General features: G+C 42.7%; 1 protein-coding gene across 6 annotated transcripts; it reads left to right on the plus strand.

Moving 5' to 3' along the window:
* Nucleotides 1-2,201: 2,201 nt before the first annotated feature.
* Nucleotides 2,202-52,550, plus strand: LOC112301435 (adhesion G protein-coupled receptor E2-like). Of its 6 annotated transcripts, none has more exons than XM_071219207.1 (23): nt 2,202-2,333; nt 4,319-4,372; nt 4,659-4,778; nt 8,826-8,975; nt 11,001-11,054; nt 11,352-11,486; nt 19,047-19,202; nt 19,477-19,632; nt 19,890-20,012; nt 20,179-20,370; nt 21,281-21,327; nt 21,448-21,525; nt 21,943-22,120; nt 39,088-39,195; nt 39,387-39,607; nt 39,791-39,970; nt 41,869-42,066; nt 42,345-42,580; nt 46,169-46,235; nt 46,646-46,737; nt 47,710-47,878; nt 47,964-48,074; nt 50,449-52,550. In XM_071219207.1, the coding sequence occupies exons 1-23, from the start codon at nt 2,303-2,305 to the stop codon at nt 50,467-50,469; spliced, it is 2,877 nt and encodes a 958-aa protein (XP_071075308.1). In that variant the 5' UTR covers nt 2,202-2,302; the 3' UTR covers nt 50,470-52,550. The 6 variants fall into 6 exon arrangements, with proteins under 6 accessions (XP_071075308.1, XP_045048529.2, XP_045048530.2 ...); XM_045192594.2 differs by having other exon boundaries at nt 21,955-22,120; XM_045192595.2 differs by having other exon boundaries at nt 19,920-20,012.
* Nucleotides 52,551-58,311: the final 5,761 nt, after the last annotated feature.

Consider the following 58,311-nt stretch of genomic DNA (forward strand, 5'->3'; position numbering starts at 1 on the left):
AACAGAATTTTATTACATAGACTACAGGCAAATTTGGGAGGTATGTTTTCCTTATCTTTTTTAAAAAGAGTTTATTTATTTTTAGAGAGAGAGGAAAGGAGGGAGAAAGAGAGGGAGAGAAAAATCAATGTGTGGTTGCCTCTCATGCACCCCCAACTGGGGACCTGGCCTGCAACCCAGGCATGTGCTCTGACTGGGAATCAAACTGGTAGCCCTTTGGTTCACAGGCCAGCACTCAATCCACTCAGCAATACCAGCCAGGGCTGTTTTCCTTATCTTTTAAAACATATCAATAGGTATGAATCTAAAATTGTTAGGAGTATTGTTGATGAATGAAAAACACCTTAGTTTTAGACCTGCCATGGTTTAAGGATGTGGAGGTAACATGGAGGAGATCTTTGTGATGATTGAATCTTTATGTATCTTGATTGCAGAGACAGTTATAGGAATCTACACATGGGAGAAAATGTCACAGAACTATATACACACAGTATGTGAATATCAATTTCTTGGATTAAGTATTTGATTATCATTACATAAAAATGTAACCTTTGTAGCAACCTCGATGAAAGGTAAACAGGACCTTTTAGCATTGTTTCTGCAACTTCATGGGAACCTATTATTTATTTCAAAAAAGCAACATATATTTAACTTTTGAAGGTTCCTGAAAAAAATAAACATAAAATTACCATATGATCCAGATATTTAACTTCTGGGTATTTACGTGAAGAAAACACTAACTCAAAAAGATATGTGCACCCCAATGTTAACTGCAACATTGTTTACAATAGCCAAGATATGGAAACAATGTAAGTGTCCATCCATAGATGAGAATATTATTTATCCATAAAAAGGATGAAATGTTGCTATTCATGACAACATGGATGGACCTTGCAATCATTAGGTCTAGAAAAATAAGACAGAGGAAGTCAAATGCCATATGATCTCACTCTTCTGTGAAATTCAAAAAAAAAAAAGCTCTTAGATACAGAGAACAGATTGGTTATTGCCAGAGAAAAACTGGGTGTGGGAGGGCAGGGTTGTGAAATGGATAAAGGGAGTGAAAAGATACAAACGTCCAGTTATACAACAAATAAGTCATGGTATGTAATGTACACCATTACATATGGTGACTATAGTCAATAAGAAAGTATTGCATATTTGAAACTTGCTGACAGTGTAGATCTTAAAAGTTCTCACGACAAAAAACAGTCATAACAATATGTGGTAATGAATGTTAACTAGACATTTTGGTGATCATTCCCCAGTATACACAGTTATTGAATTATGATGTTGTACATCTGAAACTGTAATGTTGTAGGTCAATTATACCTCAGTAAAATGTCTATTACTAGATAATTCTGTTCACTCTGACCCAAGGTCCTCAAATAGGCAAAAAAAAAAAAAAAAGACTAGTAAAGTGATTATTCATTTGGGGAGGTCTTTGATTACACAGTATCACATCTTCTTATGTAAAAAAATTTAAGAATCACACACAGCAATCTCACTCCTGTAAATATATCCTAAGAATCCCAAAACACCAAGCAGAAAGAATATATGCCCCCCTACGTTCCTAGCAACATTGTTTACAATAGCCAAGATCTGGAAACAGCCCAAGTGTCCATCTCTAGACGAGTGAATGAAAAAGCCCTGGTACATTTACACAATGGCATGCTATGTGGCTATATAAAAGAAGGAACTCTTACCCTTTGTGACAGCATGGATAGACCTGGAGATTATTATGCTGAGTGAACTAAGCCAGTCAGAGAAAGACAGATACTGTATGATCTCACTATAAATGGAATCTAATGAACAAATAAACTGATGAATAAAATAGGACCAGAGGCATGGATACATGGAACAGACTGACAACTGCCGGAGAGAAGAGGGGGGGGGCACTGGAAGAGATAGGCAAAGAACACATGTGCATAACACAGACAGCAGTGAGGTGAAGGCCGGTGGGGAGTGCGGTGGCTAGGTGGAAGGGAGGAAGAGGGTAAATGGGGCACATCTGTAATAGTGTCAAAAATTTTAAAAAACAGTTACAGAAAGAAAACACACAAAAAACACCTTCAAGGAGGCTTCTAGTACAAGTACTTGTAAAACTATGCAAATCCTTAAGAAGAAGTGGTGTCTGAGAAATTAATTATTGGGCAGATTTGGGGAAGAAAGCATCCAGACTAGTGGTTTCCTAAGCCACCTCCCTCCAGGGCACAATACATACTTAAAACAGGGAGTGTGTTTAACACACACAGACCAAGATCAGACATCCTCCGTGGCTGGGCTTGCTGGTGTCTGCACAATGAGAAACCGATGTCTAGGGCTGCTGCCAGGTAGGTAGAATTATAACGGTGACGATAGACAGTTAAAGCTATCTGGGAACTCTCCATCCAGTTTGAAAATGTTCCCTATTCTTCTTCTGCATATCTAGCTTGTTTTCCTACTGTTTTTATAAGAAACAAAAGAAAGACCAGAAATTTTAAGAAGGGTATTAGCTCATTTGTATTAACTCTCAAAGGAACAGTTAGTGAAACTCATTCCTAGGGCATAGTTGAGGACTTAACAGATATTTCTCACTTTACCACTTGCATTAGTCCAGTTTCTCCAGAGGCAGAATCACCAGGAGAAAGCACGTGCAAGAGAGAGGGAGGGAGGGGAGGGAGAGAGAGAGAGAGAGAGAGAGAGAGAGAGAGAGAGAGAGAGAGAGAGAGCCTTATTATAAAGAATGAGCTCATGAGATAGTGGAGGCTGAAAAATTCAAAATCCACAGGGCAGGCCATTAGGCTGAAAACCCAGGGAAGAATTGACATGGCATCTCAAATCCAAGTCCAAAGGCGGTTTGGAAGCAGAATTCTCTCTTCCATCAGAGGAAGAAGTCAGTTTTTTTCTGTTCAGGTCTTTAACTGATTAGATGAGGCCCACCCAGACTATGGAGGGTCATCTACTTTACTTAAAGTCTACCAATACAAATGTTAATCTCATCTAAAAAAAAAAAAACATATTCACACCAACACCTCAACTTGTGCTTCACCAGATGTCTGGGTACTGTGGCTTAGCCAAATTGATCCATAAGATTAACTAACACACTGCCTATATTATTTGTCTCAGGAAGAGTAGATCATCAAAGTATCTGAAAACTCCATTATGCTAAGAAATACATTATCTTTGTGTATGTATCATGGCAGGATTTAAAGGACAGTGAATTAGTAAAAATCGATATTAATGAGGTTAGCTGAAGTCTGATTAGTCTTTATTTCTTTGAATGCTTAAGATAATAACTCTAGTAAGTTATGTATTCCTTATAGATTGGCCTGATTGGTTATAATTTGCTTTCTGGTTTTTATGAAAGAGAGCCATATTTATCATTATCCGATTTGTGGAACATGATGTTTTTTAATAATGGACATATTTTGGGAAGTTCTTGTAAAGGCACACAGATCTGAATTTTCACTGGGTTCATGCTCACATGGGTGAAATGACAGACTGGTAGGTGACCCAGTTATTGCCTGTAGGGTAGAGTTTATTCCTCTGCACCCTTAGTGTTTTTCACACCCAATAGCCTGTTCAGTGACATTTCTCAGGACTGAACTGGATGAAAAAGGGCAAAAGCTGAACCCTCTGTGCACAACAGGGGGGCCAGGAGCTCATCTGGAAGGAGGCATAGAAGCCACAGTCCTGTACCTGGAGAGGCCACTTACCCAGGAGATAGTGGCTATACCTGCAGGAGCCTTAGTTCCCCCTCTTCACCTCTCATCAGCTCCCTTGTCTCAATTCCAAAGCTCCCATCCCTGCTGATACTATGAACTAGGGCTCACACTTTGGGAGTCTAACTCCAATACCCACGTTCTTTTTGTACACCCAGAAAACATATGAAACAAGGTAAATGATCCTGGAAGAGAAATCCTCAGATTTCTGCCATCAACAAAGAACAAGAATCTCAGTCTGGGCAAAGGGACACCAGCCTGAGGCCTTTCTCCTTTAAGATGTACCCCCTCATTGGGAGAGGTTGGGTTTCTAAAATGTGTCCCTGTCATCAGCTGTGTGTATGTTCTGTCTCCTTACCCATGGCACCTGAGGTTCCACGAGAACTGTGTCTTTTGGTGACTGATTCCTCTGGATGGGATGTTGCAGGTCTTGAGAGATGGAGGAGAAAGACTGAGTCCTTGATTCTGAGTAAAGTACAAGAAGAACCTGCTGAAGGCTGTGGGGTGCAGGGCAAGAGCCACCTCCACAGAAAGCAATGGCCCTGCAAGCCAGGAGTTGAACTTGGAGATTGATTTTCTTTTCTTTGTCATCTCTCCATCTTTTTCTGTCCCAGAACTGTCAGTGCTGCTGATGTTGCCATGGGTTGCCGCAGCCCTGAAAGATACAGGTGAGTCTACCCAGATAAGCTGCAGTCTAAGTCCTCTCACCAGTTGGGAGGGAAGAAGACTTATTCTGTAAGTGAGGCTCAGGGATGGTCTTCTGGAGATAAGGGAAGCTGTTTTTACCTCCCTAAATGCCTAGAGTTTTATTTGTTTGTTTGTTTTCCTTTCCAAAAGCAGCCACCCCTCCTTTCTCTCCCCTCCTCCAGCCTTGGACCCACAGTTGTCCATGGCTTTATCCATTCCCTGAGCCTTACGACCATGGTCTCCATCTTAACTGTTCTGCTCCCACAGCCTGCATTCAATGGTGCCCTCCGAACCCTCCATGTGTCAATGGCCATGCCTGTCACTGCGCTCCCGGATTCAGTTCTGCATCTCCAGATGTCTTCACTGGCCACTTGGAGAGTTGCTATGGTATGGAGGCTTGGGGATGATGGAAGGACATAAAGAGGTTGTTGGGAAAGACTGTGGGGCATCCTGAGCCACCATCCCTGAGAGCAGCACCAAAACCTTTTGTCAAGGATTAAAGACAGGAGGCAGAGCAGGATACCATGAGGGAAGTGGGCAGTTAGGATTTTGTGATTAGTAGGAGCGTGTTGAGAGCTTACACAGTGGAGCTGGGCTGTGTGGGTTCAAAGTCTAGCTTTGCCACCGACTGGCTCTCTGACCTTCAGGAAATTATGTCTCCTCTCTTTCCCTCAGTTTTCTTGTCTGTATATTGGGAATAATCACTGTATGTGCCACACATGGATGGTGTGAGGTTTCATACTTACCTGTATGAAAAAAACTTTTAAAGATGAGAACAGAGAAATTGTCAACAAATGTGAGCTATTTTCATTGTTACTGCTTTTATTGTAATTATTATTTTCATTGCACAAAGAAAGGAAAGAATAAGGGGAGCAACAGGAGGAAAGAAATGCCCAGGGCCTGGAACCTCAGGCTCCCCCACCAGCTCAGGCTCAGCAGGAATCCTGCCCACTCACGGTCATGGTTGCCCACTCAGACTCACAGCAGAGCCAGGATGGCAGAGCTAGGGTTTTTCCTTTTCCCCACCTTCACCCATTTTGCCCTGCTTCTGGAAACCACCAATTTGTTTTCTGTATCTATATGTGTGTTTTTTTAATTTCACATTTAAGTTAGATCATACTGTATTTGTACTTTTCTTTCTGATTCATTTCACTTAGCCTAATGCCCTCAAGATCCATCCGCATTGTCACAAAGGACAGGGTTTCTTTCTTTTTATGGCTGAATAATATTCATTATTATTCATTATCCATTCATCCATCAATGGACTCTTAGGTCGATTTTGTATCTTGGTTGTTGTAAATAATGCTGCAATGAACATGGAGCTACAGACATCTTTTCAAGATTGTCATTTTACTTCTTATATACCCAAAAATAGAATTCATGAATCACATGACAGTTCTATCTTTAAACTTTTGAGGAACCTCCATACTGTTTTACATAGGCGCTGCTCCAATTTAATTCCCACCAACAGTGCCCAAGGTCCCTTTCCTTCATGTCCTCTCCAACATTTATTATCTCTTGTCCATTTGATAATAGCCATTCTAACAGGTGTAAGGTGGTATCTCTATGTGGGTTTGATTTGCCTGTCTGATGATTAGTGATGTTGAATATCTTTTCATGTATCTGTTGGCTACTTGGAAGTCTGCTTTGAAAAATGTTTATTGAGATCCTCTATCTATTTTTTAATCTAATTGTTTTGAAACTGGAAAAGCCAGCATTCAAGCTGCCTGTCACCACCAGACCCAATAAGCAGAGACAGGGATTGAATCTTGACGGGTGCTTTATTCAGAATGGCCAGCAATCTGAGAAGACAGTGGGTTTGTACCCTAACAGACCATCTTAAATTCCATTTTCAACTGACCCTTTTTATAAGAAGAGTGTAGGTAAGGGGTCTGGAATTCAGGAAAAAAGGCCAATTAGATAAAAGCTTCAGTCTGGCAATTTCCCTAACATCCTTTTATCTGTTAACAAGTCATTTTCTTTATCTGTGTTCTGGGTGGTGGACTGTCTCTCCCTGGAACACAATGGATGGGATACTGCCTTGATTGTTTATGGTCTTTTCTGGAGCACAAACGTCATTAACTGGCGGTCCCCTGGAGTCAGGGTGGCCCCGTAATTCAGTTCCTGAAACAGTAGCTTTTTACATGCAGTAGCTATTAGGCTTATTAACTATTACATTAAACTAAAATTTTTCAACTTTTAAGCCCCCCATCATTTATTTGGGCTTCCTACTATTAAGCTGTATGAGTTTTTACACATTTTTGGATGTTAACTCCCTATCAGGTACATGATTTGCAAATAATTTCTCCCACTTGCAAGTTGCTTTTTCATTGTAGTGATAGTTTTCCTTGTTGTACAAAAGCTTGTTAGTTTGATGTAGTCCCACTTGTCTATTGTTGCTTTTGTTGTCTTTATTTTTTGGTGTCAAATACAAGTATTCATTGCCCAGACAGATGTCCAGGAGCTGACTCCGACCTATGTTTTCCTCTATGAATTTTATAATTTCAGGGTAGCATTAGTTCTTAAATTACCAAATTTTGGCTCAAAGAGATTTAGTGACTTGCCAAAGTTTTGCAAAAACTTGCCAAAGTTGCAAAGTTTTACAACTAATAAGGTGGTAGAACTAAGATCTAAAGCTAAGGGGGTTTTATTCATCAAGAAAATGGGAACATAAAAGGAAATTATAATATTAAAGTGGTTTGGGTGGAAAATTTAATTATGTACATTTAATCACTATAAAAATAGGGGGAAAATAAAATTTTACACCAATAAATATTTTTCCTCTACTCAACATACTCTTAGATGCAGCTTTATTGGTACTAAATGAAAATATTCCTAATATATTTGACAAGATGAGAAAAATATACCCCTAAAAATTTTCAGTAGTCTGTATAATGGACTTATGGATGATTATCTTCTTCCTTTTTACATTTTCTTTGTTTTCTAAGTACCCATGTGTTACTTAATGTTTGTGGAAAAGTAAATTTTATCAGGGAAAAGAACACATTGTTGTAACTACAGCCAAGCCCGTCTGTGAACATAGAGGTCTGCCTAAAGGTTTCTCCGTGCATTTGCACATGTGTGTCTCATGGGAAACTGTAGACTGGGCAGATATGGAGAGAAGATGCTGCTACTAAGGTACCTGGATCTCAGCTCCTTTTTTGAGAGTGCTCATCAGGTTGAAGAGTTTTCCACTGTCGTGTCTTTTCATCCCACACATCTTATTCCCACCTCTCCCCCACTCCACACCACCCCATCCCAGCCCACCCCACCAAACTGAAGGACAGGTCTCCAGCCATTGCCATCATCTGAAAGGGAGTAGGGGTTGAACATGAATGCCACAGATGTGTGTTGCTCCCAGCTCCTCTCATGTCCTGGTGCTGACACCACAGCCTGGGCTTTAAAAGGAAAATCTGTGAATTCAGAGAAAAAATTCTGACATGGGGAGACCAGCTGCCTGCCTTGACTCATCATGACCCCATGAGTCCTTTCAGACTCCAAAGTCTTTTGTCCTCTGATTGAAATGTACAAGGTTAAACATCCTGTCCCTGGATTTCAATTCATTTTGTGTCCCTGCTTCTTATTAAATTGTTTTTGTTGTTACCCAGGGGTATCTAGCCCCTCCTCTGAGGGTCCTTGAGCTACTCAAAGGAATCCTAGCTCACAGGCATCTTTCTCTCATGTTTGGAGAACACAAAGAGATAAGATGCCAGAAAACACCCTCAGACTTAGCTGTGAGCACCTTCATGTTGCTTCTTCATTTCACATCTGTGATGGGCACTGATAAGGGAGAACTTCTTCCAGGGCTGGAGACAGAAAGGTGCCCCCTGAGACATCCTGGGGCATCTGCAAAAGGGTTGACATTGGGAGCTGGGGGAGTGCTTGGCTGACCAAGAGGGTGGAGTGTGCTTGGGCCACTATGAGTAATGGAGGGCAAGGGGTGGAAGCTGTCAACAGGCAGGGGTCTGACACCTGGCTCTGTCTTCAGGGGTGTGATGAGCAGCATCCTGGTCAGCCCCCAGCCATGACTCCCTCCATGACCTCAGCACTGAGGGTGGCCTTCAAATCCATTGCCACCCTGACTGGAGGCCACCCTCAAGAACCCAATGATGCAAACAGCACCACAGTGGAGGGTTTGTAACTTGAGTCAGTGCCTCCATCTACCCCTCAAGGCCTGGAAAGGTGGATGCAGCCCCGTCACAACACAGCAGAGTGTCTGAGTCTAGGTGGCCTCAGAGCAGCCAGAGAGTAAAGATGAGCAGAGGAATCAGCAGGCTATGGAGCAGCTGACTTTGCCCAGTCCAGCCCCAGGAAAACCACCCTGGACCTGCATTCTGTCCAGTCCCCATGACAGGGTCAGACTGGAAGCCAGAGTCTCTGCCTTGTGGGAACTCATGTCTTGGAGAGGTGACATTTTGTCTTCTTGTGTTCCAGACATCAAGGAGTGTGGACCATACTCAAGAGTGTCCTGTGGAGTATATTTAGACTGTGAGGACTTCATGGAGAGCTACTGCATGTGCAGCCCAGGCTACAGACCTGTTTCTGAGGCAATGTTCCACATCGATCCTCATGAACCATGTGATGGTAAGAAGAACCCCGTGTCTTCCTTCTCCTCATTCATCAGATTTGGGATTCTTAATCCTTTCTCCAGGCCATCAGGAGGGTAGCCTGGGCACCTACTAGGTCACCCACCCTCTCTGAACCCCAAGGCTCTGAACTCCCTGTCCAAATGCCACTTAGGCAATTTTGGAACATCCTCTTGTTACCACCTGATATCTTATTTTCATAAAACAAAAAAAGAGGTGGCATTCGAGATGCTTCAAGAGCTCACAGAGCGTTGCATTCCAGTGCAATATTCATCTTTGCCTTCTTCATCAGCGACTGCCGGGTTGAGACCTTCCCTCACTAGAGACCACATGGATTCAGCCACCCCAGGAGCACTCTCAGACTCCACAGGCCTTGAAGGGCCCTGTTCAGAAATGTGGGAGTGGAAAGAATCAAGGGTGGATCCATGTTTCCCAGCTGGCCTTGCCCTGATCAATGCCCACACCTGGTGAAACCCCTCCTTGCACCCAACCGCACTTCTCAGCTGCTCAGTTGCATCTATTTCCCCAAGAAAGTCTCCACTCTTATTTAATCCAATAATTTCAGTTCCTGGGTTTTGGGCAACTCAGATGACTGGGGTGGAAAATGACCAGGGCAATGATTCCAAGGTGACATAGACCACCCCACATGTACTTAGAAAGCTGGATAAAGGGAAGAGGCTCCTATCTTGATGAAATTGAAAGAGAGAACATAATTGGATACCATTGCTCCAGGCCCAACTCTCTCCTGTAGAGGTCAACCCAGGCCTCCTGGGGGTCCAGATCACTGGGGGACAGATGATGGAGCCTGAGTTCCCCTCAGCAGGACCTACACATCTGTGTCCCTGGGGGGAAACCAAGGAGCCAGATATAGAAACACCTGCCACCCTTCACCCATCAGATCCTGCTCCCCTCTCCAGACACCCAGCCCTCACCTACCTCTGGCCTTGCTCAGAAGTGAATTCTCACCACTTCCTGCCATGCCAGTCCAGGGGATGCCTTTGTGGGGATCAGAAGAGGTTCTTTCACCACCCCAAGCCTGTGTGGCAAGACATCAACCTTCACTGTCCACCACAGGCTGGCATCTTCCACTGTCTGGGTGGCTCAGGCTTGTCTGGCATAGTCTTTATTCTCCTCACTCCTTCCAGCAAGCCCTTTGAGGAGTCAGGCTCATGGGTGGGTCTTGAGCCAGCTCCATGGAGCTCGAGTGTCAGAGTTTGCATCGATGGGAGAGCTCTGTCCTGCCAGCATCACCAAAGTTCCAAGGAGAATTCAGGCTGGCCTGTAAGGGGGAGGACAAAGGCCATCACTGGGAGCCAAGATGGGTACTGCTCAGAGGATGCAGCATTCCTCCTGCCCTTGGTTCCCAGGAAGGCCCATCCTGCCCTTTGTCCAAATCCTCAGGCTAGGACACAGGTAACCGTGATGTTGCCACCCCACCCAGTAGCTGCACAGGGAAGCAAGGGCACAGGGGCTAGAAGACAGGGAGAACTCAGGCCACTTCCACCCACATCTGGAAACAGAGCATCGAGGCCACCACAGTCACCCATAGAGTGGATGCCTCCATGTGAAATGGCACCTACTCACCAGGGAGGAGAGAGTGGGGCCTTCACAAAGCAGATTTCTGCCATTGCCAAAGAACAAAGTACGTGGACACAGTAGAAGGCAAACCAATCTGAGGACTTTCTTCCTCCTGTAAGATTTACCTTCTCCATTGGGAGAGGCTGGAGTTTCTAAGATGTGTCCCTGTCATCATCTGTGTGTATGTTCTGTCCCCTTACCTGTGGCACCTGAGGTTCCCTGAGGGCTGTGTCAATGACTGACTCCTTGGGGAGTCCCAGGAAATGGAAGGGAAAGACTGAGTCATTGATTCCAAGTAAAGTATAAAAACCTCGGGGAAGCTGCCAGAAAGCTGTGGGTTGCAGGACCAGAACCACCTCCCCAGGTGGCAATGGCCATATGGACAGGGGTTGAAATTGCAGCTCCACTTTCCTATCTTTATCATCTGTCTGTCTTTCTCTCCCAGGACTCATTTTGCAGCTGTTTTTGACATTGATTGCTGCAAAGGAAAACCTGACAGGTGAGTCTACCCACCCAGGACCATCAGCAACTTAAACCAGGGAGTGCTTGTTGAGGTCTGCATCCTCTCACCAACAAGCGGGGAGAGGAGGCTTACTCTGCAGGTTGGGCCTAGAGATGGTCTTCTGGAATTAACAGAAGCCATTTCTTCCTCCCTAAATGTCTAGAATTTTCTGAGCTCTTCCAAGTCCAGTAGCAGCATCACTCCCTCCCTACGCCCTTCTACTTTTGGACCCCCAGTTGGTAGCTGATTTCCTCCATTTCTTGGGCCTTCTGACCATGGTCTCCATCTCCACAGCCTCTGCCCCCAAAGACTGTGCTCCATGGTGCCCCCTGCACTCTACATGTGTCAATGCCACTGCCTGTCACTGTCTTCCGGGATTCAGCTCTTCATCTGGGGAAATCATCACCAACCTCAAGGAGACTTGCAAGGGTACAGAAGTTTGAAAAGGTGGAGGGCATACAGAAATTGTGGTGGGGAGGTTGTGGGGCATCTGGAGCCCTCGTCCCTGAGAGCAGCACAGGAGCACTTTGTCAAGGATAAGAAAGAGGTGGCAGGGCAGGGAAGAAGGAGGGAAGTGGGCAGTTTTTCATGAATACTCTATCAAATCCACTACCCATTTTTAAATTAGATTGCGTATTTTGTTGCTGTTGTTGTTGTTGTTGTTTTTCTGTTGTTTTTTTTTTAATTTTTATTGTTATTCAATTACTGTTGTATGCCTTTTCTCCCCATCCCTCCACCCCCACCCCAGCCGAACCCCCCTCCCTCCCCCACTTCCACCCTCCCCCTTGATTTTGTCCATGTGTCCTTTATAGTAGTTCCTGTAAACCCCTCTCCCCACTGTCCCCTCCCCACTCCTCTCTGGCTATTGTTAGATTGTTCTTAAGTTCAGTGTCTCTGGTTATATTTTGTGTGCTTTTTTTTCTTGTTCATTATATTCCAGTTAAAGGTGAGATCATATGGTATTTGTCCCTCACTGCCTGGCTTATTTCACTTAGCATAATGCTCTCCAGTTCCATCCATGCTGTTGCAAAGGGTATAGGCTCCTTCTTTCTCTCTGCTGTGTAGAATTCCATTGGTAAATGTACCATAGTTTTCTGATCCACTCATTTGCTGATGGGCACTTTCTATGAGTCCTTTATATAGTATTTTGGATGTTAACCACTTTTCTGCTATATGATTTGCAAACATTTTCTCCCAAATTGTAGGTTGCCTTTTTATTTTGTTGATGGTTGCCTTTGCCATACAGTAGCTTTTTAGGTTAATGTAATCCCATTTATTTATTTTTGCTTTTGTTGCCTTTGCTTTTGATGTCAAATCCAAAAAATCTTTGCCAACTCCAATGTCAAGGAGTTTAGCTCCTATGTTTTATTGTAGGAGATTTATGGTTTCATGGTAGTATTGTTTTTTAAACAATCATAATTTGTAGCAAGAGATTGAGTAAATTATCCAAAGTCACACAATTAGTAAGATGGTAGAACCTATATCCAGGACTAAAACTTGAGTTTTTATTCTTCAATAGCACAAGATCAGGAAAGGAAAGTATACTTCTTAAAATGGTTAAGATAGTAAATTTATGGTATGTGAATTTTTTAATTTTAATTTTTTATTGTTATTCAATTACAGTTGTGTGCCCTTTCTCCCCATCCCTCCACCCCACCCCAGCTGAACCCCCTTCCCTCCCCCACCTCCACCCTCCCCCTTGATCTGGTCCATGTGTCCTTTATAATAGTTCCTGTAAACCCCTCTCCCCACTATCCCCTCCCCACTCCTCTCTGGCTATTGTTAGATTGTTCTTAAGTTCAGTGTGTCTGGTTACATTTTGTTTCCTTTTTTTCTTCTATTTATTATGTTCCAGTTAAAGGTGAGATCATATGGTATTTGTCCCTCACCGTCTGGCTTATTTCACTTAGCATAATGCTCTCCAGTTCCATCCATGCCATTGCAAAGGGTATAAGCTCCTTCTTTCTCTCAGCTGCGTAGAATTCCATTGTGTAAATATACCATATTTTTTGGACCCACTCATTTGCTGATGGGCACTTAGGTTGTTTCCAGTACTTGGCTATTGTAAATTGTGCTGCTATGAACACTGGGGTGCACAGGTTCTTTTGGATTGATGTTTCAGGGTTCTAAGGGTATAATCCCAGCAGCGGAATTGCTGGGTCAAAGGGGCACATAGACCAATGGAACACAACACAGAGCCCAGAAATAAACTCGAGTCTTTACGGTCAATTAATATTTGACAAAGGAGGCAGGAGCATAAAATGGAGCAAAAACAGCTTCTTCAACAGATGGTGTTGGGAGATCTGGACAGCTAAGTGCAAAAAAATGAAACTTGATCACCAACTTATGCCACACACAAAAATAAACTCAAGATGGATAAAAGACTTAAATATAAGTCGTAACACCATAAAAGTCCTTGAGGAAAACATTGGCAGGAAAATCTCAGACATTCCACGCAGCAACATCCTCACAGACATGTCCCCTAAAGCAAGGGACATAAAGAAAAGAATAAACAAATGGGACCTCATCAAAATAAAAAGCTTCTGTATGCTATGTGAATTTTATCACAGTATACAGGCGCAAAAAAAATATATGATTTTTACACCAAGAAATTCTCTTCATCTACTCAAAATAGTCTTAGATGCATATTTATTGATAATTTAAAAACATTTCTATATGTTTGTAACAATGAAAAAATTCCTAAAATTTCCCAGTAGTCTGTGTGGTGAACTTATAGGTGATTTTCTTTGTTGTCTTCGCATTTTCTTTGTTTTCTAAGTATCTATATGGTATTTAATATTTTTAAATATATTTTCTTGATTATGCTATTACAGTTGTCCCATTTTGCCCCCTTCATTCCCCTCTGCCCTGCACACCCCCTCCCACCCACATTCCCCCCTTATAGTTCATGTCCATGGGTCACACATATAAATTATTTGGCTTCTACATTTCCTACACTATTCTTACCCTCCCCCTATTTTCTACCTACCATTTATGCTACTTATTCTCTGTATCTTTTCCTCCTCTCTCCCCTTCCCACTCCCCTGTTGATAACCCTCCATGTGATCTCCATTTCTGTGGTTCTGTTCCTGTTCTAGTTGTTTGCTTAGTTTGCTTTTGTTTTTGTTTTAGGTATGGTTGATAATAAGTGTGAGTTGGCTGTCATTTTACTGTTCCTATTTTTTATCTTCTTTCCCCTAGATAAATTCCTTCAACATTTCATATAATAAGGGGTTGGTGATGATGAACTCCTTTAACGTGACCTTAACTGAGAAGCACTTTATCTTCCCTTCCATTCTAAATGATAGCTTTGCATGAGAACCAAGATGGCGGCGTAGGTAGACACACTGCGCCTCCTCGCACAACCAGAACTGACAGAGAATCGAACAGCAAGGGGGACCAACACCAAGGAAATAGAAAATAAACATTCATCCAGACTGGTAGGAGGGGCGGAGACGGGCACCGGGGTGGAGAGGACTCGCGTGGCTGTGGCGGGACTGAGACTGGCGGAGTGTGGGATAAATGGCGCAGGAAGTCTGAGCACTAGCAGACCCTGCAGCCCCACATTTGCACAGATAAACCCAGAGGGCCGGACTCAGAGTGGCGGAGAACGGGGCAGGCAGAGCAGCGGGTAGCACCCCACGGCACCACATTCGCCCACAGATAAACCGGACGAACGGCGGGCAGAGAAGCAGACCGCTGCGCAACCCAGGGCTCCAGCTAGGGGAAATAAAGCCTCAAACCTCTGATTGAAGACGCCCGTGGTGGTTGGGGCGGCAGCAGGAGAGACTCCCAGCCTCACAGGAGAGGTCGTTGGAGAGACCCACAGGGGCCTAGAGTGTGCACAGGCCCACTTACTCGGGAACCAGCACCAGAGTGGCCCAGTTTGATTGTGGGTATCGGAGTGAAAGATTGAAATCCGGAGGAGAGTGAGGCAGGCGCCATTGCTCCCACTTGGCCCCTCCCCCACGTACAGCATCACAGCATAGAGACCAGCGCAACCCCGCCCCAGTGAACACCTAAGGCTCCGCCCCTTAAAGTAACAGACACGCCAAGACAGACAAAAAAATGGCCCAAATGACAGAACACTTCAAAGCTCCAGAAAACATACAACTAAGCGACGAAGAGATAGCTAATCTATCGGATGCACAGTTCAAAGCACTGGTTATCAATATGCTCACCGACTTGGTTGAATCTGTTCGAAAAACAGATGAAAAAATGAAGCCTATGCTAAGAGAAACAAAGGAAAATGTACAGGGAACCAATAGTGATGAGAAGGAAACTGGGACTCAAATCAATGGTGTGGACCAGAAGGAAGAAACAAACATCCAACCAGAAAAGAATGAAGAAACAAGAACTTGGAAAAATGAGGAGAGGCTTAGGAACCTCCAGGACACCTTGAAACGTTCCAACATCCGAATTATAGGGGTGCCAGAAGGAGAAGAGGAAGAACAAAAAATTGAAAACTTATTTGAACAAATAATGAAGGAGAACTTCCCTAATCTGGCAAAGGAAATAGACTTCCGGGAAGTCCAGGAAGCTCAGAGAGTCCCAAAGAAGCTGGACCCAAGGAGGAACACACCAAGGCACATCATAATTACATTACCCAAGATTAAATGCAAGGACCTACATCCAAGATTACTGTATCCAGCAAAGCTATCATTTAGAATGGAAGGGAAGATAAAGTGCTTCTCAGATAAGGTCAAGTTAAAGAAGCTCATCATCACCAAGCCCTTATTATATGAAATGTTAAAGGGAGTTACCTAAGAAAAAGAAGATCAAAAATAGGAACAGTAAAAATGACAGCAAACTCACAGTTATTAACGGCCACACATAAAACAAAAATGAGAGCAAACTAGGCAAACAACTAGAACATGAGGGTTGTCAATAAGGGAGTGGGAGGGGGAGAGGGGGCTAAAGGTACAGAAAATAAGTAGCATAGATGATAGGTGGAAAATAGACAGGGGGAGGGTAAAAATATTGTAGGAAATGTAGAAGCCAAAGAACTTATAAGTATGACCCATGGACATGAACTATAGGGGGGGGATGTGGGAGGGAGGGGGGTGGGCAGGATGGAGTGGAGTGGGGGGGGAAATGGGACAACTGTAATAGCATAATCAATAAATATATTTTTTTAAAAAGATAAATAAATAAATAAATGATAGCTTTGCTGGATACAGTAATCTTGGATGTAGGTCCTTGCCTTTCATGACTTGGAATACTTCTTTCCAGCCCCTTCTTGCCTGTAAGGTCTCTTTTGAGAAATCAGCTGACAGTCTATGGGAACTCCTTTGTAGGTAACTGTCTCCTTCTCTCTTGCTGCTTCTAAGATTCTCTCCTTATTTTTAATCTTGGGTAATGTAATTATGACACACCAAGTGCCTTGGTGTGTGCTTGCTTGGGTCTAGCTTCTTGGGGACTCTCTGAGCTTCCTGGACTTCCTGGAAGTCTATTTTCTTTATCAGATTGGGCAAGTTCTTCTTGATTATTTTTTCAGAGAAGTTTTTAATGTCTTCCTCTTCGCCTTCTGGTACCCCTATAATTCAGATGTTGGAACTTTTAAAGATGTCCTGGAGGTTCCTAAGCCTCTCCTCATTTTTTTGAGTTCTTGTTTCTTCATTCTTTTCTGGTTGGATGTGTCTTTCTTCCTTCTGGTCCACACCGTTGATTTGAGTACCAGTTTCCTTCTCATCACTATTGGTTCCCTGTACATTTTCCTTTACTTCACTAATAGCCTTCATTTTTTCATCTAATTTGTGACCAAATTCAACCAATTCTGTGAGCTTCTTGCTTACCAGTGTTTTGAACTGTGCATCTGATAGGTTGGCTATCTCTTCATTGCTTAATTGTATTTTTTTTCCTGGAGCCTTGATCTGTTCTTTCATTTGGGCCTTTTTTGTGTGTTGTTTTGTTTTGTTTTCTCTTGTCTCAATGCAATGGTTACATAGGAAGGGGCAGAGACTTAGGTATTCACCAGAGCAGGGCAACCCTCGTTGCTGAGTTGTGACACTGTATGTGGGGAAGGGGTCCAAGAGGGAATAATAGCACTTGCTCAGCTCTCTGATGGATTTCAGTCACTTTCCCCGCTACCCACAAGCAAAGTGGGCCCTTCTGGTGATGATTCCCAGGAAGTTTGATTTGTGTACATTCTAGGACCCTGTGGGTCTCTCCAATGAACTCTTATGAGTCTGGGAGTTTCTCCCGCTGGTGCCTCAACCCACACAGGTGTTTTCAATATCGGTTTGAGGCTTTATTTCCCCGCAATGGAGCCCTGGGTTGCACAGTCTGTTTCGCTCCTGAATGTTCCTCGTGGTTTATCTGCACGCCAATATGGGACCACCCGCTCCACCAGCTGCCACCTTGCCATATTCTCCTGCCACCACCTTGCCTCAAGTCCTCTCCTCCTAGATGCCCATCTCCACCCCTCCTACCGGTCTGGATGAATGTGTCTTCTTTAACTCCTTGGTGGTCGGACTTCCATACAGTTCAATTCTGGTTGTTTTTTGTTTTTAAATTGTTGTTGTCCTTCTTTTGGTTGTCTGAGGAGGCACAGTGTGTCTACCTATGCCCCCATCTTGGCTGGAAGCCCCCTATATGGTACTTAATATTGAGTGAAAAGTAAGTTTTACTAGGGGAAAGAAAAAGATGTTGAGTAATGCCCAGCCCATTCATGACCCTGGAGGTATTCCTAAAAAGTCCTTTGTGCATTCGTATGTGGATGTCTCATGGATGTTTGTAGACTCAGTGGACATGGAAGAGATCCTGCTGCTACTATAACTGGATCCCAGCTCCTTTCTGGGAGCACACTTCTCAGATTGAGTAATTTCCAGTCATCATGTCTTCCAGAGCCATACACCTAGTTTCAGCTATTTCTCATGCAACTCTACTCCATATCCTTAACCTGGAAGACAGACCTCCAGCCATCGTCACCATCTGAGTGCAGATGCATCCCTCCTGTTTTTTCTCTGACCTAGTGCTGACACCCACAGCCTAGGCCAGGGACCTTAGAAGGAAAACCCATATATTCAAAGAAGAAACTTTGATCTGAAAGAGACCAGCTGAGAGTCCTATAAGGTTCTAAAGTCTTTGGTTCCCTGCATTTTGATTCACTCTTGTGTATGTGTTGCCATTGTCCCTGCCATTGTTTTTAGCCAACAGTGTCCAGCCCTTGCTCATTGGGTCCCTGAGCTACCCAAAGGGGACCTGGGTCATTGGCATCTCTTCCTGCCTCAAGTTCAGAGAACAAGGAGAGAAGATGCCAGAAAACACTGCAGTGACTCAGATGTGAATGGCTTCATGCTGCTTCCTCATTTCACATCTGTGATAGGCTCTGATAAAGGGGAACTTCCTCCGTGGGTGGAGATGATAAGACTCCCCTAAGAGAGACATCCTAGGGCATCTTCAAAAGAGCAGACATTGGGAGTGGGGAGAGGGCCTGACAAGGAGGGTGTGGTTCACTTGGGCCACTCTGAGTAATGGGAAGTGGAGGCCTCAATGGGCAGGGGCCAGACACCTGGCTCTATCTTCAGGTGTGAATGATGATGTCACTCTGGACAGCCCCCAGCCATGACTCCCTCCACAACCTCAGCCCTGAGGGTGGCCTTCACTGCCACACTCACCCTGACTGGAGGCCACTCCCAGGTCCCCAGTGGTACAAACACCGTGACAGTAGAGGGTTTGTAGCCTGAATCAGTGCCTCCATCTACCCCTCAAAACCTAGAAGGGGGGATGCAGCCCTCCTTCCTACCCCATCATGACACAACAGAGTGCCTGAGTCTAGATGCCTTCAGGGCAGCCAGACAGCAGAGATGAGCAGAGAGGTCAGCCAGCTCTGCAGCAGCTGGCTCTACCCAGCCCAGCCCAGCCCCGGGAGTGCCACCCTGGACCCATGTTCTGTCCTACCCATGACAGTGTCTGGCTGGGGGCCAGGGCCTCTGTCCTATGGGAACTCACAGCATGGGGAAGTGACCCTTGTCCTGTTTTTTTCAGACATCAATGAATGTGGACCACCCTCAACAGTGTCCTGTGGAAAACTAGCAGACTGCCAGAACACGGAGGGGAGCTACTATTGCATGTGTGACCCAGGATACAAGCTTCTTTCTGGGGCAACAAAATTCAGTAATGAGAGTCAGAATACATGTCAAGGTAAGAATGACCCTGCATCCTCCATCTCTTTGTCCCTGCAGTTTGGAGTCAACAGTCCCACTTTCTTCAGGTATTAGAGCACCATCCAGGGCACCTACCTGGTTATCTGCCCTCTCTGAACTAAAGGCTCAGAACCCTCCACAGGGTGTCACTTCCAGATGTTCAGAATCTCCCTCCTGCCAACCTGGAATCTTATTTTTATAAAACAAGAGGGGGAGTGGTATTAAGATACTTCATAATTTGGGAGGTGATCCTTTGTTTTCTTGTGTTCCAGACATCAATGAATGCGAACCACCCTCAATGGTGTCCTGTGGAAAATTCGCCAACTGCCAGAACACAGAGGGGAGCTATTACTGCAGGTGCAACTCAGGATATAGGCTTCATTCTGGGGCAACAGTGTTCTGGAATGAAAATGAGAACACATGTCAAGGTAAGAAACTCCCCGTGTTTTCCACCTGCTTGTCTGTGAAGTTTTAGGTCATTTGCCCCCCTTTCCACAACATAAGAGAGTGGTCCTACTTAGTCGCCTGCCCTCTCCAAAATCCAAGGCCCAAAACCCTCCACAGAAAGTCATTTCTGGAAGTTCAAAGTATCCCTTCTGCCTTTCTGGCATCTTATTTCCATAAAACAAAAGAGAGGGGATGACATTCAAAACTCCTCAGGAGCTCATAGTACGTTGTGTTCCAGCACAATATCCATCCTCTCCACTGGTACCAGTGACTGCCAGACCGGGACCTTCCCCTACTGCAGCACACGTGAGCTCGGCCACACTGTACAGACTCTCAGACCTCCTGGCCTCTGATAGACCCAGTAAGTTTGTCCAGAAACACAAGAGTGGGGGTTCTAGGGCAGGCCCATCTTCCCTGGCCAGCTCTGTTCCTGACCAACAACCCCCACACCCTGTCCCCACTTCTCAGCTGCTCAGACTCCATCTATTTCTAAGGGATGCCCTTGAACCAACCCCCAATAATTTCAGCTCACCACATGAGGACAACGCAGATGATGAGGACCCAGAAGAATGTTGGGTCAGGTCTGAGCAGGACAACACGGACCCCACCACACAGACGCAAATTTGAAGAGTCACATAAATGGAAGAGGTTCCCATCTGAACCAGGCTACAACAGAGGGCACCATTGGGGACAGCTGCCTCGCTCACAGGGGTACACAGGTCTGTGTCCCTGGTGGGAGACCAAAAGGCCAGAGCACAGAAACATCTGCCACCCCTCACCCATCATACCCACTCCCCTCTCCAGCCAGCCAGCCCTCGCCTCCGTGGGTCTTCCTCAGACATGGATTCTGGCCACTCCCTGCCAGTCTAGGGGATGTCTTCTTAGGAATGAGAAAAAGGCACCAGGGATGCCTGGCTGGACATCAGCCCCCCATGACCAGACTTGGTGCCACTGTCTGAGTGGCCCTGTGTTGTCCAGCAACTTCTTCATTCTCCCTGCCCCTGTACTATAGCCTCATCTGTGGAGGGCCTGCCTCAGGGATAGTTCTTGGGCCATCTCTCTCAAGATTTCTCAGGGTTGTCATTGAGGGGGAACCACTGTCCTGACAGTGTCAATGGGAATTCAAGGAGAACTCAGCCAGTGAGCAGCCACTCTTTGGGAATTAGGACAAAGGCCATTATGGAAACCCAAGATGGGTCCTGCTGGTGAAATGCAGCATTTCCTTTCTAGTCAGTCCCCAAGAAGACCCACTCTGTCTCTGTCCCCCACCCCAGCTGGGAGCTTCCCAGGGGAACTGAGGGTACTGGGGGCAGTAGACAGGCAGGAATTAGGCTGATTCCATCCACATCCAGACAACAGAGCATCTAGGCCACCACATTACTATGCTATAAGGCCTCCATGTGAATAGGAAAAGGGGCCCACTAACTGGTGGGGAGGAAAGTGTAGGACAATGGGTTCTTCTACATGCTCCCAAGCCAGGGTCTGTGAATTATCAAATGACAATCTGGGAAGGTACCTGGCCAGACCTGACCTCAGACCTGTCAACAGACTCCACCTCCAACACACACACACACACACACACACACACACACACACACACCAAATGAACTGTTGTTCTTTCTGCACCAGGGACATCCTTCCCCATCTGGACTGCACCCCCTAGAATCAACAGCAAGGTGAGTGGCTCCAGCAGAAACCAAGAGGCAGGAAATACCTCCATATTGCCAGCCTAATTTCCCCAAGTTCCCCCATTCACCTGGGAGTCTCTCTGACCATCTCATCTCCCTTTGCCCCAGCGGTATTCCCGATTCGTAATAGAAATTAATGATTTGGGCAGAAACTTCACATCATCCTCAGCTACAGACACCATCCAGGTAAGGACACAGCTCAAGGGAGGCAGGTAGAGGCATCTCATAGAGGACTGGGGAAACCTTGGTCTGGGAAGAGACAGACCCCAACACAATAGTGCCTGCTCTGAGTCCCCACCTCTCCTGGGTGGGTGGGAAGAGCAGACATGCAGAATTTGTACTCACTTTTAGACACCATGTGCACAGATTAGCATCTTTCCTCTCGCTGTTCCTGCCCTTTGATTTTACATCAATATTGGAATTCATGAACAGGGATGACCTCTGAGTGGCTGGATTACAGGGGCAAAGACCCAGGGAATCCCATCCAGTACCATTTTTAACTCCAAATAATCTGTTCTCTGTGGCTGAGTGGGTAGAGTCTTCCCATAGCTCCTCTGGTGCAATATCCACTGGTCCTGTGTCCCCAACTCCCTCCCACCCAAGAACATCATACAGGTGGTTGACGGCCTACTGGAGAACCCTGAAGACTTGAAGACCTGTCCCCACTCAGAGCAGCACTCTGTGGCCACTAACCTACTCCTTAACATGGAGCATGTCTTGAGAGAGCTGAGCAAGGCCCCACCAAATGAGTCACTGACCTTTAATGCAGCTGGAGGCACAGGTAAGTACTGGGGTCTGCCCCTGGCTCTGCTCTGTCCATTCTCTACCTCATTCCTCCCCCAACCTCACTGCAGCTGAGTGACCACACTTGAATCCCAGGATTATTCTCATAAACAAATTAAAATAAAAGCTTAAAAATAAATGAATAAATTATGCAAGGTGAAATAAGTCAGACAGAAACAAATACTTAATGATATCACTTGTATGTGGAATCTAAAAAACAAACTCATAAATACAGAGACCAGATTGGTGGTTGCCAGAGGCAGGGGGTGAGGGGTGGTTGAAATGGATGAAAGGAGTCAAAAGCTACAAACTTCTAGTCACAGAATAAATAAGTCTTGGGGATATGTAATGCACAGCATGACAACTATAGTTAATAACTATGTATTACGTATATGAAAGTATCTACGTGAGTAAATCTTAAAAGTCCCTATAACAGGGAACCAAGATGGCGGCGTAGGTAGACACACTGCGCCTCCTCGCACAACCAGAACTGACAGAGAATCGAACAGCAAGGGGACCAACACCAAGGAAATAGAAAATAAACATTCATCCAGACTGGTAGGAGGGGTGGAGACGGGCACCGGGGTGGAGAGGACTCGCGTGGCTGTGGCGGAATGTGGGACAAATGGCACAGGCAGTCCGAGCACTAGCAGACCCTGCAGCCCCACATTTGCACAGATAAACCCAGAGGGCCGGTCTCAGAGTGGCGGAGAACGGGGCAGGCAGAGCAGTGGGTAGCACCCCGCGGCACCACATTCGCCCACAGATAAACCTGACGAACGGCGGGCAGCGAAGCCGACCGCACAACCCAGGGCTCCAGATAGGGGGAAATAAAGCCTCAAACCTCTGATTGAAAACGCCCGTGGGGGTTGGAGCAGCAGCAGGAGAGACTCCCAGCCTCACAGGAGAGGTCGTTGGAGAGACCCACAGGGGCCTAGAGTGTGCACAGGCCCACTTACTCGGGAACCAGCACCAGAGTGGCCCAGTTTGATTGTGGGTATCGGAGTGAAAGATTGAAATCCGGAGGAGAGTGAGGCAGGCGCCATTGCTCCCACTTGGCCCCTCCCCCACGTACAGCATCACAGCATAGCGACCAGCGCAACCCCGCCCCAGTGAACACCTAAGGCTCCACCCCTTAAAGTAACAGAGGCACCAAGACAAACAAAAAAAAATGGCCCAAATGACAGAACACTTCAAAGCTCCAGAAAAAATACAACTAAGCGACGAAGCGATAGCCAACCTATCGGATGCACAGTTCAAAGCACTGGTTATCAATATGCTCACAGACTTGGTTGAATCTATTCGAAAAACAGATGAAAAAATGAAGCCTATGCTAAGAGAAACAAAGGAAAATGTACAGGGAACCAATAGTGATGAGAAGGAAACTGGGACTCAAATCAATGGTGTGGACCAGAAGGAAGAAACAAACATCCAAACAGAAGAGAATGAAGAAACAAGAACTTGGAAAAATGAGGAGAGGCTTAGGAACCTCCCGGACGCCTTGAAACGTTCCCACATCCGAATTATAGGGGTGCCAGAAGGAGAAGAGGAAGAACAAAAAATTGAAAACTTATTTGAACAAATAATGAAGGAGAACTTCCCTAATCTGGCAAAGGAAATAGACTTCCGGGAAGTCCAGGAAGCTCAGAGAGTCCCAAAGAAGCTGGACCCAAGGAGGAACACACCAAGGCACATCATAATTACATTACCCAAGATTAAATGCAAGGACCTACATCCAAGATTACTGTATCCAGCAAAGCTATCATTTAGAATGGAAGGGAAGATAAAGTGCTTCTCAGATAAGGTCAAGTTAAAGAAGTTCATCATCGCCAAGCCCTTATTATATGAAATGTTAAAGGGAGTTACCTAAGAAAAAGAAGATCAAAAATAGGAACAGTAAAAATGACAGCAAACTCACAGTTATTAACGGCCACACATAAAACAAAAATGAGAGCAAACTAGGCAAACAACTAGAACATGAGGGTTGTCAATAAGGGAGTGGGAGGGGGAGAGGGGGGTAAAGGTACAGAGAATAAGTAGTATAGATGATAGGTGGAAAATAGACAGGGGGAGGGTAAAAATAGTGTAGGAAATGTAGAAGCCAAAGAACTTATAAGTATGACCCATGGACATGAACTATAGGGGGGGAATGTGGGAGGGAGGGGGGTGGGCAGGATGGAGTGGGGTGGGGGCGAAATGGACAACTGTAATAGCATAATCAATAAATATATTTTTTAAAAAAGTCCCTATAACAAATCTTAAAAATTTAGTAACTATGTATAATGACCAATGTTAATTAGACTTATTGTGGTGATCATTTTGCAATATATATGTGTTGAACCACTTGAACACCTGAAAGTAATGTCAATTATACCTCAATAAAAGAGAAATGAATACAACTATAAATAATATATATTTTCATTATAAAATTAATTATGAACAGATGAAATAAAGATAATGAAGAATTTAAAATACAAAAGGCTTCAAAAGAGAATAATTTATTTCATTTTAAAGAATATATATTTAATAGTACTTCATATTTAAAATGATTTGTCTTATTGATGTAAAATTCACATCACATAAAGGTCACCATTTTAAACCAATTATACAATTCAGTGGCATTTAGTACATTTGGAGCTGTAATCATCATCTCTTCATCTAACATATTTTCATCATTCCAAAACTAAACACAGTACCCACTAAACAGTTGCTCCTCATTTCTTCCTCCTACAGCCCCTGGCAACCACTTATCTGTTTTATGTCTCTATAGACTTGCCTATTCGGGACACTTCATATAAATCGAATCATTAAATACATTACTTTATAATTTAGCTTCTTTTGCCTAACAATGTTTTCAAGTTTCATCTATGTTGTAGCATGTATTGTCAACAGATGATACTTGGAGCCAATTCAAACACCAACAGGAATCCCCAATTTGGGGTGTGGTAAAGAAGAAAACTATTCAGTGCAAAATAGTTCAGTTGTGATACAGCAAGGCTGTGAAAACAGCACTGCTGCAGGACAGCCCTGGGGCCAGGCCCCTCTCCAGCTAAACATCCCTTCTGCTCCTCAGTGGTCTGCTCTGCTCTGCTCTGCTCCACAATGTGCAGGCCTGCTTTATTCTGCCTCAGTGAGACACCTTCAGTTTTCAGCTCAGCCAGGGACACACAGCCCAGGAAATAAGAAGGCTTATATGTACAAAAGTCCTCACCCCCAGTTTCTGATTGTTCCATTCTCATGCAAATAAGGATGCCAAATCCATACAGTTTGATTGATCCAAAGGGTACTGTCCTAATTGGTCAGAATCGAGACAGTCTGATTGGTTGCCACTGGGCAGCCTTGACTGGATGGGGAAGCCTCAATCCTATTGGTTGAAATAGGATTCCAGGAATCCTTTATAAGGGCTGGCTCAGCTGGCAGGCATTTTAGGGCAGAGACAGGCACTTTAGCACAGAGTCCGGTCTGTGATGTGCAGTTTGCCTGAGAGGCTCCTGTGTAGGAATGGCTGCTAGGCCTCTGCTTTTCTTTAATTTGAGCCCAGTTAGCTACCAGGAGCCCTTCTTAGTAGGTGTCTTTTGTTCCTCAGGGTTCACAGTATCATATTTCTTTCCTTTTTATGGTTGAATTAATATTCCATTGCATATGGATATATCACCTTTTGCTTATCCATTCATCCATTAATAGACATGTAGGTTGTTGCCTCCTTTTGACTATTGTGAATAATGCTAATATGAATATTGGTGTACAAGTTTTGTCTGAATAACTTTTTCAGCTCTTTAGGGTACATAACTTAGGATGAAATTTCTGAGTGATGTGGTAATTCTGCATTCAACGTTTTCGAGGAACCACAAAACTGTTTTTCCAAAATGCCTCTTCCATTTACATTCCCACCAGTAATTTACTAGAGTTCCACATCCTCAGAAACACTTGTTACTTCCATTTTTTTTTATATAGCTTTTCTAGTATATGTCAGGTGACCTCATTATGTTTTGTTTTGCATTTCCCTAATGACTAATGCTGTTTAACATTTTTACCTGTTATTTTTGAACATCTGTGTATGTGTTTTGGATAAATGTCTGTTCAAGTCCTTTGCCTATTTTTAAATTTTGGTTGTTGAGCTGTAAGCATTTGTGATATATTCTAAGAGGATACCCTATAAGATACATGATTTGCAGCTGTTGTCCCAGTCTATAGGTGGTCTTCTCACATTCTACACAGTCTTCACCTAAAGAACAGATGCTTTGGGTATGATAAAGTCCACTTTATCCATTTTTTTCTTTTCTTGCGTGTGATGAGGTATCATATCTAAGAATCCATTTCCAACGTCAACATCACGAAGATTTGCCCGTATTTTTTTTCCTAGTTGTTCTAGTTTTAGGTACTAAATATAAATCTTTGACTCATTTTAAGTTAATTTTTGTTTAGTGAATGAGGTAAAGTACCAACTTCTTTTTGTGTCTATGGATAACCAGGTGGCCAAACACCACCTGTAGAAGAAACTACTCTTTCTACAGTGAAGGATTTTGGCACCTCTTGTTGAACATTTATTGACCATAGACAAGTGAGTTTGCTTCTAGATTCTCAATTCCATTTTGATGTCTATCCATATGCTAGTACCATACTGGTTTATTTTTTTTAAGTGTATATATAACATTTATTTGTTATTTTTTTAATTACAGTTGACATTCAACATTATTTTTTATTAATTTCATGTATACAGCATAGTGGTTAGACATTTATATAATTTATGAAGTGATCCCCTGATAAGTCCAGTACCCACCTGGCACCATACATAATTATTAAAATATTATTGACTATATTCCCTGTGCTGTACTTTACATTCCTGTGACTATTTTGTAACTACTAATTTGTACTTCCCAATCACCCTTTCGCTTTTTCATTCAGTCCCTTAATTAAACCTCTCCCCATACAGCAACCATCAGTTTGTTCTCTGTATCCATGAGTCATGTTCTGTTTTGTTTATTTTGATCTTGAGATTCCACATTAAAGTAAAGTCATATAGTATTTGTCTTGCTCTGCCTGACTTATTTGATTTAGCGTAATACCCTCTAGGTCCATCCATGTTGTCACAAATGGCAAGATTTTATTTTTTGGCTAAAAAAGATTCCATTGTGTATATGTACAACCTTGTCTTTATCTATTCATGTACTGATGGGCACTTAGGTTACTTACATATGTTACTCACAGTAATATTGCAATGAACACAGTGGTCCATCTATCCTTTCAAATTACTACTTTGGATTTCTTTGAATAAATACCCAGAAGTAGAATTGCTGAGTTATAAGGCAGTTGTATTGAATTTTTTTTTAGAAACTTCTACTGTTATAGTGGCTACACCAATTATACCACCAACAATGCACAAGGGTTCCCTTTTTTCCACATCCTCACCAAAACTTATGGATTGTTGACTTATTGATGATAACCATTCTGACAGGTGTGAGGTAATATCTCATTGTGGTTTTAATTTGCATTTCTCTGATGATTAGTGATGTTGAGCACCTTTTCATATGTCAGTTTATCATCTGTTTGTCCTCATTGGAGAAATGTTTGTCACATTCTCTGACCATTTCTGAATTGGATTATTTGTTTTGTTTTGGTGTTGAGTTGTATGAGTTCTTCATAAATTTTGGATAGTAACCCCTTACCAAATGTATCAGTAGCAAATATCTTTTCCCAGTCAGTAATTTGTCTTTTTGTTTTGTTGATGGTTTACTTTGCTGTGCAAAAAACTTTTTAGTTTGATGTAGCCCCATTTGTTTATTTTTTCTTTTGCTTCATTGGCCTGAGGAGATATATCACAAAATACTACTGTGAGTAATGTCAGAGAGTTTACTGCCTACATTTTCTTTCAGGAGTTTTAAGGCTTTGGGTTTGACACGTAAACCTTTAATCCATTTTGAGTTTATTTTCAGATATAGTGTAAGAAGGTGGTCTACTTTCAATTTTTTGCATGTGTCTGACCAGTTTTTTCAACACCATTTATTGTAGAAATTGTCTTTACCCACTGTATATTCTTGCCTCCTTTGTCATAGATTGATTGACCACATAGTTGTGGTTTTATTTCTGAACTCTCTATCCCATTCCATTGATCTATGTGTCTGTTTTTATGCCAGTACAATGTCATTTTGATTACTGTAAACTTGTAGAAGAGTTTAATATAAGGTAGCATAATACCACCAACTTTGTTCTTCTTTTTTAAGATTACTGTGACTATTTGGGGCCTTTTGTGATTCAATATAAGTTTTAAAATGTTTTTTTCTAGTTCTGTGAAAAATGCCAAAATTGGTATTTTTGGTATTTTTTAATACTAAATTTATCTGGGTGACATTGTTTAATAAGATTATATAGGTTTCAAGTGTACATTTCTATGTTACATGATCTGTATATTGCATTGTGTGCCCACCACCCAAAATCAAATCATCTTCTGTCACCACATAACTGACCCCATTTACCCTTTACTAAGTTCCTTTCCTGACTTCTCCCTGGTAACCATCATACTGTTGTCTATGTCTGTGAGTTTTTGTTTATTTGTTCATATATTGCTTTCACTTTTACATCCCACATGAGTGAAATCACATGATTCTTAACTTTTTCTGTCCAATTTATTTTGCTTAGCATGATTTTCCCAAAGTCCATCCATGTTGTTGCAAATGGTATTTTCTTATGGCTGAGAAGTATTCCATTGTGTATATCTACTACATCTTTATCCAGTCTTATATCAAAGGATGCTTTGTCTGTTTCCATGTCTTGGCCACTGTGAATAATGCTGCAGTGCACATAGGGTTGTGTATATCTTTGCAAATAAACGTTTTCAAATGTTTCAGGTAGATACTTAGAAGAGGGGTTGCTGAATCGTATGGTAACTATTCTCAATATTTTTTAGGAAACTCCATATTGTTTCCCATAGTGGCTGTACAAGTTTACATTCCCACCAACTACATATGAGGGTTTCTTTCTCTCCACAACCTCTCTGACACTTGTTATTACTTGTCTTGTTGATAATGGCCATTCTAACAGGTGTGAGGTGGTATCTCATTGTAGTTTTGATTTGCATTTCCCTAATAGCTAGTAAACTTAAGCATCTTATATCTGTGGTCACTTGTATGTCTTCTTGGGAGAAGTATCTGTTCCAGTCCTCTGCCCATTCTTTAATTGGATTTTTCATTTGTTTGGCATTGAGTTGTATGAGTCCTTTATATATTTTGAATATTAACTTCTTTTGAGAGCCATTAGTTGCAAATATCTTCTCCCATTGGATTGGTTGCCTTTTTTTGTTGATGGTTTCATTTGCTTTGCAGAAGCGTTTTGTTTAATATAGTTGCATTCATGTATTTTTGCTTTTACTTTTCTTGCTTTGGGGTCAACTTCATAAAATCTTTTCTAAGACCAAGGTCCATAAGTTTAGTACTTATGTTTTCTTCTATGTCATTTGTTGTTTCACATCTTATATTTAGGCTTTTGATCCATTTTGAGTTGTGCCTCCATTTTGTTTAGTTCTTTTCTGGAGTTTTCTCTTCTTTCATTTGTGACCTGTTTCTTTGTCTCCTCATTTTGGCTATTTCTCTGTGTTTGCTTCTATGTATTACGTACATCTGCTATGTCTCCCAGACTTGTCACAGTGGCCTTCTGTAGCAGGTGACCTGTGAATCCCAATGGTGCAGGCTCCCTGATTTCTTGAGGCGGGTGCTCCAGGAGTGTCCCTTGTGTGAGTTGAGTGTGGCTTCCTATTGTAGTTGACTTTTGATTGCTGTTGGCACATCATTGGGTGGGGTTGACCCTCAGGCTGACTGGCTGTGAGGACTGGCCATGATCACAGTGTATGAACTGTTGTGTAGGGGCTGATTCCTTGGTGAGGAATTTGCACCAGTGGGGCTCTGGTGTCTATGGAAACCACCCTTTGGTTGTGCCACTTGTGGAGCTAATCAGGTACTGCTCTGTTGCAGTCTGAAATCAGCCACTAGGTATGTTGGTTCTGGGGCCAGTAATCATCACTGGGCCATCCTGTGGGAGCTACAAATCTATCTATGACTGGTAGCTGTTTGTGCTGAGCCTGGAGTCCTGTGGGGGAGGCCTTTGAACTGAGGCCAGCTGCCACCAAGGATTGCTGCTACTTTCCAGCTGCCTGTTAGGCTCAGCTGCTGAATGAGCCTTTGGCTGCATGGGAGTTGGGTGAGGTGGGGTCTCAGGGAGTCACCAGAATTGGGCGAGTGGTGTTCATTAGGTTAATGCAGATTCAGATTTGGCATCAGTGCTGAGCCTGGGGCTATTCAGCAAAAGGCCCAGGGTGCAATGAGACCAGCCACTGCCTGCCTGGGGCCTGTGGACCGTTGAGAGTTTTTAAGAAAGACTACGGCATGGGCTAAGGCTGCCTGCCTGCCTCTGAGCAGCCTCCAGCAGTGTATGGGTACATGCTGGCTTCTTGCTGCTGAAAGACCCTTTGGCGGGGCGTGAGTTGGGTGGGGCATGGTCTCAGGGAATCCTCAAGGTGGGGTGAGTGTTGTTCACCAGGCCAGTGCAGATTCAGATTTGGTCACGTGGAGGAAGGGCTCAACACAGAAAAGGTGGTGCTTTCCTGCCAGCTGTGTGGGAGGAAGACTCAACACAGAAACAATGGAAGCTGTCCTTCCAGCCCTGGCCCTGAAGCCATACAACTCAGTTTCTCCCTGTATGTCTCTGGCTCCCCTGAGCCTCTCTCCCTCTGCCAGAGCCCAGGGTAAGTGCCTGGAGTATGTGAGTCTGTGTACAGACCCTTTAAGAGGACACCTGGCTTTCCAACAGCCGTTCATCTCACCCAGGTGGACAGAATTTCCGCTGATTCTCACAGACAGATATGGGGGCTTTTCTACCCAGCACTGGTACTTCTGACTTGGGAGCCCAGTGTGGGGCTTGGACTCCTCCCTTTTAAGGGGGAACCTCTGCAGCTGAGACGTCTATCCGAGTTCTCAGCTGCTGTACTGAGTGTGTAGCCAGCTCGTCTCCGCCCCCCACCAGTCTCGATGTGGCTTTTTCTTTATTTCCTTAGTTCTAGGACCTATCTTCAGCTAGTCTTCTGAGGGTTCCAAGTTGATTGTTCTATAATTTAGAAGTAATTTTGATGGGGTTATGGTGAGTAGAGTGTTTACGTACTTTGCCATCTTGACTGGAACTCAGTACCATACTGCTCTGATTACTTTATGTTGGCAGTACGTTTGAAATCAGGAAGTGTGAGTCCTCCACATTTGTTTTTTTTTTATTTTTAAGATAGTTTTGAGTATTTGGGACTCTTGCAATGCCCTATGAATTTTAAGATGATCTTTTTCCTTTCTGTAAAAATAAATAAATAAAATGATGTTACAATACTGATATGGATTAAATTTAGTCTATACATCACTTGGACGACTATTAGCATCTCCGATCCATTAATACAAAACGTCTTTTGATTTATTACAGCTTAAAATTTTTCTCGATAATATTTGTAGTTTTCCACGTACATATTTTGAACTTCGTTAGATTTAAAAATTCCCAATATTTGGTTGAATAATTGTGCATCTCTGTGTATAAGAGATATTGGTCTACAGTTTTATTTTCTTGTGATGTCTTTACTTGACTTTGTTCCCGGGGTACTGGTGACTACTTAGAATAGAATTCTAAGTCATAGAATTACTTAGCATTCCTTCCTCTTTTATTTTATGGAGAACTTTACAAAGGATTAGTATTAATTCTTTCATAAATGTCTGGTGTAACTCACCAATGAAGCCATCAGTTATGAGCTTTATATTTTAAGAAGTTCTTGATTACTGGTTCAATCTATTTACCTGTTATAAGTATGTTCTAACTTCTTATTTCTTAATTCAGTGTTCTATCTAAGAATTTCTACATTTCGTCTAGGTTATTTAAGTTGTTGAATAGCTAGCTGTTCATGATATTCTTTCATAATTCTTTGTAAATCCATAAGATATATATGCCATTATTATGTATACCCAACATTATGTGTAATATTGTTATTATGTGTGCCAAATAATACCATTATATATAAATAATGTGTATTATAAATAATGTATATTATTTATATATAAATATGGTGTTATATAATAAATAGATATTTTACATAGATTAATTATACAATTTATTCAATATAATAGGGTATTATACCAGCTATTGCAGGTGCAATTATTTTTTTTTAATTTTTATTGTATTCAATTACAGTTGTATGCCTTTTCTCCCCATCCCTCCACCCCACCCCAGCTGAACCCACCTCCCTCCCCTACCCCCACCATCCCCCCCGATTTTGTCCATGTGTCCTTTATAATAGTTCCTGCAATCCCCTCTTCCCACTGTCCCCACCCCACTCCCCCCTGGCCACTGCTAGACTGTTCCCAACCTAAATGTCTCTGGTTATATTTTGTTTGCTTTTTTCTTTTGTTTTTTTTCTGTTGTTCCAGTTAAGGGTGAGATCATATGGTATTTGTCCCTCACCGCCTGGCTTATTTCACTTAGCATAATGCTCTCCAGTTTCATCCATGCTGTTGCAAAGGATATAAGCTCCTTCTTTCTCTCTGCTGCGTAGAATTCCATTGTGTAAATATACCATAGTTTTTGGATCCACTCATTTGCTGATGGGCACTTAGGTTGCTTCCAGTACTTGGCTATTGTAAATTGTGCTGCTATGAACATTGGGGTGCACAGGTTCTTTTGGATTGGTGTTTCAGGGTTCTTAGGGTATAATCCCAGCAGTGGAATTGCTGGGTCAAAGGGCAGTTCCATTTTTAGTTTTCTGAGAAAATTCCATACTGTTTTCCACAGTGGCCTCACCAGTCTGCATTCCCACCAACAGTGCACTAAGGTTCCCTTTTCTCCACATCCTCTCCAACATTTGTTTGTGGACTTGTTTATGTTGGCCACTCTGACTGGTGTGACATGGTACCTCATTGTGGTTTTAATTTGCATCTCTCTGATGGCTAGTGATGCTGAGCATCTTTTCATATGTCTCTGGGCCCTCTGTATGTCTTCCTTGGAGAAGTGTCTGTTCAAGTCCTTTGCCCATTTTTTAATTGGGTTGTTTGTCTTCCTGGAGTGCAGTCGTGTGAGTTCTTTATATATTTTGGTTATCAGGCCCTTGTCTGAGGTATCATTGGCAAATATGTTTTCCCATACTGTTGGTTCTCTTTGTAATTTGGTGCTGTTTTCTTTAGACTTGAAGAAGCTTTTAATTTTGATGAGGTCCCATTTGCTTATTCTTTCTTTTATGTCCCTTGCTTTAGGGGATATGTCTGTGAGGATGTTGCTGCGTGGAATGTCTGAGATTTTCCTGCCAATGTTTTCCTCGAGGACTTTTATGGTGTTACAACTTATATTTAAGTCTTTTATCCATCTTGAGTTTATTTTCGTGTATGGCGTAAGTTGGGGATCGAGTTTCATTTTTTTGCACGTAGCTGTCCAGATCTCCCAACACCATCTGTTGAAGAGGCTGTTTTTGTTCTATTTTATGCATCTGCCTCCTTTGTCAAATATTAATTGACCGTATAGACTTGAGTTTATTTCTGGGCTCTGTGTTCTGTTCCATTGGTCTATGTGCCTGTTTTTATGCCAGTACCAGGCTGTTTTGATTACAGTGGCCTTGTAATACAGTTTGATATCAGGTATTGTGATCCCTCCTGCTTTGTTCTTCTTTCTCAAAATTGCTGCAGCTATTCGAGGTCGTTTATGGTTCCATATAAATTTCTGAAATGTTCGTTCTATATCTGTGAAATATGTCATGGGTACTCTAATAGGGATTGCATTGAATCTATAAATTGCTTTGGGTAGTATGGCCATTTTGATGATGTTAATTCTTCCAATCCATGAGCATAGTACATGCTTCCATTTGTTTGTGTCTTCCTTAATTTCTTTCTTCAATGTTGTGTAGTTTTCCGAGTACAGGTCTTTTACCTCCTTGGTTAGGTTTATTCCTAGGTACTTGATTTTTCTTGTTGCTATATCAAATGGGATTTTTTTCCTGATTTCTGTTTCTGCAGTTTCGTTGTTGGTGTACAGGAATGCCTTTGATTTCTGAGTATTGACTTTGTATCCAGCTGTTTTGCCAAATTCATTTATTAGTTCGAGTAGTTTTTTGGTGGAGTCTATAGGATTTTCCATGTACACTATCATGTCGTCTGCAAACAGTGACAGTTTCATTTCCTCCTTTCCAATTTGGATGCCTTTTATTGCTTTTTCTTGTCTGATTGCTGTGCTAGGACTTCCAATACTATGTTGAATAGGAGTGGTGAGAGAGGGCATTCTTGTCTTGTTCCTGATCTTAGTGGGAAAGCTCTAAGTTTTTGTCCATTGAGTATGATGTTGGCTGTAGGTCTCTCATATATGGCCTTTATTATGTTGAGGAATGCTCCCTCTATTCCCACTTTGCTGAGTGTTTTTATCATAAATGGGTGCTGTACCTTATCAAATGCTTTTTCCACATCTATTGATATGATCATGTGATTTTTGTCTTTGCTGTTGATGTGATGTTTTATGTTTATTGATTTGTGAATATTGTACCATCCTTGCATCCCTGGGATGAATCCCACCTGGTCATGGTGGATGATCTTTTTAATGTATTGCTGGATGCGGTTTGCCAATATTTTGTTGAGAATTTTAGCGTCTATGTTCATCAGAGATATTGACCTAAAGTTTTCTTTCTTCGTTGTGTCTTTATCTGGTTTTGGGATTAGGATGAGGCTGGCTTCATGAAAAGTTTGGGAGTCTTCCATCAGTTTGGATTTTTTCGAATAGTCTGTGGAGGATAGGGGTTAGCTCTTCCTTAAATGCTTTGTAGAATTCTCCTGTGAAACCATCTGGTCCAGGGCTTTTGTGTGATGGGAGTTTCTTGATGACTGCTTCAATTTCCTTTGCTGATATTGGTCTGTTCAGGTTTTCTGCTTCTTCTTCAGTCAGTTTTGGAAGATTATATTTTTCTAGAAATGTGTCCATTTCATCTAGGTTTTCAAATTTCTTAGCATATAGGTCTTCATAGTAATTTCTTACGATCCTTTGTATTTCTGTGGTATCAGTTGTAATCTCTCCACTTTCATTTCTAATTCTGTTTATTTGGATCCTCTCTCTTTTCTTCTTGGTAAGCCTACTTAAAGGCTTGTCGATTTTGTTTATCTTTTCAAAGAACCAGCTCCTGGATTCATTGATCCTTACAATTGTGCTTTTGGTCTCTATGTCATTTAGTTCTGCTCTAATCTTGGTTATTTCCTTCCTTCTGCTTGCTCTGGGCTGTCTTTGTTGTTGTTCCTCCAGTTCTTGTAGGCGTAGGGTTAGGTTGTTTGTTTGAACTGTTTCTATCTTCTTAAGGTAGGCCTGTATTGCTATGAACTTCCCTCTCAGGGCTGCCTTTGCTGTGTCCCATAGGTTTTGGGTTGTTGTGAGTTCATTTTCATTTGTTTCCAGAAAGTTTTTGATTTCTTCCCTAATCTCGTTCTTGACTCATTCATTGTTTAATAGCATGCTATTCAGTCTCCATGATTTTGAGTGTTTTGGGTTTTTTCCTTTGGGGTCGGTTTCTATTTTCAGTCCCTTGTGGTCAGAGAAAATGCTTGATATGATTTCAATATTCTTGAATTTGTTTAGGCTTGCTTTGTGTCCTATTATGTGGTCTATCTTTGAAAAAGTTCCATGGACACTTGAAAAGAAGGTGTATTTTGCTTCGTTGGGATGAAAAGCTCTATATATATCAGTTAAGTCCATTTCCTCTAGGGTATTGTTAAGTGACACAATATCCTTCTTGATAGTTTGTTTGGAAAACCTGTCCATTTTTGATAGTGGGGTGTTAAAGTCCCCTACTATAATTGTGTTGCTGTCAATATCTTTCTTGAACTCCTCCAAGACTTTCTTAATGTACTTGGGTGCTCCTATGTTGGGTGCATGTATATTTACAATGTTTATGTCTTCTTGGTGGATTCTTCCTTTGAGTAGTATGAAGTGACCTTCTGGGTCTCTCTTTATGGCCCTTCTTTGGAAGTCTATTTTGTCTGATATCAGTATTGCTACCCCTGCTTTTTTTTCCTGTCCGTTTGTTTGGAAAATTTGTTTCCAGCCCTTCACTTTCAGTCTGTGTAAGTCTTTTGTCCTGAGATGGGCCTCTTGTAGGCAGCATATGTGTGGGTCATGTTTTCTTATCCATTCAGCTATTCTATGTCTTTTGATTGGAGAATTTAATCCATTTACATTTAAGGTTATTATCGATAGGTAGTTATTCATTGCCTTTATTCCTACCTGTGTTCCTCTGTCCTTCTCTTTTCCTTCCTTTCCTTAAAGCAGTCCCTTTAGCATCTCTTGCAGAGCTGGTTTGGTGGAAGTGTATTCTTCTAGACTTCTTTTGTCTGGGAAACTCTTTATTTGGCCTTCTATCTTGATTGAGAGCCTTGCTGGGTAAAGTAGCCTTGGTTGCAGGCCTCTGGTTCTCATTATTTGGAATATTTTTTGCCATTCTCTTCTGGCTTAGAGCGTTTCCATTGAGAAGTCAGTTGCTAACCTTATTGGGGCTCCCTTGTATGTTACTTCCTTTTTCTCCCTTGCTGCTTTTAAGATCCTCTCTTTGTCTTGGAAATTTGCCATTTTAATTATGATGTGTCTTGCAGTGGGTCTCTTTGGGTTCCTCTTGCTTGGGACTCTCTGTGTTTCCTGGATTTGGGTGACTTTTTCTCTCCTCAGATTAGGGAAATTTTCCATCATTACTTTTTCAAACAGGTTTTCTATCCCTTGCTCTTCTTCTTCTCCTTCTGGTATTCCTATTATACGGATATTGTTACCTTTCATGTTGTCCTGCATTTCCCTGATTGCCTCTTCATTCTTTCTGAGCCTGTTTTCCTTTTCTTGCTCTTTCTGGGTGTTTTTTTCTACTGTGTCCTCCAGCTCGCTGATCCGATCCTCTGCTTCATCAAGTCTGCTTTTAATTCCTTCTACTGTGTTCTTCAATTCAGAAATTGTATTCTTCATTTCCTCTTGGCTCTTGTTGATATTTTCTATTTCCTTTTTCATGTTGATATAGCTTGCAGTGAGTTCATTGTAGTTTCCCTGTAGTTTCTGGTAGTTCTCTTTGAGCTCAGAGAGCTCAGTGAGCTTCCTGATGACCATTGCTTTGAACTCAGTATCTGATAGTTGACTTGCCTCTTTTTCATTTAACATTCTTTCTGAGGCTTCCTCCTTTCCTTTCATTTGGGAATTGTTTCTTTGTCTTCCCATTGTTTGTGAGACTCTACTTGTTAGCCTCTGCTTCTTAAATTCATCTATTCTGACTCCCTGGGTTTATGGTATGAACTTCTATGGTAGAATGCCAATGGGATTCAGTGGTGCTGTCTCCTTAATCTCCTGTGCTCACTGGTCTTGAGCTGACGTTTATGGTTGTAACACGGGCTAACTCTGGTCTTTTCAGCACTCCAGGTTTTGTTGTCTCACCTGTGGGAAAAGGAGAAAGGGAGAAAAAAAAAAGAAGGGAAGGAGGGGAAAAGGAAATAGAAAAGGAAAGGAAGGAAGGAAGAAGGAATAGAAATTGGAGGCAAGATAAGAAGGAATTTTAACAAATATTAAAATAAAGGAATAGATAAAAGAAGGCAGGAAGAAGGCATAAAAAAGGTAAAGGATGGGAGGAAGAAGGAATGAAAAAAAGAAAGAAAGAAAGGAAGAAGGAATTCAGGGGGAAAGGAGGAAAGGGGAAAAAAAAATCTTCTGCTGGCTTTAAACCAGTCAGGTTAGTTCTGCTGGTGGTCCTGTCTGTGGAACGGGAGGGGGTGTTTGGAAGGATTGGTTTCACTTTTCTCCCTTCCTGGGCCACACTCTTCGCTGTTGTTCAGCCTGCAGTCCAGTTCCTCATGGTCCTTCTGCTCCCCACTAGGCCTTTAGTTCACCAGTTGTGCTGTCCTTGAGTTGCACCAATTAGGTGCAATTCACACTCTACCTTCTTGTTCTTTGCTGTCTTAGATGCTAGGGGCTCTGAGTGCTGCTATCGGGTAGTTCAGCCCCCTACTGAGTTGAGTCTTTCTGGGGAATGCAGTCTCCCCTAACCCTGCAGCTCCCCTCTGCTGGGTGTTCTGCCTTTGTCCTAGAGAGCCAGTAGGCCCTGCAGGGCTCTGTGCGCAGGTGTTAGGTAGGCGTTGTAGGTGTGGTCCCTGGCAGGCAGCCAGGCCATTGATCATCCAATCCAGCCACTTTGGGCTTGAGTTGCGCAGCCTGCCGATCAGGCGGCTTTGTGCTCGGGACAGCGCAGCCAGCTGATCCAGCCGCTTTGGGCTGGAGTCTCTCGGGCGGTGGGGCCGCTTTGGGACTGAGTCATGCTGCACTCGGGTCCGCCGTTTTGGGCCTGGGGGTGGAGCAGCTAGCCTCTGCTCCAGATGCTCACCCACCTGAGGTTTCAGGTGCAGGCCCCCAGTTTGCTAATCTGCATGAGTGCAACCAGGCTTCAGGTGAGCGCAAGGGCTGCTTATCCCGCGTTCACAGTCCAGGGGCGGAGGGGGGAGGGGCGCCAGGGGCCGTGGCTGCTGCCAAGAGTTCTCTAACTAGCCCCTGAGTGTCTCTATTTTCTTTTTCTTTTTGAGAAATTCTTCCTAGTCAAGCCCCCCTGGTCCAAACAAGCACCTGGCTGCTCACAGCTCAGCCTGGCCCTCTCCCAAGAATCCTGCAGCAGCCCCTGTGCCTGGCCTGGGGCTTCTGCCGCCCTTGTCCCCGTGCTGGTCCCGGGTCCCGGGGACCTTATTGTCCTTAAGCATTCTTCTTACCGTCAGATCTTTCAATGTCCTCTATCTTTGGTCTCTGATCTTCATATATGCTGGAATACTGTTGGCTGTTCGCTCTGCTCCTCAGATCAGCTAGGTATTTCACTGGCGTTGAGGGGAAGTGGACTCCGCTCTCACCTATGTTGCCGCCATCTTCCTGAGCACAGGTGCAATTATTAATCTAACTCCCTTATATAACTCCCACAACTCACAGAACTGTCCCTGAAGGTAAAGGAGCAAGGACAAAGGAATGTCAGCTTGAGTGTCAACCAGGCAAAGATGCTGCTCAACTGGGATACAATTCAAGAATCTGGGGACTCAGGTAATGGCTGAGATGGAGAGAAGGTCACTGAGGCTTCATAGTGGGACAAGATGCCCAAGGATGGGACAAATGGAAAATTTAAGTCTAAAGGAAAGTGAGGGCTATGGTGGGTCCACAAGGAAAGATTCTACCTGAAGAAGAAGGGGTCATATTGGGCACCCCAAGATGTCAACCTTAACCTTGCCCTGCAGGCTCTTCTGTGGTGGGCCTTATCTCTACTCCAGGGATGGGCAAGTTGCTGGCAGGGGCCCCCCTTGTCCTGGAAACTGAGGGACCGGAAGTTCTGCATGAGACGCACAAGGGCTTGCTGCAGGGGGTCTCCCCCGTCCTGCTCTCAGATGTCATCTCTGTCTTTGTGAGCACCAACAACACCCAGAACCTCAGCTCCCCGGTCATCTTTGTCTTCGAGCATGTGAGTCCCGTGGGATGGGTCTGTGGGTGTGGAAGAAGCCTGAGTCTTGTGCACAGTCTTGGGGCTCAAAAGGCTCCTCCATGGGTGCACCATCTCCCCAGGAAAGCCCTTCACAAGCAAGATCTGGGTCAGCATTTCTGGGCACCAGAACCACCAGCTCACACCTGTGCCCTGTTCCTACAGTCGGTGACCCCTGGGCCATGGCAGCAGGTGCTCTGTGTCTTCTGGGAGCATGGTCAGAATGGAAGTGGTTATTGGTCCACCAAAGGCTGCAGGATGGTGGGCTCTAGAGACACCAGTACCACCTGCCAATGCACCCACCTCAGCAGCTTTGCCGTCCTCATGGCCCAGTATGATGTGCAGGTGAGAGACCTAAGAGAGACTGAATTCAATGTCTATTGCTGTGTAATAAATTTCCACAGATGTCGCACCCTTAAATACACACACACAAATTGGTTATCCTGCAGAATCCTCAGGTCAGCCATCTAATACAGTGTAGCTGGGTTGTCCACTCCGGGTCCACAAGGCTGAAATGACTGTGTGTGCCAGGACTGTAATCTCATCTGAGTCTAGAAGTTCTCCTCTAAGCTCCCTGGTTTCTGGCAGAATTCAGTTCCTTGCAGTTGTAGGACTGATTTCTCACATCCTTACTACCTGGAAGTAGGGGGCCACATGCAGCTCTGGGGGCTACCTGCATTCCTTCCCATGCGACCATCTCCTCACCCTCCCACAGTATATCAGTGTTCCTATCTGGAGGCCAGCAGGAGAAGCTCCCTTACATGAAAACTCAAAGTTTGAATCATTTATTCCAAGAGCCTAGATCAAGTAAGGGCTCATCTGATTAGGTCTGACCCACCCAAGATAAACTCCTTCGCTTCAAGTTAATTGAATGTGGATCTGAATTCCACCCAGACTGCCTTCACAGAAGCACCCAGGGGGCATTTGACTGACAACCTGAGGGCAGTTATGGAAACACGTGTGGGTGGGGTTATGGTTGCCAAACTAAGATTCTGCTTACCAAAAGGATCTTCAGGACAGCAGTAATCAGGGGCAGCAGAAAGGAGGATTTGGTGATGGCAGAGGTCAGAGAGGGCTGGGGAATCCAGTGAGTACAGGTGAGTCAGTGGTTGTGTTTGCCTCCTCCCCTGTCCAGTTGAGCTGGTTACTTCTCTAGTTCAACAAAACCAGAAGCTTACTCAGGAGACTTCAGGTAAGGTGGCATTTACTGAAATAAATGTGGCATCCACATAAAAATAACCATGGAAAAGATAACAGCCACATGGCCAGATTTACAGAAGCTTCCAGAAATGTGAACAACACTTCAAGACCATGTTTCCTCCAGCCACATCACTAGATAACACAATATTCATACTCATATTGACATACTGTTTTACATTTACTGAACACTTAAAATATTTGTGTTTCAAATTCCAACAGAATGAGAGAGAAACATTGAAGATTGTTCATCTCATTCCCCTAATCCCAACACCTAGTTCCTCTTTCCTCAACCAACCAAAGTTGTTAGTTTCGCCTGGAATTTTCTATGGATATTTTATACATAAAGGGTGGATTGAAAGTAGGCTTCCAGTTGTTTGTGTGGAATATAATACAACATAATAAGTAGTAATAGAATAAGTGCTGTGTTTCAGGTACTCACAACTGTAAACTTATTTTGCCCTACCCTCTATAAAAGTAACGCAGGTACTTGTTCTTTGGTCTCCTTCTTTTCAAAGACTTGGTGCTGTGTTTTTTTCACTGTTGTGCAAATTGTGTTTTATTTATTACATCTAAGAAACTTTCTATTCTAGTCTACAAAGAGACACTTTATTACCTTTATAGCCACATACCATTTCACTCTGTGAATGAACCATAAATTATACATGAATACCTCTCGTAGTGGGGTTTTGATTGTTTGCTAATAAATAATGTTGCAATAATCTACACACAATCCATTCTTCTCACATGATAACTTACAGCTTAGTCATGCCAAAAAAGTGTAAAGGAAAATAAACCCTGTGAATTCCAAGGATTGGTTTTCAGTGAGGACCCTACTATACCTCAATTTTTTCAGCATCTGAATTAATCAGTTCAGAAACCCAGAAAATTCTAACAATATCCATAAATATCTCAAATTTAACTGGTTCTGCTTTCATTCCTAATTTTGTTGCACACACACCCCCACAAAAAACTAAAAATGGTGGAAGGGTCATTACCCCAGAGCAGGAAAGTGTGACTGACATCTCCTCTTTGCTGGGTCCCAGGAGGAGGATGCTGCCCTGGCTGTGATCACCTACGTGGGGCTGAGCCTCTCTCTGGTGTGCCTCCTCCTGGCGGCCCTCACCTTCCTGCTGTGCAAAACCATCCAGGGCACCAGCACCTCCCTCCACCTGCAACTCTGCATCTGCCTCTTCCTGGCCCACCTGCTCTTCCTCACAGCCATCGACAGAACTGAGCACAAGGTATTGACACTGTCCTGAAGGACCCTCTGACCTGTCATAGAATATGGAGCTCATGGGACCATGCTGCATTGGACAAATTAGTCAAATGTCCTTGGGTTCTGGGAAGGTTACAGGGGTAAGCTGCCAATTTCACACTGACTGACGCAACTAGAGAATGTACTTTCTTTTGACAATTTCATTGTATACAACAGAGTTCTCCTCAGTGGCAAGGGGTAGGACAGGTCCTGGGGCCATGCGCCCCCAACAATCCCACCTGGTGACTCTGACCTCTCCCCCAGGTGCTGTGCGCCATCATCGCGGGTGCCTTACACTACCTCTACCTGGCCTCCTTCACCTGGATGCTGCTGGAGGGCCTGAACCTCTTCCTCACTGCACGCAACCTGACTGTGGTCAACTACTCCAGAGTGAGCAGGTTCATGAAGAAGTTAATGCTCCCTGTGGGCTACACAGTCCCAGCTGTCATTGTGGCCATTTCTGCAGTGTCCAGGCCTCACCTTTATGGAACACCTGCCCGGTAAATTAAAGTTCACACTGGTCTTATCTTCCCTACATGTCCAAGGCCAGCAGAGAACCCATGTAGCACTGTACTTTCACTGGAATATGATAAACACAGAAAAACACAGTAATTGCCCAAAACATCTTCCTGGTTTCATGATTACATTCCTTGAATGAAATGTTTTTAAGAACTTAAAATTTAATTGTTGTAAATATTAGTGATGTAGTATGTTAGTTATAATTTATATAATATTGATTGTATTATATTAAAAACTAACACTATCATAATAATGAATATTAACAATTATATATAATATGTTAAAATAAATTAGCTGACATATATCTTTTATTGAATTCTTTTAAATATCAACTTTGTATTAATGACTCTATTACATTAACAAGCATACATAATATTAATCCCATCTTATGTATTAGTAAATGTATATTAATATAATATTCATTGCATTTAATGTTTGAAATCATCCAGAAAGCAAACTGGAAATGAGGGAATGGCATTGGTTGGTGTAACTTACTTCTCTCTTTAATTTAAAAGAAAAACAGGAGGATGATTTAGAAAATGAAACTGTGATGACCAGAGCTAAGATTTAGAGATCGCTTCTGGCATGCAATCATTGTTCTGGACAGTTTTCACATATCAACTCAAGCCATCCTCCCAACAGCCCACTAGGGTAGAAACCAGGGTTGTACAAGTTTCACAGATGAGGAAACTGGGGCACGGAGATGACTGACGTGACCCAGATCACACAGCTGGTTGGTGGCAGAGCTGGGACCAAATCCAGACAGTGTGTCATTTACATACTCTTATGCTGATAAAATTAATGTTTGCTGACATCAGAGGAGTCCTGGCCAGCTGGCCCTCCTATATAACTTGCATCAAAGTCAGCATATTTAATCTCCAAAGGACCACAGAGTAAATATTGCAGCTTTGTGGACCATGTGGTCTCTGTTGCAACTACTCACCCCTGTCCTTGTAACACAAGAGCCACTGTAGACAACATGGAAAGAGAATGAGTGCAACTGTGTTCCAGTAAAACACATTTACAAAGTCAGGTGGTGGCCCCATTTCCCCACAGCCTCAGTAGTGTTCGCTTTGAGTCTTCTGGTGAATCCATCTAACTCCATGGTCCTCACACATCCCAAATCATTCACAAGCATCTCACTTGGGATCACTTCCACTTCCATCATTTCTACCACTGTGGCCTTGAGTTACTATGTTTTCTTAAGCATCATATGCCAACCTGTGATCACTTGAGTCTCAGTGTTGTCATGAGGAATAAATTATACAATGCACATGAGCCTGAATTAATACTATCAGTTTATTGTTATATTTTTTTATTGTCATTTGTCATGTCCCCAAATTTTCTCACCTTCTTTATACCTGCTCACCCTTCACATCTCAGAATGAACACAATCAGTTTTCTCACAGGCCCTTCCCAACTACCTGAACATCCTATAGCCCAGACTAGGCTATTGCTCCAGCTACCTGTTCTCATAGCTCCTCACACTGGATCACAAAACTCATCATCTTGATTGTTCCTATTGTCCAATTGGTGACCTTCCCACCCAGCTGGGGCCTCCCTGAAAACTGAGACCAGTCTATCTTAATTGCAATTGGTACTTCACGTCAATCACAGGTGCTAATACAGAGGAGACAAAATATTCATCCAATAAATTATAAATTATTGATTAATTCTTGATTTTTCATTTAAAAATATGTATACTTTTCTGCCAGCATATCTGGGGTCCAAGACTTAAAAAACCTTTTTGAAATCATGAAACCTGATAAGTTTGAAGAGAGGTAAACAGCCAGGAACATCACATACATCGAGGGCATACCCAAAGTTTCAGTTATGAAAGATAAATAAGATAATGAGATCTATAGAACATGGTGACTATAATTAATAATACTGTACTCTATACTTAAAGTTTACTAAGAGGGTAGGTCTTAGTGTAAATGTTCTTACCAAAACAAGAAATATTTTTTATCAATTCCCTTTTCTTTTTTCATTATTTTTAATATATCTTATGATTATGTTATTACAGTTGTCCCATTTTCCCCCCTTCACTCCCCTCTGCCCTGCACACCCCCTCCCACACATATTCCCCACATATAGTTCATGTCCATGTGTCATACATATCAGCTCTTTGGCTTCTACATTTCCTATACTATTCTTACCCTCCCCCTGTGTCCTTTTCTCTTGCTGCTTCTAAGATTCTCTCATTTTTAATATTAGGTAATGTAATTATGATGTGCCTTGGTATGTTCCTCCTTGGATCCAGCTTCTTTGGGGCTCTCTGAGCTTCCTGGACTTCCTGCAAGTATATTTCCTTTGTCAGATTGGGGAAATTCTCCTTGATTATTTTTTCAAAGAAGTTTTTAATGTCTTGCTCTTCCTCTTCTCCTTCTGGTACCCCTATAATTCAGATGTTGGAACATTTAAAGTTGTCCTGGAGGTTCCTAAGCCTCTCCTCATTTTTTTGAATTCTTGTTTTTTCATTCTTTTCTGGTTGGTTGTTTCTTTCTTCCTTCTGGTCCACACTGTTGATTTGAGTCCCAGTTTCCTTCTCATCACTATTGGTTCCCTGTACATTTTCCTTTACTTCACTTAGCATAGCCTTCATTTTTTCATCTAATTTGTGACCAAATTCAATCAATTCTGTGAGCATCCTGCTTACCAGTGTTTTGAACTGTGCATCTGATAGGTTGGCTATCTATTCATTGTTTAGTTGTATTTTTTCTGGAGCTTTGATCTGTTCTTTCATTTGGGCCTTGGTTTTTTTTTGGTCTTGGCATGCCTGTTATGTAAAGGGGTAGGACATAGGAATTAACCAGAGCACGGTAACCCTCATGGCTGATCTGTGACATTGTATATGGAGGAGGAGTCCTAGAGGGAGCAATGGCACTTCCTCTACTCACTGCCAGTTTTCAGTTACTTCCCCCATTACCCACAATCAAATTGGGCCCTTCTGGTGCTGATTCCCAGGTGGGTGGGTTTGTGTACATTCTAGGACCCTGTGGCTCTCTCCAGTGAACTCCTGTGAGGCTGGGAGTTTCTCCCCTGGCACCCCAATCCCCACAAGTGTCTTCAATCAGTGGTTTGAGGCTTTATTTCCCCACACTGGAACTCTGGGTTGTGCAGTCTGTTGCTGGGTCCACCAGTTGCTGCCTTGCCAGCCAGCTGCAGCCTTGCCTGCCCCACTCCACAATCCCCTGCCTCGCTGGGTCCACCAGCCACCACCTTGTCATGAGTCCTCTCTGCCTGACTGCCCATCTCCGCCCCTCCTACTGGTCTGAATGAATGTCTTCTTTATTTCCTTGGTTGTCGGACTTCCACACAGTTCAATTTTCTGTCAGTTCTGGTTGGTTTTTGTCTTTAAATTGTTGTTGTCCTTCTTTTGGTTATGAGAGGAGGCACAGTGAGTCTACCTACACCTGCATCTTGGCCAGATGTTTCAAAAAAACAATATTAATACTAATAATAAAGGAGGCAGAAGAAACTGTGGGACGTGAAGTTTATGTTAATTTATTCATTGTTTATCCACAACAGCAAATACATTCTTCAATCCCGTTCCTTCTCTCTCCTAGATGCTGGCTCCACACACAACAGGGATTTGTATGGACCTTCCTTGGCCCCGTCTGCATCATCATCTCTGTGAGTAAAGGATGGCATCAGAGCAACCTTCCTGCTCAGCTGAGGGTCAGTCAAAGAGCAGGTGTATAAAAGGGTAACGGGCAGGATGAGCAAACATTATGATATTCCCAGGACCAAAGGGGCTTACAGAAGGCAAAATTTCTGGTTAAAACAAGGATGCAAAGGTTGCCTGAGACATTGGACTTTTAGTGCAGAAATGTGGAAATTCTGCTGTAAACTGTGTAAACTGGAAGTTGGTCACCCCAGTTACAAGACAAGAGGGACCACGAGTTACTGGATGGTTGGTCACTTTTTCTGTGACTGCTATGAAATGCAAAAGCTTCTTACCTGCTGGGTTAGGTGTTCCATGACCTAGGAGGAAGCTATACAGATGTGGAATGTATTCAATATGCCTTGTGGGATCTCTGCAGATTAACTTGGCTTTCTTTCTGATGACCATCTGGATTCTGAAAAGCAAGCTCTCCTCACTCAACAGTGATGTGTCCACCCTCCAGAACACGAGGTGAGATGGGCCAGAGGGGCACACTGCCCCATACAAAGCAGGGTCCAGGAACAAGGCCCTACAGTTCCAAGCACCTGATGTCCTTTCACAGGGATCCTGAGGGGACAGGCGGAGAAAGGTGGCCACCCTCCCTGGAAACCTGCTCAGATACTGTGCTTTGCTGCCAAACGCAAGCCAGAAACATGTCATCTCTCCATAAATCCAGCATGAAATTACCTCAGCTACAGAGAGATTGACTTTGTTCTCTTAAATGTGGATTAATTCCATTGCCCCCTATAAAATGTCCACAGAATGTTTACATCTTTATAAAACCCTTAGGGTATCACCTACCTGTTCCCAGAACCCAGCACGCACCTTCGTGGAGGCTCTTCCCTCTGTCCTCTTCACTCCTACACCTGCTAAAATCAAGTGATTTCATCCACATGTCACATCCTCTGAAAGGCTAGGGGTGTCCTTTGCTTTCCTCAACTTTGCACAGAATGAATGGCCTCTATTCTGAGCAAAGCATATCTGGGGGCAGTTCACAGAGAGGGAGAAGACAGGACCAGACCTGGATGGGACCCAGGCAGAGGTACCTCATATGTCACAGATATAATTGACTGTTTCAGTCTTTCCATGAGACTGCAAGGTCTGTGAAGACAGAAATTGTCTTTCCTGTTTTTAAACCCAAGACCCAGCACAGAGTCAGGTACATCTTATTGTTATAGAACATCTTCAATAATGTCAGTTGAATGAAATTAGGGTCATTCATGATACATCATGATCATTTCAAAACCCACATTATGAATTATCACTACTTTAGTCCAAGTCAAAATGCCATCACAGTTCCTAATAGCATTTTTTTTTAAAGAATCATTGAGAATAAAAACCAAAGTGGGTCACAAATCAGTCGCATATGTTCATGGGGTGGAGATGAGAGTGGCCTTGATTCTGTTGCTCTTGGTGCACGGTCTCCCTTCTCCTCCTACTCAGGATGCTGACATTTAAAGCAATGGCCCAGCTCTTCATCCTGGGCTGCACATGGTGCCTGGGAATCCTGCAGCTGGGCCCAGCTGCCCATGCCATGGCCTATCTCTTCACCATCATCAACATCCTGCAGGGTGTCTTCATCTTCCTGGTGTACTGTCTCCTCAGCCAGCAGGTACCACAGTCCCATTCCCACCCAGCACCCTTTCCATTCTCACTCCTCTCAGTGGGCTGACTCAGAGCATGCTTTGTCTCTGCAGGTCCAGGAGCAATACAGGCAATGGTTGAAAGAGATCAAGAAAACCAAAGTGGACTCTGAGAAGTACACCCTCTCCAGCATGGCCATGTCTGAATCTTCCAAAGACAATGTGGTAGGTACCACATTGCTCTCAGAGCCCTTCACGAACTGATCCACTCAAGTAGCTCATGCCCATCACACTGGACAACCTGCGTGTATAGCAGGAAATGCCCTAGCATGGCTCCCACTGCCCTCCCTGGTGAACTCACTCCAAGGCATTTCCTTCTCATGGATAGAGGTCTTCCCGTACTTTCACTCACTGTGTTTCTGTGCTCACCTTAACCTTACAGATGATTATCTTCTCACTCCCCATGTGTGTAGAACACCCACTTTGTGTGACTTGGTGCATGTTGTTTTTAATCTTACCAAGTGAGAAGACACAAAAACCTCCTCATAAGCAGAGAGAGAAGCTGCAGTCAGCTCAACAAGCGGGAACTAGTGATGTGAAGCTGTGATGCTCAAAGTGCACAGTCACAGCACCACCCTTTGTCCCAAGTCATTCCAGGCTCCTCTCTATAGAAAGAACAACAAACACGTGGTACACATCGTCCTAACAGTCAGGGATGTAAGTGTTAGGTTGGATTTCAGACTTTCCATCAGATTCTGCTACCATTTCTTGTGTTTTCAACACACACAAATAATGCAAAGCCAGGAAGGAGAATCACAGAGGGCTAAGGGGAGATCCTGGCAATGACAATGAACATTTGTACATTCTGGTTAACAAAACCTTGTCTCATGCTTTCGTTCACATGTTCCTCACATCTGCACTTGGCGATACGTATTGTTATGTTCCCACTTGGTAGGTGAAGAAAGTGGGACTCACCGGGTCTATATGAAACTGTGCTAGCATTTCCTCCTCAGCAGTCACTGATCTGTCTTGTTGACACCGACTCCAACACCTCGTCCCTAAACCCGGCTGTCATCTCCACGTGGCTGGTCTCCCCCATCTACTCTGCTCCTTCCTCTAGTAGTTGTCCACGTAAAACTCAGAGTTATCTCCTCAAAAAAGAAATTTGATATTCTACCATGTTGCATAAAAATCTCTAAAATGGTTCCCAATTCTACTAGGAGCAAAATAAAATATATAAGCGTTCTAATTTCCTCCACATCCTCCTCAAAACTTGTTGCGCTTAGTTGTTTTTTTTTTTTTTTTAAATCCTCACAGGAGGACATGCTTATTGATTTTACAGAGAGGCGAAAGGAGGGAGAAAGAGAGGGAGAGAAATATCATTGTGAGAGAGAAACATGGATTGTTTGCTTCTCTCACATGTCCAGACCAGAGGTCAAACCCACAACCTTTTGGTTTACGGGACGACATTTCAATCAATTGAGCCACACCAGCCAGAGCTGGTTTAGATTTTCATCCCTTAGTGCATGTAAAGTGCTTTTTCATGAGGCTTTTGATTTGTGTTTCCCTAATGTCTAATGATGTTGAGCATCATTTCACATGGTTATTAGACTTTTACATACCTTCTTTGGGGAAATATCTATTTAAAGTCTTTTGCTATTTTCATTTGAGTCATTTATCTCTATTGATAAGTTGTAAATATTCTATATATGTTCTGGATGCAAATTCCTTGCCAGACATATGATTTTTAATTTTTTTATCATTCTGCTGATTGATTTTTCATGTCATTGATAATGTCCATTGATACACAAAAGTTTTTCAAATTTTAGTAAAGTCCAATTTATCTTTTTTTGTTTATTTGCATGTACGTATTATATTTAAACAAGAACTGCTTAATATCTATAAGACTGATACATGTTTTCTTTCTAAACACATAGTTTTAGTTATTACATTTAGGTATATGATTTATTTGGAATTAATTTTTTTTAATTGTTTGAGGTTTTAATATAGTGTGAGATGCATTCTTTTTTTAAATTGTCTTTCTTTATTGTTGTTCAGGCACAGTTGTCCCCACTTCTTCCCCCATCACCCTCCCTTCCGCCTCCCATCCTACCTCCCACCCTCAATCCTACCCACCTTTGGCTTTGTCCATGGGTCCTTTATACTTCTTCCTTGATGATCCTTCCTCTTCTTCTTCTTTTACATTTGGATATTCAAATGTCCCATCATCACTTATTGAAAAATTGTTCTTTTTTTTGTACCAAGTTTGAAATTGGGGCAGCAACTTTACAAATTTGTTCTTCTTTTGCAAGATTGTTTCTGCTATTCTACACCCTTTGAAGTCCCATATAAATTTTAAGATGTGCTTGTCAATTTCTGAGGAAAATTTAACTGAGATATTGATAAGGATTGTGTTGACTCTGTAGATTGATGTGGAGGTACTGCCAGCATAACTACATTAAATCCTCTGATCCATGAACATGCAATATTTTTTCCATTTCTTTTGTTGCTTTGCTGTGTTTTGACACTGTTTTCTAGTTTTCATTGTACATGTCTAGCACTTTTTAACACAGTATCATTTTTACTCCTTCCTTCTCAGGAGAATAAAATTAACAACTAAACCAGATGATCCTGTCTCCTGGAAAATGAGGAAAACACTGAGCTGCCATCCTTTGGGCAAAGAGTATAGAAAATACTTTTGTGTCTGTTACAAGTAACTGATCCTGGTACCATTGTTGGAGAGAGCATGCACAAAATGTTTGACATTCAATTGCGAGAGAATTGGGGCTTTCTGATCCACACAGCATGCTCAGCTCACTCCCAGAACAGTCAGGAAGCTATGACCCAGTTCCTCGGTTTTCTTGGGTTAAGCCCTGCACTTCAACCTGTTTTTCTACAAAAATGTCCCTCAAGCATAACAAGGAAAGCAAGCCATCCTCAAACATCTTTCTTATAACAGCATGAACAAGGAAAGTAATGTTCAGTAAAATACCTGTATTTGTCTCCCTACCTGCATGCCTTGACTTCTTCACTCTTCATGTCTAGAGACTTACTGATTTCTCACTCAAAAATAGTCTTATTACCACATGCTTCACAGAGATCCCAGTTCCTGATGTCACTCAGCTTATATGTAAAAATAATGTTAGAGTAAAATCAATAGAGTCTCTACATCCTTACATTTTACAAACAGAGCTGTGGAAAAGGTGTATATTCCTACAGCACATCATGTAAGATGTATTTATACATATTATTGCATCCAAAGCATGTGATCTAGGCAAGATCTAATTCCAGAGCAATATACCTGAAAGAAATGTCCTGTGACTTTCCACAGACCACATTTGTATAATTTGAGCACCATAGAAAATGACTGTAAATGGTTATAACATTACATTCATGAGGCCATAGTAATACCTAAAAATATCAGCCAATAGTTGTAAAAGATGAGATAGAAGTAGAAATTCATGCTTTTTCAATGCTGAGTAAATGGCACTAAACCCAATGTGAAAGCTACTGGAGAACAGGCTAGTCCCATAGTGCCAAAAAAAAAACACCTCACAGATTACTGACTAATTACAAGGGCCAAAGTGCACATTTGCAATAGGGAGATCTGAACTTAATGATGAGCTGCACATTGTCAGTAGTGGGAAACCTTACTTTATATATCTCCTGATGAGACGTGAAGTTACAACACCCCATGTGTGGTAAATAAATAATTATGTACAAATCAGTCTACCCTAAATCTAACCCAGCCTTTAGACCAAGGGTTGGAAAACTATAACATGCAGGCTAAATCTGGGCATCTGCCTGCTTCTGTAAATAAAGTTTTATTGGAACACATCAGTCATTCACTGAGGAGTTGTCTATGGCTCCTTTCATACTACAATGTCAGAGCAGATTAGTTGAGAAAGACACTGCAAGGCCACAAAGCCAGAAAAATATTTACTAACTAGCCCATTGTAGAAAAAGTTTGCAGGGATCTGTTCTTTCAGACCTAAGTATCAGTCAGTACACCTGGAATATAGGGAACAGAATAAGAAGTTAACTGACATCATGAGGAAGCAATCAGGCAAATCACCAATGTAGGGCATTCAACAAGCCAGGTGATCTGGACTCTTGCTAAATCAGTATCATTTTAAACAGTAGTTATTATCACTTGAAAAAGTGATTACAGGCTAGTCTATAAAACACACAAAAGCAATATAACAATCAAATTCAATGTCAATTATATTGGGATTCTGATTTAGAGACACAACCATGAAAATATTTTGGAGGCAATTGGGAAATCATCTACATGTATCAGATATTACAATTATTATCAATAAATGTCTAATCACTATATTGTACACTTGATACTAATATTGTATGTTGACTATAATTTAAAAATAAATTATTAAAAACTTATTACAATTGATAATTTTCTTTGGTGTAATAACAGTATCATAGTTATGTAGAGAATATTATTTAAATTCTTCAATATTTGATAAATATTAAAAAATGAAGTGTCATGGTATCTGCCACTGTCACGTATTTCAGCAAGAACGTGTATATTTGTGCATAAACATTAAGAAAGAACTTCAGTGTGACTCTAAATTGTTGCAATTGTTGACTCTAGATGAAGAGCATATGTGTGTTTATTGTAATTGGTCCAAATTCATCTTAATTTGAAAATTGTAAATAAAAGGTAACAGAAAAGTAAATAAATCTATCAATGAGTTATTTATTTATTAACATAAACCCCCATAAATTCCTACATGTGGAGAAAATGCCTCTTTCTCTGCACAAGTCTCTTCCAATGCAAGTCAATTCCTATCAAGTCCCCTCATCATCTTCCCAATTTTCCCGTCTTCATTCACAAAATTTTCCACCCAGTATTTTCCAGACCCCTGTCCCAGTCTCCCTATCAGTCTTTCAAATCCCCACCCCACAATGCCCCAGGGCAAGACTGACTTGACCCAGCTCAGTTCCGACCTACCCCTAGGGGTCCCTCCATTCATTCCATCCCTGCCTTCTTCTCCAGGGTGCCTGCCGCCGTTTTACCTGAGGCTGCCCCTCTAACCCCGAGGAACTTCCATAACCCAGACTCACTCCAGAATGCTTGGACCACTAGGACCCAGATCCATCTTCTGCATATCAAAGTCACCCCTGGGACCTGAGAACTCCAAGTCCGCATGTTCCCCTGTTAGTAGTTTTGGGCCCCTGACCTTAACCTTACTGTTCTGGCTCCATGATGGGTGGCCTCCTGACTTTGGGTTTCTTGTGAGGCACTCCTGGCGTCCAGATCCTGTGTTCTCCACCAGGGGGCTCAATCCTGAATGAGCTCCTGTTTCCTCATCCACACAGTAACCATCAGGTCCAGAAAGGGGGCCCTCCGTGCGATGAGCTATCATGGCAGACCACCAAAGAGCAGCTGGAGGGAGAGGCCTCTCCACCCTTGTGCCTTAGCCCCTCCCTGCTCCCTTTGATGTGCATGAGATTGTACTGGATCCCCAGTGTGAGAAGTGGAACCGCACTTCAGAGCCGTGTCTCATGGCAGTTTCTAACTGGGTGACACAGTTCTGGAGCAATGAGCTGGGAGATCCCCAAGCCCACTTGCCCTGGTTAACTCTTGTTTGTCTTTGTGGTTCACACTAGAACTTAAACTTTATTTTCTCTCTGAACATTCATGAGAAAATTAATGCTGTTATTCCCATTATAATAAAGAAGATAGATTTAGTAGATTTAAAAAGAAAGCAAAAGGGTAAATGCTGAGACCTGCTTCCCAAATCATAATCATCTAGGGATGTTTCCAACAGCTAATCCTAGAGCTCCCTCCCACCTGCCTTCCCAGCCATGGCTGTGTCCACCTTCTGCCCTGTTCCCACAGTATCTACTCTATTCCAGGTCTTCTGGTTTCCCACCTTACATACTGTTGTGGACTGAATGTTCATGTATCTCGCTCCCCCTCCCCCGAAAGATTCCTTTTGGAGCACTAACCTCAATGTGATGGTATTTGTGATTAGGCCTTGGATAGATCATCAAAATTAGATAAGAGTGGAGCCCTCATAATGGCATTAGTGCCCTTGTCAGAAAAGACACACAAGAGCTTTTTATCTTTTGTTTTCCTTTGTTTTTAATCTCTCCATGTTTGAGCACAGAGAAAAGCCCATGTAGGCCTACAGTAAGAAGGTGGCCTTCAGCACAACAGGAGGAGACCTCTCGCCTGAAACTGAACTCTGTCAACCTTGATCTTGAACTTCTAAGTCTACAGAACTGTGAGAAAATAAATCCCTGTTGTTTAAGACACCCAGTCTATGAAGTTTTGTTATGGCAGCCTGAGCTGACTAATACACAGGTCCTCAAGATCCTGGACATGGAGATTATGTCTTCCTTGTTCATTTTAGTTTCTTTCAGTCTAGCATCATCCCTTTCAAAAAAGCAAGTGCTAGTCAAATATTTGAATAGTGAATACATAAATTAATGTAGGACAAAGAGCTCTCTTGTACCTCCTAGGACAGAGGCCAGCAAGCAACAGCCGATAGCCCAAACCTGGCTTGCCACCTGTTTTTGTACAGCCCACAAGCTAAAATATTTTTCAGATTTTTAATTGATGAAAATAATCGGCAGAATATTTTGTGTCATGTGAACATTACATGAAATTCAAATTCAGTGTGCATAAAGTTGTAATAAAACACAGCATGTTTGTTCACTTATTTCTGAGTGTCTATAGCTACAGCTATAGTGTCTATAGACACTATTTCTGAGTGTCTATAGCTGTAGTTTTATGCTACAATGGCAAAGTTGAGTTGTTGCTATAGATACAAGCATACCCTGATTTTATTGCACTTCACTTTATTACACTTCACGGACACTACATTCATACAAATTGAAGGTTTGTGGCAACCCTGCATCAAGCAAGTATATCAGCACCATTTTTCTAACTGGCTGAGAATGGTTAGCACTTCTTAGCATTAAATTATTTTCTAATTAGAGTATGTAAATTGTTTTTTAAACATAATGCTTTGCTCACTTAATAACTTCTGCATGCACAGAGAAACCAAAACATTGTGTGACTTATTTTACTGCTACATGTACTTTATTGTACTGCTGGAACTGAACCTGCACTGTCTCCAAAGTTCACCTGTATGGCTGTGATGGTTAATTTTATTTATCAACTTGACTAGGTCACAGGATGCCCAGATAGCTGGTTAAATATGATTTTGGGATCTACGTTAGGATGTTTCCAGAAGAAGTTAGCATTTGGTAAACCAAGGAAAGCAGATGGCCCTCTCCAATGTGGATGGGCTTATCCAAGTGGTTGAGGGCCGAAACTAGAAATCAAAAGCAGAGCAAGGTTGATTTAAGTCAGCATGACTGAGCTGGGACACCTGTCTTCCACCCTCGGTGCTCCTGGTTCTCAAGATCTCCAACTGGAATCTATACCATCAGCTCTGTCTGTCAGGTTTTTGAACTACACCACCTGCGTTCCTGGGTTTCCAGCTTGCAGATAGCAGATGCAAAACTTATCAGCTTCCCTTACGATGTGAGTCAATATCTTGTACTAAATCTTCTCATTTAGACATATAAATGAAAAGAACAAATAGAACTGATAGAAATGGAGGGGGGTCAAGGGAATAAAAAGAAATAAATCTTCAAAACACTTGTGTTAATCAGGACTTCCTCAATTTTTGTGATGGAAATCTAACTTAAATTTTGTGAGGTAAAAGGGTATTTATTTACTCATAACTGGCAAAGCCAAGTGGGAAAAAAAATAATGGTGAAACGCAGGCATTTTCAAATAAACAAAATCTAAGCACCTTTACTGCTCACAAACTCTCTCTGGGGCACATGTAACAGGTAAACTCCAGGAAGAAAATAATCAGATTTGGTGCTATGTAATGAGACCCAAGAAAAACTCCTGTTCAAAGAAAGTGTTAAAATGTGTTTAAGCCTCGAGGAGAACCAAGATGGCGGCGTAGGTAGACACACTGCGCCTCCTCGCACAACCAGAACTGACAGAAAATCGAACAGCAAGGGGGACCAACACCAAGAAAATAGAAAATAAACATTCATCCAGACTGGTAGGAGGGGCGGAGACGGGCACCGGGGTGGAGAGGACTCGTGTGGCTGTGGCGGGACTGAGACTGGCGGAGGGTGGGACAAATGGCGCAGGCAGTCTGAGCACTAGCAGACCCTGCAGCCCCACATTTGCACAGATAAACCCAGAGGGCCGGACTCAGAGTGGCGGAGAGCGGGGCAGGCAGAGCAGCGGGTAGCACCCCACGGCACCACATTCGCCCACAGATAAACCTGACGAACGGCGGGCAGCGAAGCAGACCGCGTAACCCAGGGCTCCAGCTCAGGGAAATAAAGCCTCAAACCTCTGATTGAAAACGCCCGTGGGAGTTGGGGCGGCAGCAGGAGAGACTCCCAGCCTCACAGGAGAGGTTGTTGGAGAGACCCACAGGGGCCTAGAGTGTGCACAGGCCCACTCACTCGGGAACCAGCACCAGAGTGGCCCAGTTTGATTGTGGGTAGCGGAGTGAAAGATTGAAAGCCGGAGGAGAGTGAGGCGGCCGCCATTGCTCCCACTCGGCCCCTCCCCCACGTACAGCGTCACAGCGCTGCAACCAGCATTACCCCGCCCCGGTGAACACCTAAGGCTCCGCCCCTTAAAGTAACAGACACGCCAAGACAAACAACAACAAAAAAATGGCCCAAATGACAGAACACTTCAAAGCTCCAGAAAAAATACAACTAAGCGACGAAGCGATAGCCAACCTATCGGATGCACAGTTCAAAGCACTGGTTATCAATATGCTCACAGACTTGGTTGAATCTATTCGAAAAACAGATGAAAAAATGAAGCCTATGCTAAGAGAAACAAAGGAAAATGTACAGGGAACCAATAGTGATGAGAAGGAAACTGGGACTCAATTCAATGGTGTGGACCAGAAGGAAGAAACGAACATCCAACCAGAAAAGAATGAAGAAACAAGAACTTGGAAAAATGAGGAGAGGCTTAGGAACCTCCAGGACACCTTGAAACGTTCCAACATCCGAATTATAGGGGTGCCAAAAGGAGAAGAGGAAGAACAAAAAATTGAAAACTTATTTGAACAAATAATGAAGGAGAACTTCCCTAATCTGGCAAAGGAAATAGACTTCTGGGAAGTCCAGGAAGCTCAGAGAGTCCCAAAGAAGCTGGACCCAAGGAGGAACACGCCAAGGCACATCATAATTACATTACCCAAGATTAAACGCAAGGACCTACATCCAAGATTACTGTATCCAGCAAAGCTATCACTTAGAATGGAAGGGAAGATAAAGTGCTTCTCAGATAAGGTCAAGTTAAAGAAGTTCATCATCACCAAGCCCTTATTATATGAAATGTTAAAGGGAGTTACCTAAGAAAAAGAAGATCAAAAATAGGAACAGTAAAAATGACAGCAAACTCACAGTTATTAATGGCCATACATAAAACAAAAATGAGAGCAAACTAGGCAAACAACTAGAACATGAGGGTTGTCATTAAGGGAGTGGGAGGGGGAGGGGGGGAAAGGTACAGAGAATAAGTAGCATAGATGATAGGTGGAAAATAGACAGGGGGAGGGTAAAAATAGTGTAGGAAATGTAGAAGCCAAAGAACTTAAAGTATGACCCATGGACATGAACTATAGGGGGGGAATGTGGGAGGGAGGGGGGTGGGCAGGATGGAGTGGAGTGGGGGGGGAAATGGGACAACTGTAATAGCATAATCAATAAATATATTTAAAAAAAAAAAATGTGTTTAAGCCTCAACAGAAAGACAGAATAAGACAGGGCTCTTTATAATGACTAATTGAGGGAGTTTTAATCAAAATATGTAATCATACAGCCGGACCAAAATAACTTGTATGGTAGGAGGGGTTTCAAGTTAAAATAGTCTAAGATTAGTTAGGGGGTATGCTGTCATAGTGATTAATGTTGGCTTTGGAAGTTACATAGCAATTTTTTGATACAAGGAAAGGTAACTATTATAGTAAAGAGGCAGACATGGAGTGTAAAATCTCCTTTTAAAAAAGGAACTTATAAACTCTTGGTATATCCAAAGGAAAACTAAAAATAAACAGAGTAAATGCATGACAGGCAACAAAAAGGATGCTTAAAAGCCATCCAAACATACCAATAAACACAACAAGTGAAAATGAACTAAACATACTAGTTAAAGACAGACATTTTGGGAATAAGTGGAAGAAAATAATAGACAATAATGCACTATATGAGCATTTCTTGAAACAAAGGGTGAAGTAACATTAAAAAATTTAAAGGAAGGTTATAACAAAGCAAAGCTGCTATACCAATTAGTGTATGACAAATAAGATAATTTTAAGTAAAATGTGTTAGTTGGTTGGTGATCTCCTGATTTTATATCTAAAGAACATGTTGGAGAGTGAGAGAAGCCACTATTAGTAATTTCTCAGGACAGTGAGCATACACCAGGACT

The sequence above is a fragment of the Desmodus rotundus genome, chromosome 9 (genome assembly GCF_022682495.2).
Source record: "Desmodus rotundus isolate HL8 chromosome 9, HLdesRot8A.1, whole genome shotgun sequence".
NCBI classification, from domain to species: Eukaryota; Metazoa; Chordata; class Mammalia; order Chiroptera; family Phyllostomidae; genus Desmodus; species Desmodus rotundus.

Excerpts from the sequence above, each read along its gene's own strand:
- LOC112301435 (XM_071219207.1), top strand. The coding sequence starts at position 2,303 with ATGAGAAACCGATGTCTAGGGCTGCTGCCAG. Across the intron at positions 4,779-8,825 it reads CCACTTGGAGAGTTGCTATG|ACATCAAGGAGTGTGGACCA; the intron begins GTATGGAGGCTT and ends CTTGTGTTCCAG. Across the intron at positions 39,971-41,868 it reads TGGCCCAGTATGATGTGCAG|GAGGAGGATGCTGCCCTGGC; the intron begins GTGAGAGACCTA and ends GCTGGGTCCCAG.